This window comes from Nelumbo nucifera, chromosome 1 (assembly GCF_055504915.1).
Source record: "Nelumbo nucifera cultivar China Antique chromosome 1, China Antique-T2T, whole genome shotgun sequence".
NCBI classification, from domain to species: domain Eukaryota; kingdom Viridiplantae; phylum Streptophyta; class Magnoliopsida; order Proteales; family Nelumbonaceae; genus Nelumbo; species Nelumbo nucifera.
Window position 1 is genome coordinate 133,947,585 of NC_142649.1, and position 60,948 is coordinate 134,008,532.

Consider the following 60,948-nt stretch of genomic DNA (forward strand, 5'->3'; position numbering starts at 1 on the left):
CTAATCTTATATTTATGGACTTAAAAAAAAAAACTAACTCTTTCTTAACAAATGAGTTGGTTGTAGCTTGGTGGTAATTGTAATTATTATTTACATAAGTGGTGAAGGTTCAAATCACATTACATGCATGTTATTTTTACACAAGCGGCGAAGCTATTTGACTATGTTCGGATTTCACGTTTGACCAAACCACTTACGTTCAAATCGATCAGACCAACTTGAACTATCTAATTGGATTATCTTCGAGCTAATCACATTAAGGGTGGCTGAACCATTTAGATCTGGATCAATCCGGTCAGACCAGACCAGATCGGTTCAGTCAATGGTGGATTGGCTTGGATTGGACCATATCAGGTTTGTGCACGGGTTTGGGACTAAACCGATTAACCCAAAGCAAGTCAACGTAAGTAAATTGGGCCGGTCCAGATTTGGGTTCGGTTGTGTGGATATTGGTCAGTCAAATGGACGGTCCAGAGCAGGTAAAGCACATAGACACAGAATCATCCTGCCCAAAACTGTTTCAGATTCGAGTCGACCATGATCGACATGTACCAAGTCGGGTCAAGCTGTGTGAATACCGGTTGGACCGGATGACCCAAACCGAGCAAACGGTACTTAACCATCCCACCCGGGGTCTATTTCAGATTTTGGGTCGACCCGGATTGGTATATGCTAGATTGGGTCAGACCGCGTTGAATTGGTTCGGACTCGGGTCAAATTGATTTGGATTTATGTTGGATGAAGTGTGTTGATTCAAGACAAAACTAAATTTAGTTAATAATTAATAAAAAATTAATACATTAATTATAAATTATTTAATTCAAATGAAGAAAGTTTAAAAAAAAAGCTAAGAAATTAATACTTATGTCTGTAATGATTAATTCAATAGTTATCCACAACCCAACCCACTTAAATGGACAGATTGGGTGATGAGTTGATCATACAACCCGCCAAATAAATGGGCGGATTGGATGAATTAGATAGTAGGTGAATTAGGTGGGTTTAGTGGATTGGGTGAAAAATTGCCACCCCCATAAAAATATGTTTTCCCCGTATAATTTATCAAGACCACAACTCCCTTAGATCAAGGTTAAATCAGGGACAATAAACCACAAAATTCTTCCCAAGTCTGATTGAGTGATTTTTTTTTTTTTGTTCACTTCACTTTTGTTCTTCTCTTTGTGGGCATGTAACAAGACTGTATTCTTTACTGCTTAAAAGGCCATGTGCTTGGGGATTTTTTTTGGCAATTCATTTACTGGGGAATTTGCTCCATTCCAGTTGAGAGATATTTAATTTTAAACAACGTTGACACCATCTCATCCCTACAACTTCTTTCATTCTTGGCCCTTGATTTTGTCTTTGTGTGACCATCTAGTAGCATTGGCCCATGGAATTAATGTTGGGCTTTTATGGAAAGACCCTTCTTTTGAAGGCAAGCTACTCCATGTCCTCGTAATTGTAAATGCCCCACCACGGCCAGCCCTCTCTCTCTATATACATCTCTTTCTCTCTCTACTTTTATTGTTGAATGTTGACGACCAAAACTTCGGGCAATAAGAGTAGTCCCTGACTCCCTGCTTTAATCCTTTCCCGCATAATTGCATGTAGGACGTCTCTTGGGTGTACCGTGTACGAACGATCAACGAAGGTATCATTTGCAAAGCAAAGGGATGGGAAATTGGACCGACCAAGGAAGAAAGATCTTCTGCCTTTGAACAAAAACTGCCAATGCCCGTTGTACCCATGGTTGTTGACTTTGCTGCACTGCATCAGTACTGTGTTTTGTAGCGGTTAACCAACTGGTTTGAAAACAAATTGATTACTCAAAAAAAAAAAAAGAAAAACAAATTCTTGATTATGTATCTATTTCCAAAAACTGAAACAAGACCAATTTGTTTTTAATTTTCATAACAACAAATGAATACAAAGTTCGGTTAATTGAATCATGAGTAATTTTTACAAATCGAACAGGTACTATTGGTTTTTTCATTTTTTTAAATCAAAACCAAACTAGTACCATCGGTTAATTAGCCCACCGGTTTTGGTTTTTATCCAGTTCGATTCTTCGTTTTTTGTTTTATAATCAGTTAACCATCGGTTTTTTTGTAGGTTAACCAAAAACCAAACCAGTCCTTCAGTTTTTCAAAAATACCAAACTGAAACTGAACCAATTGATTCGGTTAACCACATTTTACGGTTTGGTTTTCTCAATTTGGTTTGGTTTTTTGATTTTTCATGCACCCCTAATACAAAGGGAGTATTTGATACTGTGACATTGTCTTTCCATTGTGTTTTCTACCTCAAACTTTTTGAGTCGATTAGTACAAATCTTTATTTCCAAGGTTTTTAAAATCAGATCAGATAGAAAACTATTCTGGGGTCCAGTTCTTGGGTCGAACAGTCCGTACAGACAACACACTCTGACAAAAAATAAATAAAAAACAAAAAATGGCCAAACATCATTATCCAAATTAACAGTCCAACTGCCTGAACCAACGATTCTCTAACCAAATCAACGATTTTTGGCCCAATAAGTTTCATGTTGTAAAGCACCCCCTAGTCACCATCAAATAACCAGGCCCAGAACAACCAGAGTTATCAGGAAATTGGTTCAATCATCTGGTCTGAATCTGGCAAACACTGGTGACAAATGTATGCATGGAATGTAGGTTTTAGCCCAAAGAATAGGATGCATGAATAGAACCTTTAGTTGAATTCATGCTCAATTCAATTAACCTCTTCCATTAACACTCAAAAAAACAGAATTCTTATCTACCTGTTTAAAATTTTTAAAATACCCAAACTACCGTTTTCTAATTTATTTTACCTGGATTCATTCTCCTCTATCTGTTTCCTTTTGTGTCTATTTGAGTGTCTCGTTTATTGTCTGTAAAAGGAATAATCCCTTAAATGCACTGTAAAGGGATTAAAGTAACAGAGATTTTTGATGTTCCTTGAACGCCTCTCTGCTTTGTCTTGCTAATACCTTTACCTACTCTGGCTCTTGTTCATCAAATTCACAATAGAAGCAGCAAAGAAGCCTCCTTGCAACCGTCTCAACCTAGAAGGCCTCGATGCATACAGAGTTCAGAGGAATTTGGGCAGGCATTTTCGGTTAATAGTTCGGTCTACCATGTTGCCGGACTTGATGGAACTTCATCCAGACGGGTACTGATCCTGTTGGAAAAAAAATCCAACCTTGTGTCTCAACATCAACAAAATTTCAGACCTTTCAACTTCGAGTCTGAGCAGCTTATTCTACAACGAAACAAAGGAAAGTTCTAATAACAACTGCAACATGAGCAGTCAAGTAGAATTTCAGACGAACAACATGGTCAGCAATGCAAGCGTCCGTTGGGACTCTTGTGAGACCAGGTTGGAAAACCTATTTTCCAATTTCAGTTCAACGGGATCAAATCCGAAGGATTAGATCTACGTTCCTGACAAGATGAGCAAGAACAAACACAGAGTTCAGATGATTTCAGTAGCTTTCCATTGACATCACTATCCAAGGACCTAACTGGAGCGGGTTTTGATATGTTCCGATGTAGGGTGATTTGGCACGACCTCGTAACACGGGGACACGTGCACATGACCTGGCATGAACAACAACTCAGCATGACAGCCTGGCCGCAACCCGGTGTAACAAGCTCGACGAAGCCCGACCAAGCGACTTGGCGGGACTAATAGCTCGCTAGGAGGCGAGGCTCAGCCCGCCCCGAGCGCAAGGCCTAAGCTCCCCGCGAAGGAGCCCGAGCTCCCCTTGGGCCCCGAACTCTCCTCTCCTAGGGAGCCCTGAGCTCTCCACTCTTGAGGAGGGGGCATCTCAGCTTTTGGCTAAGTGTCCCGAGGGAGGAGTACCTCGGGACTGCATCCGCAGAATTCGTACCTACCAGATCAGAGTAGTTTGGTAGCCTGTAGGGAAGAACCGCAGGACATTCGTACCTACCAGATATAGTGGCAATGCCCACATCTCTTGCCAGGCGGCGTTGTGCCTGCTGTCCCTGAAAAGCATAGCACGCCTGACGAGTCTGCACCCTACAGCAGTAGCCCACAGTGGCGGCCTGCACCTGCCACCTCAGTCCTGGCAATAACGGCTAGGGCAGTGACGGTTACACCTGATGTGACCGACCTCTGGTATAAAAGGACCACCACCCTCGCGAAGCAAAGGTATTGAAGCTTAAGCACTTTCAACACTCTTACTCTCTGCTCTCTCTCTCTTTGAGATTCTTCTCCTATTCTAACTTAGCCGTCGGAGTGTTACCACCGGGATATCTCCCCGGGAACCCTTCACTTCCTCCTTCCTCTCAGGTGCCGTTCGTTCCAGTCGGAAGCTAAGTCACAGCCAGTTAGGAGTGCCCAGATCGTGCAACATCATTTGGTGCCGTCTGTGGGAAGCGCTTCAAAAGGCTTTCCTGTAACGTCTGTACAACTCTCTTCAAAGAATTGTTCAGTATCATCAACACCTATGGCTTCCTCCAGCAACACCGAACACCGGAACACCCCTGAGAAACCTCCAGTTACCCACCATCTGCATCGGCCAGTTCACCGTCCCTCTCTCTGCGGACAGGGTCCCTAGTCTGACCGTCCTCCCCCCGGTGGCACCAGTGACCATTCTGATGCCCTCTATAGTAGGAACAACCTTGCTGAACCCACCATCCTCCCTCCGGTGGCCAACCAAGGTCAACTCGAGGATCTGATGCAGTGCATGCCAGCCATGCAGACTCAGATGCAACAGTTCCAGCAACTCCAATCCCACCAACAGCAAGTGCTGCACCAAATGTCCCAGTACCAAAATCAACAACAGTTCCCTTCACTCCCCCCCCCCCCCGACATCCGGCAGCGCAGCCAGCTAAGCCTCAGCGCCGCAGCGAACTCCCTTCCCGTCGGGGAGAGACTTCAGCATCGTCTGATGAAAAGGGGAGGCTCCCTACCCCCGCCGTACTGCCCGCGACCAGATCGGGGGCTTCCCAGCCGGTTAGGCCGGCGTCACCCCAGCACTCGCAGTTCGAGCCTCTGCTCGCAGAGAACAGGTTCGAGGTGCTAACCGATGACCTGGAACAAGGTCCTTCTGTACGCAGCTACCGGCAACCATCCCTGCCTCCCCCTGGGCCCGTCGAGCTCAGCAATACAAAATCCAGCAGCACCAACGCCGAGCCGGCCAAGAAGCAACGAAGATGTCGCCGGTCTCACCGAACTACCACCGTCCACAACCTGCCCGAGCTCAAGGGAAAAATAGAAATAAGCTCGGGTGAGGTAAGAGCTGCACCACTCCTCTTGGTCCCCTCTCCTCTGTCCTCGGAGCTCCTCGTGGTCCCCATGTCCAAGGACTTCAAGCTCCCCCCGTTGGACAAATACAACGGGTCCTTCGACCCCAACGACCACGTCGACGCCTTCCAGTCCAAGATGCATCTGGCCAAGGCAAGTGAATCTTGCATGTGCGTGGCCTTCTCTACCACGTTCAAGGGAGTGGCCCACACTTGGTACCGAAACCTCTCATCGGGCTCGATAAGGAGCTGGGCGCAGTTCGTGAAGGTCTTCACCTCCCACTTCATCACTAGCAAGAGATGCCCGAGGACCCAAGAAAGCCTCCTCAGCGTAGTCCAAAGAGATGGGGAGTCCATCCGGAACTATATAAAACGGTTTAACGATGCTTGCCTGTAGATACCCGACCTGGACCCTGCAGTTCGGCTCACTACGGCCAAGCGGGGCATCACCCACAAGGAGTTTAGATGGCACGTGGTAGTCAACCAACCCAAGACCGTGACCGAGTTCCTCGAATTGGCAGATCGGTTCATAGGGACACAGGAGGAAATCAACCAGAAGGGTGAGCATGCCCCCGAAAAAAGAAGGGAACTGGAACCCCCGACTCCTAACGACTACAATAAGAAGAAGAATCAAGCTTGGGGGGGCAAACTCAATTTAGCCTTTCCGAGCTCCGGCAGCAGAAAGGGTGTTTACACCCCTCAACACGAAGCGGGCCGAGATCCTTATGGCGATCAAGGATGCCCCATATGTAAAGTGGCCACCTCGGCTCAAGGCCGACCCTAATGTTAGGAACAAGAACTTGTACTGTAGTTTCCATAGAGATCACGGTCATAGCACCGAAAATTGTAATAACCTCTGCGATGAGATAGAAGAGCTCATCCGTCGCGGATACTTGAGAAATTTTGTACATCATGGCAATAACAATAAAGCAAGTCGGCAAGGGGAACAGAGTAAAGGAGCTCCCGAGTCTAGCAGATAGGCGGAGCAGCCGTAGAGGCCGCCTCCCGACGAGAGACCAGTTAGGGGGACCATCCATGTGATCGTCGAAGGATCGGTTGTCGCGGGCTGCACTTTGGCAGCAGCTCGGTCATCAGTCCGCGAGGCCGCCAGAGAAGAGCTTAACCCCCCAAAATGGCCAAGGATGGAGGAACCGATCTTCTTCACCAAAGATGATGCGCGAGGGGTCCATTATCCCCATGATGACGCGCTCGTTATAAAGATCAAGATCAACGACTTCGAGGTCAAGCGCGTCATAGTCGACTCAGGCAGCTCGGCATACATCCTCTTCAAGGCAGCCTTCGACCAGCTTCAACTCCCGGAAAGCGACCTGAAGCCCGCAAGCACTCCACTGGTAGGATTCATCGGCGAGGAGGTCAGGCCTTTAGGGAGAGTCACTATACCGGTAGAGGTCGGTACCTAGCCCAGTGTAGTGAGGCTCACTCACGAGTTCCTGGTGGTCGCGACCCCCTCCCAGTACAACGCAATAGTAGGGCAGCCCATCACCCACGCCCTACGTGCGGTAGTTTCCACCTACCACCTAGCGATGAAGTTCCCTACAGACTTTGGAGTCGGAGTGACGTGAGGTGATCAGCTCGAATCCCGCAAATGCTACGTAGCCGCCCTCAAAGGAAAGGCCAAGGTAGCTGACGACCTCGAGCTAGAATGACCTATGGTGCAGTTTGCGGAACGAGCCACACCTACTGAGGAGACCATCCCCATCCCGGCTTCGACAGAAGATCCAGCTCGGGTGCTTCAGATCGGCGCTTCTATTAAGGAGCCTCTGCGGTCTCAATTGTTAAGCTTCTTACTTGAAAATTTAGATATTTTTGCATGGTCAGCGGCAGAAATGCCCAGCATAGACCCCAACATAATCACTCATAGACTCAACGCTGATCCTGTAGTTTGGCCCATTAGACAGAAGAAGCACAACTTAGCCCCGGAGCGATGGAGGGCAGTCGACGAGGAGGTCGGGAAACTCCTTGCACCCGATTTTATCAGGGAAGTCCATTACCCGAGCAGGGTGGCCAACCCCGTTCTGGTAAAAAAGGCTAATGGTAAGTGGCGCATGTGCGTCGACTACACCAACCTGAACCGAGCTTGCCCGAAGGACTGCTTCCCAATTCCCAGGATCGACTGTCTGGTGGACGCGACCTCGGGGCACGAGTTGCTAAGCTTCCTGAATGCCTATTCGGGCTACAATCAAATCAAGATGGACCCAACAGATGAAGAGAAAACTGCCTTCATAACCGAGCTCGGCCTGTACTGTTACAAGGTCATGCCCTTCGGGCTAAAAAACGCTGGTGCCACTTTTCAAAGACTTGTAAACAAGCTGTTTGAGCCACTAGTTGGCAAAAAAGTAGAGTGTTATGTAGATGACATGGTCGTCAAAACCCAGTTTTTGTGCGACTTAATACAAGACTTGCATTTAGTCTTTGAAATTTTGTGTAGATTTAATATGAAGTTAAATCCAAACAAATGTGTCTTCGGTGTCACCTCGGGAAAATTCCTAGGGTACATCGTTAACCGCCAAGGCATTGAGGCCAACCCGGACAAAATCAAAGTCATCCTAGAGATGAGACCACCCCGAAAATTAAGGGAGGTTCAAAGGTTGAACGGCCGGCTAGCTGCCCTGAGCCGCTTCATGTCCAAGTCAACAGATCGCTGCTTGCCCTTCTTTAAGGCCATAAAAAACAAAGGTTTTGAGTGGACTGAAGAGTGCCATCTTGCGTTCGACGAGCTCAAAAGACACCTAGCCAGCGTCCCCGTCTTAACCCAACCCGACGAGGGTGATGTTTTAGAGCTGTACCTCTCGGCGAGTGACGAGGTGGTCAGCTTGGTACTAATAAGAGAAGTAGATCGGGTCCGACGACCCGTCTACTATTTTAATAAAATATTACAGGGAGCAGAGACGAGGTGCCCCGAGATAGAGAAGTTAGCTTACGCACTGGTTGTGGCAGCCCGAAAGCTCCGCCCGTACTTCCAAGCTCATGCCATCGTTGTCCTTACCAATAAACCTCCGAGGCAAATCTTGCTCAAGCCTGATGTCTCAGGAAGGCTAACGAAGTGGGCCATCGATCTCAGCGAATACGAACTCTAGTATAAACCATGAACTGCTATCAAGGCCCAAGCCTTAGCAGATTTCGTCACAGAGTGTACCTTCAGTTCCGAAGTCTCTAGGCCGGTGGAACACAAGGCCCCCAACGCGGATGGGCCGGGGCTTCCCAGGCCAGTTGAACTCGAGCCCTGTGAAGTAGCAACCAGCGCGGCGTCTCTCCTAGTTAGGCCAAGCCCGAACTGGGATGAAGAACCCTGGATCCTTCACGTAGATGGCTCATCAAACCGGTAGGGCAGCGGAGCTGGGATCGTTCTGTACGGGCCAAGTGGTGTGAAACTGAAGTACGCACTACGCTTTGAGTTTGCGGCATCCAACAACGAAGCCGAGTACGAGGCGCTGCTAGCCGGGCTGGATCTGGCAAAGGAAGTGAAAGCCAAGCACGTCGTTGTCTGCAGCGATTCCCAGCTCGTGGTAAACCAAGTTATGGGTGAATACGAAGCTCGCGAGCCAACCATGGTAGCATACATAGCCAAAGCAAGAGGGGCTCTGCTCAACTTCCGGTCATACTTCATCCAGCAAATCCCGAGATCAGAGAATGCCAAGGTTGATGCCCTATCCCGTCTAGCCAGCACTGGCGATAACACCATGAGAACCGTGTATATAGAGAACTTGCCTTGACCTAGCATTCTCAGGGGGGTAGAGGAGGTTGCTCCCGTCGTTCAAGCAGAGCCGAGCTGGATTGATCTGCTCACGAGCTTCCTGCTACACGGGATCCTCCCCGTAGATCGTAACGCCGCCAGGAGGGTAGAGCGTCAGGCAGCCAAATACGTCATGATTGACGGACGGCTGTACCGAAGATCCTATACGCTCCCCTACTTGCGCTGCCTGCGACCCTCTGAAGCCGAGCTCGTCCTCCGCAATACTCATGAGGGCTTATGCGGCGAACACTTGGGGGGTAGGGCCCTCTCTTAGAAAGCACTACGACAAGGGTATTACTAGCCAACGATGAAGGCAGATGCGACCAAGCTCATCAAAAAATGCGACAAGTGTCAGAATCATGCCAACATCCACCACCGGCCTGCTGCCGACCTAAAATACCTCACTAGCCCATGGCCATTTGTGCAATGGGGGATTGACCTACTCGGGCCATTCCCACCAGCAACAGGACAAAGGAGGTTCTTAGTGGTGGCAGTTGACTATTTCACAAAGTGGGTCGAAGCTTAACCTCTCGCAACAATCACGGCCCGGAATGTGCAGAACTTCTTTTGGAAGAACATAGTGTGTCGTTTCGGATTACCTCGGATACTGATCTCCGACAATGGTAAGCAGTTCGAAGACATCAAATTCCAAAACTGGTGCCAAGACATGGGGATTCAGTAGAACTTCACCTCAGTGGCGAACCCTCAGGCAAATGGGCAAACGGAAATCACAAACAGGGCAATCCTTCGAGGGCTAAAAGCGCGCCTAGACCAAGCTAAGGGACTATGGACGGACGACCTGTCCAGTGTGTTGTGGGCCTATCGTACCACGAAAAAGACTGCCACGGGAGAAACCCCCTTTAACCTCACATACAGCACCGAAGCAGTCATTCTAGCTGAGATTGAAGTTCCTTCACTAAGATTAGAAGCATATGATGACAGAGCAAATGAAGACGAGCTACGTACCAACCTTGATCTGCTTGATGAAGTACGAGACCTCGCATACATCAGGACCGCGGCATACCAACAAAGGGTAGCTCGGTACTATAACACCAGGGTCAAAAAGCGGACTCTCCACGTTGGCGACCTGGTTCTCCGTAAGGTTATGGTGCCTGAGCCCAACGTTGGCAAGCTCGGTCCAAACTGGGAAGGACCCTACCGAGTAAAGTGAAAACTCGGGGAAGGAACATACGAGCTCGAAACCCTAGAAGGGAAACAAGTACCTCGGGCATGGAATATCGTCAACCTAAGACAGTATTACCTATGAGTAATAGAGCAGACCACGGGTCACCCTCAGAGCTCTAAGAGGCCAAAACACCGAGCTGACCAAGAAGCTCGGCACCATAGCATGCCACGTCAAGGGCGCAAGCAGACCCAACGGCGCTAAGCCCACCTCGGAGGTAGTTCAGGCACAAGCCTTACTATGCCGTACTATGGCAATCACCTCGGAGTACGCCATGAGGCAGTTCAGGCACACGCCTTACAATGCCTTAGTTTGGCAATCACCTCGGAGTACGCCATGAGGCAGTTCAGGCACACGCCTTAGTATGCCTTACTATGGAAATCACCTCGGAGTATGCCATGAGGCGGTTCAGGCACACACCTTACAATGCCTTACTTTGGCAATCACCTCGATGTACGCCGCAAGGCAGTTCGGGCATGCACCCTACTACGCCTTCGACAAACCAATCCACACACAACCATGACAAGCTCGGATAAGGCAATACGTAGAAAAGAAAGATCACTCAGAAAAGGGTCAATTTCATTAACATGTAAAATTTTATACAACGAGCTCAAAAGAAAAATAATACAAGGACTGAGCTCGCAGGCTCGGAATGCAAGGGCAATTACTTCGGGGGCTCTCCACCCCCAGGAGCTTCGGGCTAGTCAGGGGTATCAGCTTCTTCGTCACCACCCTCCTCCTCTGAGTCTGGATCCTCCGTGGCTTGACGAGATATCTCGCTCGTGATCCGCGAGGTGGTGATGGCGCTTGTATTGAGCTCAAGCTACGTATGCCTTATCAACCATTTGCTGAGCTTGAACCCCTTGCAGTAGGCCTCCCCCAGAATGGCATCGAACTTATCGGACTGAATAAACTCAGAGACAGCCTTGACCTTCGTCTCCTCTATCGCCTAGGTAAAGATCTCGGTCTTCTCTGCGATGTCCACCTTGAGGAACTCCACCTCGTGCTGAAGAACCTTTTCCCTTTCCTTAAGGCCTTCCACCTCTGCTTTAAGGGCCTCCATTTTGCCCCTCAGCTCGCTATTCTCATGAGCCAGCCCGTCCTTCTCCTCCGTCAGCGCTGTGATGACGCCCCTTTGGGCCATGGCGTCGCTCTCCAATCGGTGGATCTGCTCACGAGCCATCCTTAGTTCGGTATGGGCAACGCGGGAAGATTCCTCAGCTGTCAAAGCCCGCTTCAGATACCTCTCAGTCTGAAGAGTAAGTGCGTGCACGGCGAAGTTTGCCTGAAAAAAGGAGCTAGTTAGTACCAGATAAGCACATACAAAAGAAAGAGGGGAGGAAAAGAAAAGAGAGAAGAAAAACTTACCACCATAGTGTGGGTGGCAGCCCGGGCTCCGAGCTGAGAAGGATTGATCATGTCAGCCCAAACCGCAATCTCCTCGGAGTAAGTGGCCCCCTTGCTCTTCCGAAGACCGCATTGGGGGAGAAAGATGCTTCGGACCCCATCTGGGCTCCCCGAGCTGGAGACAGCCGTCTCGGCTGTGTGAATAGGCTCGGCGGAGACTTCGGCTGCAACGTTAGTAGCCCCGGTGGTAACCTTGGCCTCGGCTACCGACCTCACTACGGTCTCAGCTGAGGCCCCAGGCTCCCTAAGCGGTAGGGACTCCTCCAAATCGATGATCGGAGGAGCCCCGGGGAGCTCGGGCTCAGAGATTGGAGCCTGTGGAAGCTGGGGCTTGGGAGCAGGGGCAGGCAGCGACTCGATACGAGTTCTCTTGGCAGCCCGCTTTTTCCTCCCCTTCATGTGTTTAAAAAGCCGGTCTCCCTTGAGTTTATCTGCCTCCATAGGACCTGCAAAAGAGTTCGGTGTTAGTACTCAAGTAAGAGAAGGAAAAGAATAGGCCAAACAGCTAAAGTACTAACTACCTACCCAGGCTCAAGCCGGCCTGGAAGAGCATACCCTCTTTGATATAATCTCTGAAATCACAGCCAACCTCAGCCCACGATTGGAATGCATCCCTGGTCTTCTTGTCGAGTATGACGCCAGGGTCTTGGATAGCCGCCCTCCAGTGGGTAGGGAAGGGCCACCCCGCGGGGTTCTGGACTACGAAGTAGTTCTGCTTCTAGGGCGGGACCTTGCTAGGAAGCTTGTGCATTAGCTTAAAGCCCAGGCGGGGGGACAAGTAGTAAGCCCTCCTGTGCTCGGGAAGAACACATGAAGCGCTCTTCTTGATGGTCAAGATGGAGCAGAGTATGTCCAAGTCAAGGGGGATGACATACTCATAACAAAGGGAGATGGTCCAAACCACATTACGGACCGAGTTCGGATGAAGCTGGTCTATCGTAACGTTGAAATGTTTCAAGACCTCCACTAAGAGTGGATGGAAGGGAAGACGCAGCGCAGCTATGAGCTACTCTCGGAAGATCACGACCTCGTCAGAGCCGTGCTCCCATGGGAAGTTCCCCGCAGGTAAACTGTAGGTGTACTCCCCTGGCAAGTCGTATTGCCGAATGAGCTCGCGGAGCCTCTCCAAGGTCATGGTGGAGGGCCTGAACCTATCCGGCATCCGAACTCGACGAGAGGTGGATGCCTGGCGACCTGAGGCCTCCCGCGCCTCGTGAGGGTTACCCTGAGCCGAGGTACCCACCTCGGGCACCTCGGCCTCGTCCAAAAGGCTATCGAAAGAAGACATAATTGAAACTAAGGAAGAGCTAGGATGACTCACCAAAGAGAAGACCGAACTGGAAAGGAACTGACCCGAGCTGAAGGCTTTGGACGCGAGCTCAAGACTACAACAGAAGATTTGTGGCAAAGGACCCCCACTATTTATAGCCACTATCCTCGGGCATCAACAGTTGAGATCAAAGCAATCTGATGGCCCTCATAAAAATCGGCTACACGACCTTTGAGACGAAATCAGTTTAGCACATTTTTTGGCGTCCGCGGGTCTATAAATCGCGTGATGTCCTCGCGTAGACTGTTCGTGACTCGAGCTGCGCCTGGCTAAACTGAGCAGGGAACCGGTCCAACCTATGAGATGGCAGACAAGAAGGCTTAGACCCCAAGCCAAATCCACCCGGCAGACCTCGGACTCCCCGCACTGAGGTCAGCACCCCTAGCACGGGGAGTGGGGGGCAATTGATGTAGGGTGATTTGGCACGACCTCATAACACGGGGACACGTGGACATGACCTGGCATGAACAACAACTCAGCATGATAGCTCGGTCGCAACCCGGCGTAACAAGCTCGACGAAGCCCGACCAAGCGACTCGGCGGGAGTAACAGCTCGCTAGGAGGCGAGGCTCAGCCCGCCCCGAGAGCAAGGCCTAAGCGCCCCGCGAAGGAGCCCGAGCTCCCCTTGAGCCCCGAGCTCTCCTCTCCTAGGGAGCCCCGAGCTCTCCACTCTTGAGGAGGGGGCATCTAAGCTTTTGGCTAAGTGTCCCGAGGGAGGAGTACCTCGGGACTGCATCCGCAGAATCCGTACCTACCAGATCAGAGTAGTTCGGTAGCCTGTAGGGAAGATCCGCATGACATCCGTACCTGCTAGATCTGGTGGCAATGCCCACATCTCTTGCCAAGCGGCGACGTGCCTGCTGTCCCTAAAAAGCATTGCACGCCTGACGAGTCTGCACCCTGCATCAGCAGCCCACAGTGGCGGCCTGGACCTGCCACCTCAGTCCTGGCAGTAACGGCTAGGGCAGTGACGGTTACACCTGATGTGACCAACCTCCGGTATAAAAGGACCACCACCCTCACGAAGCAAAGGTATTGAAGATTAAGCACTTTCAGCACTCTTACTCTCTGCTCTCTCTCTCTCTCTTTGAGATTCTTCTCCTGTTCTAACTTAGCCGTCAGAGTGTTCCCACCGGAATATCTCCCTGGGAACCCTTCACTTCCTCCTTCCTCTCAGGTTCCATTCGTTCCAGCCGGAAGCCAGGTCATAGCCAGCTAGGAGTGCCCAGATCGTGGAGCATCATGTTCCATCATACCTAAACTGTAATTTCGTCAATGTGGCAGGGATGGTATTCCGTTTGGTGAGGAAACTCTGATAAACTTATACCAAAAGTTCTCAATTTTCCTTCTCGATCTTGTGAGGGTTGACTGATGGGATAATTCATGGTGAGCTTAGAAGTCCTCTTTAATTGGGATTCGGACCTCTCCGACGTACTTAGAAGTCCTCTCTAGAACGAGGTGGGCTTGGTCATCTCGGATGGCTGATTCATGGATATTGAATTTCATCTGGAAATCCCAGATGGGTTTGGTGTCGTCGTCCTTGTCATCGGGTGTTTGTTACTTAGAATCTGGATTGCTGTTGACCGGCAATCCAGACTAGAGAGGTCTTTGACAGAGCCGGCGAGATGACTTTTATTTTTGTTTGACAGACCGGTAATCCAAATTAAGGAGCTCTTAGATAGAGCCGATGAGAGGAATTTTCTTTTTGTTTGACAGACCTGCAATCTGGATTAAGGGGTTCTTTGTTTCCTTGTCTCGGGTGAAATGACAAAAATATTTTTAGGTGAGAAGCAATGAACATGGTTTTTAAAACCGATCCGGAGACCGAATCGGTCAGGGGTCCGATTATCGGGTCGAACGGTCTGACCGTTCAAACCGAACGGTCGGCCCATTCTGATAAAATAAAAATTATAAAAAATAAAAAACAGTCAAAACCGTTTGAACAGTTAACCACCCGGATCAGCGGTATGCTGACCAAAATCAATGATTTTGAAGAAAATCCGATTTTGAGAAAAACTGAAACAGGTCACCTGACTAGTTCTTGGTTTTTTTCGGTCCAACCGTACAGTCCAGTCCGGTTATGAAAACCATGACAATGAAGGTATTTTTGGATAAAAAATAGAGAAAATTTAGTGGGATATTTTGGTACTTTAATGCTTTTCATCATCTGATTTAATGGGCAATGGAGTATTTGTTGCAACTTAAAAGCTCAAAGGGTCTTTGTCATTGACCCCATAATAAACAGGGGGTCTTTGTAATTTATTCTAAATTATTTTCATGTTTAATAAAACTAGTAGGGCACCTATGCGATGTGCAATGCACGGGAAAACCCAATGTCTAATTTGCTGATAAAAAGGATCAAAAGGATATATTGAATGTTGGCTGTTGGTAAATTTCCAAAAGTATATTTACTAAATTATTGATTTTTTAAATATATTAAATAATTTATTTTCTTTTTAAATATATTATTTGCAAAATCACGATAATTTATCTTTTACTTTTCAATATAAGTTAATTAATAATTTCCTTTTCTAAAATTTTCCAATATTATACTAACTTATATTAATAACATAAATAGTTTGTGTAATTACAGTATTTTGAAAATAAAAAATTTTACTATAATAATTAATGTAACTTAATAATTATTACTACACTAATAATAAAATTACACTAATAAAATTACATTAATAAATTTTTGAAAATGTAAATTCCAATGAAACTTATTACTGTAATTATTATCAGCAATAAACTTCCAATAATAATTATTGTTATAAATTTCCATAAAATAATAATTTACACTAAAATTTCAAAGATAATTATTTCTGTAATAAAGTTAATATGAAAAACAAATCTGTAGTTAGAAATAAAATTTTCATTACAATAATTATTGTAATTGAATTATTACAATAAAATTCCAATAAGATTGATTATTGTAATAAAATTATTTTGAAGCAAACTGTAATTATTACACTAATAATTATTATTGGAATTTCTGTATTTCAAAATTACTGTAATTACAATAATTTCAAATAACAGATTTTATTGTAATTTATAATTCTGTAGTAATTATTATTTTTAAATAATGGAATTTTGTGTAATTTAATAATTACATTATTGGAATTGATACAAAATGGAAAATTGTTAATTATGTAACAATAATTATTACTATTAATTTTCATTATTTTAAATCAAGATTCACAGTTTTTTCTATTATTAATTTTTCAAAAATTATTAGATAATGGGAATTCCTATTTGAGGTTATGAAAAAAGGAATTAGTTAATCTACACTAATAATTATTTTAGTGTAATAATTATAATTACATTGATGATAATAAAAAATTCAATAATTATAAATTATGATAACATAATTATAAATTTTCAATAATTACAGTAATTTTCCATGATATTCCAAAAAATAAAAATGTCATAAACTTTCAAAATTGCACTAAGTTATCTGTTATTTTCAATTAAAATTAATCAATAACTTTCTGAAAATATAATAATGAGAATCACGCTAATTTTCTGAATAATCAATTATTAATTTTCAATAATTATTTATTAGTTGAATAATCAATAAATTTTCAATAATTTCAGTAATCTATTGAATAATCAATAAATTATCCATAAATTCCAAAAACTACACCAAACTTTCTTTCATTTTCGAATGAAATTAATCAATAATTCATAATTATCTGTTGAAATCATAATTATAATTTTTAGAAATGTAATTATTTCAATATCTTTTACCAACAATCAATTACTAAATTTTTTAGAAATTATTGATAAATATTAATAAATCATAATTTATAAAAACTACACCAAACTTTCTTTCATTTTCGAATGAAATTAATCAATAATTTATATTTATCTGAAATCATAATTATAATTTTTAGAAATGTGATTATTTCAATATCTTTTACCAACTATCAATTACTAAAATTTTTAGAAATTATTGATAAATATTAATATTAATTTATTAATAAGTTAATTATTTGTATTTATTTTCAGAAATTACTATTATTATTTTTGTAAATTTAAATGAATATTATTGATTAATAGTTATAAATAATTAATTTATTAATAATAGTAATGCTTTAATTGTTCTAATTTATTAATTATTGCCTCACTAATTAATATATTAATTATAGATTATTGTAATATACTTATTTATTAATTAATGCACCGAACATTTGTAGTCTAGGGTGTTTGCCGAAACTCTACTTGTCCCATTCTCTTCAAGCATTTTAAGAGGGGATAAGATTGGAAATATGAAATCAGGAAGGGGTAGGATTGGAAACCCCCCAAACTCTACTTGTCCCATACTCCCATTCTCTCCAGTCATTTTAAGAGGGGATAGGATTGGAAATATGAAATCAGGGAAGGGGTAGGATTGGAAATATAAAATCAGGGTGTTGGACGAATCCATTCTCTTCAAGCATTTTAAGAGGGGATAGAATTGAAAATATAAAATCAGGAAAATGTAGGATCGGAAACTCCCAAACTCTACCTGTCCCATTCTCTTCAGGCATTTTAAAAAGGGATAGGATTGAAAATATAAAATCATGGAGGAATAGGATTGGAAATATAAAATCAAGGTATTGGACGATTCATCCATTTCTTCTTTTTTATAGATGGGTAAGAAAAAAATACCCACAGTTTTACTATATCAATATTATAATTTAATAAATAAAAAGTAAAGGATAATTTCACATTTTACTTTGCTCAAGACTTTTCTTCCCACTAGAGGATGCCTTTTAAAAAGTGAAATCAAAAGCGTTCTATTTTGTGGATACCCATCTTGTTAAAGTTAAATAATAGTAATCTTACAAAACAACTAAGAAGCGGTGGGCCTAGAAACTTAGTTATTCCAATCCAACCACAGTGAGATGTCTTACATTGAATCTTTTCTTTAAATAAATGTTATTTAAAGAAACTATATATTTCCATGTGTTGCCTTTAAGCACATGTGTAAAAGCATGGAAATTGGAATCATCCTTTTTTTTCTCTTACTAATACAAGTAAATAATTGCTTAATAGTACTAATATGGTATGATGGACCATTTATATAAAATTAGGGCAAGCATGCGCCATAATGTGTCGTCTAATTAACCATTTGACCTTTACAATTTAAAATATAAAATAATATCATATTTATATGTTTATGATTATGGGTTGGCTTATATTTTAAATAGTGAGTAGCTGATGGAAGAATCGATCGATTACCATAGAAGATTATTATGGTCCGTTTGATCTGTAGTTAGAATCAAAATCCCCTAAAATTGGAATTAGAATTGTCTAAAGTTGCATTCCATAAGATATGCTTTAGGGAGTGCTTTTTAAATTGTCTTTTTTTGTACTTTTTGATTGGATATAATGCAACTTTCATTCCCATTCCGATTTCAATCCCAGACTCGTATGAACCCTTGATTTGCTACTCTTGTCGGGCGGGTTCTACTGGATCCGAGCTTCCCAAGACCCGAACTGGACCGGGATCATTATCCTCTCCTTGTAGAAATACTAGGGTTTGTTTTCCCTGTTTGTGTTTATATTCATGACCAGCCCTGATTGATGGCTTAGGTCCACGTATTGGTTGTAAGACCGGATCTACTTTTCATACACGACGCCTAACATACACATTGTACCATGCATTGGAAATATCTTGCATATTTATAAATTATTATTTTCATGAGATATTTCTAATACACGATGGATGTGCATATGAGGCACCCCCCGTGTGAGGAGGAGATCCCGTTCCGTTGATTGCTACGTTGTTGGTTGGCTAGTCCCATCGTCAATACTCAACACCGGGCCCGTACAAACAGATGGGTTAATGATTCACTTATTCGGACTATCCAATTGGTGGTGGACCAGTTATCTCGTATGAGAATAGCACAAGGACCAGAGGAGCACATGTGATATGCTGTAAGCACTCGACCTTAAATCGTGGACAGAATTAAAGTTATAAAAAGGGAAGCCCAATAATTCATGTATTGGCACACTTTTCTTTTTGAGCTGCTACTGACTGATTATACTACCAAAATTTACAGCAGATATAATGGTATTATTAGATTGAGCTGGTCAACTGGGAGCTCATCTGGGAGTTAGGTGGCCGCTCGAGAAGAAGTCCACGTGGCAAAAGAGAATCACGTTATCATGTGGACGGTCCGAACTTGCCAAGTCAGCCCTCTTCTAGAGCAAAATGTCTGAATTAGCAAGACAACAGAACACGTATCAGCTTTTCATCATGGACATTTGATTCAATCTCTCCCTTTTCACTGTTGATAAAATTTGCGACGTTGCCCCTATTACACAAGACCATGAATTCCCTGATCAAGATTAAATCAGGGACAATAAGGCACAGAATTAATTAATTGAGTTATCACTCACTTGACTTTGTGAGTTTGTTCTACTCCATTGTGGGGCTACAAGGACTCTGTATTCTCTTCTGTTTACGTGGCCATGTGCTTCGGGAATTTAGCCTGTCCCACTTGAGAGAGATATTTAGTACTGAAAGAAACGTTGTCACCATCTCAACCCTACAATTTCTGTATTCTTGACCCTTGATCTTTTGTTTGACATTCCAATAGCCTTGGACCAATGGGCCCATTATTGATCAATTTTGGCAATTGGGCCGGCCGTAGTCAACAATTTCGGCCGGGCCGTAGTCCTTTTTCACATCAAAGGGGCTAAACTGGTAATTGAGATCGTGTTTTACTGTGCCACGTGCTTCCTTGCTTGATTACTATAACTCACCAGAGTCGTTATCATCATCAATAATAAAACCTGTAATAAGCAACCCAATTCTTCATACGTCTTTCTCAAAAAAAAAAAAAAACCCAATTCATAAGTCCACCCACTAATATAAAAACAAGAATAACGGTAGAAAGATCTACCCTCTACTGGCCAATGACCATAATGCCCTCATCGTCAATATTACAACGTTACAACCACCGTTGGGCGTTGGCTAACTTGGCCCCATGCCTTAACCGTCAGGTGGGTCCCTAAAACAGGTGGCATTTTCGTAAAATGTGGAGTGGGCCACTGGAGGGTAAAATCGCCACTTTTTCTTCGGAAGAAGGCTCGCTCTCCAACTCTGAACTCCCGTTTTATTTATAGGGGAACGCTTCCGAAAAGCGCTTCTGGAAAGGAAAACTGTCGGCAGCAGCAACTCCACACAGAGAACAGAGTAGACACAGAGCCTAGTCCGCAGTTCACAGTTTACACCTCCCTCGGAAAATCTTCAGGCGGAAGAGCTAAGTGGTGGCGCCGCCTGACCCATTTGACCCACAATATGCAGCGCCACCGCAGCTCTTACCCGTTTCTTGGTCTATACTTCTTCGTCGTCGCCTTTGCTTCTCTCTCTGTCTCCGCCAAACTAATACACCGAGTATCTGACCCGCATTGGCATCCCGCCACCGCTACCTGGTACGGGAGTCCCGAAGGCGATGGAAGCGACGGTAAGTCCCACTATTGCCTCTTCAATTGCTACTTAGAATAGAAGCAAACGATTTGCATTAGAAGAGCAGAATCAAACTTCAGAGCTCTTTTTCTTACTCTCCCTTTCAACTACGAATCCATGTATGCTTGCTTGTATTTCGCGTCCACGATTCCAACCGTTAGAAATGTCGAACGGAGAAGTCTTGTCTTCATGTATATATGTCTGAATTATGTGTATACGCAGGTGGGGCATGTGGATACGGGTCGCTGGTGGACGTACGGCCGTTAAGGGCGAGAGTAGGCGCCGTTAGTCCAGTTCTGTTCAAGAATGGAGAGGGTTGCGGAGCGTGCTATAAGGTGAAGTGCTTGGACAAGAGCATATGCTCGAGGAGAGCCGTTACAATTATCGTCACTGACGAGTGCCCAGGTGGGTACTGCGCGAACGGGCGTACCCACTTCGACCTCAGTGGGGCTGCTTTTAGTCGGATGGCCATCGCCGGGAACAGCGCCCAGCTCAGGAACCGAGGCGAGATCTCAGTCGTCTTCCGTCGGTAATTAGCCCCACCTCTTCTCATTTTCTCTTTTATTTCTGTCTTCTGGTTAATAATGGTTTATTTTCGTAATCAACCCACAACTCTGATTGACTTGAATTTACTGGAATACCCTCTAAGTTTCCTTTATTCTTGGTTTTTAGCCTTTCGGCTTTGTATTGTATTGTCCCCCCCTCTCTCTCGCTCATTGTATTTTCCTAAATTTCCAGTTAAAATTATTATTATTATTTTTTAATTTGTCATTTCAGGACGCCATGTAAATACCCAGGAAAGAACATCGCCTTCCATGTGAACGAAGGGTCGACAAATTACTGGTTATCACTTCTAGTGGAGTTTGAAGACGGAGATGGAGATATTGGATCCATGCAAATAAGAGAAGTAAATTCCCAACTATTTCAAAGCAATATTCGATAACGGCAGTTATTTCCGTTAATTGACTATAAAAAAAAGACGGTTATTTCCGTTAAAAACGAATTAATGACAGCCTGGGCTCTGGGATCAAAGAAGCTGGGGACAAGGGGTATCTGCATCATGCATGTGAAGAGTTGCTTTCCTTGTGGTAGATAGATCCCAATCTGACGTCAAAAAGCGAAGAACCCACATGCATGAGGCGCCCCACAGAGAATTTAATAGAATTTCCTGCTTTAATTTTAATAATGTAAATATATCATGGTATGGCAGGCAAGCTCTACAGAGTGGCTGGAGATGAAGCACTTGTGGGGAGCAAATTGGTGCATTATTGGGGGACCCTTGAGAGGACCTTTCTCAGTGAAACTAACAACACTGTCGACGGGTCGGAGTCTCTCTGCACGGGGGGTCATTCCAAGTAACTGGTCTCCGAAGGCCACCTACACCTCTCGCCTTAACTTCTACTAGTAAATATTCTACACTATTTATTTCTTTTTTATCTGAGTTACCTATCCTACTAGATTATGGGCAGGAACCAAAAAAAGTAGCCGTTGTCGGTTCGGTTGTTTTTCAAAGAAAACTAGCCGTTGGAGACTGCAACCAAGCAAATCTCTCTCTCTCTTTCTCTCTTTCCATTTGTATTTGTTTTCCTTTCTTTCTTCTGCTGCTTTTGGTTTTGTGTTTGTATTTTTTTAAGTGTAAATGCTGTAGCCCTCTCCAAAGGAGAGAGAGCGCTCTCTGTAATTTGTAATTTTGTATGTGTGTATTGTTTGTGGGACCCCTTTTGTTTACTGAGTTGGATGAATTTGGTCATTAAATGCTCGTATTGTTGCTTCATGTGGGTCCCCATGTCTATCTCTCTGCAACTTGATTCGACCTCTTTCGGGGCACCGGGTCCGTCGGAGCTGGGTTTTTTAGCTTTTGTCCCCCGCCTGTGGTCTCACTGTCAAGGTTGGTGGGAAACAGAGGGAATCACCCTTTCCATTTCTACCCAAGTAATACAACAATTATGAGATCATCTCTGAGAGGTGTGGTGTACTTTGGCTAGGCATGGGCAATTGGGCATTAGAGGCGCTTTGTAATTGGAAAGTTGGTGGACTGGAAAAAAATTCGGGGCCTAACTAAACCCTGGTCCCTGGGCAATATTCTGGGGATTTGCATTAATACAAAAGTATTTTACTACTGCAGTGCAAATAAACAAAATAAGGTAAAACCTAGAACAAAAGTAGAGCAAATGTTGGACTCAACTCATTTGCGTTTCACTCCCATACTTTTACACCGATGCAAATGAAATTACACTGCAAATAAATGAGCCCTTCTTTCTGGTTAGAAAAATATAAGGGCAATTTTCTCTTTGTTTTTTTGCTGAAACAATTTTCTTTTCTTTTTCAGAAATAGGGTTAGGTCTATTTGATAATTACTGAAGTGAGTGCACTGAATGAGTAGAAATTACTAAGCATGGAGGACTTTGTTGGGGAAATCTAGTGTCTAATATAAACAACAAAAGAAAAGAGTAGAAAATAAATGAGAAAAAATCAATTTAGACCATGGGTTGGAGATTAATTTCAATGAAGGGAAAAAAAAGAAATCAATCTTCAATGCTTTAATCTTAGATACTTAGGCTCTATTTGGAAGGAGTACAAATACAAATATATAGAACACAAAACCTTTTATTTTATATTATTTTATATGTATTTATACAGTATATATTTGTATTTGTACTCTTTCCAAACTGACCCTTAGATATTATATATATGATAATTGGTACATTTTTTCAGAGCTTAAATTGAATAGAAGCATCTTTTGTCTTGTAGTGAGAAGGGTTCTCTTGCAGGTACACATTTCTATTAGTAATTTAACAGAGATTCTCTCCGAAGGAGATGTCTGAGCCCATTTCTAAAAAGCAGCCAAAGTTTCAACAGCTGGTTTCAAAAAAATATAAGAGAAGTTTGGGCTTTTTCTTCTCAAAAATATATAAGATTCTCTTATCAACCCTATTACATGCATACTAAAAACAAGTCTACATTTTATCTAATTCCACAACATGTTTGATTTTGTTTCTCAAAACAAAAACAACAGCCATATCAGCGAAAGTATTTTGATTTTGATGATGTTGCAGTTGCTTTTATTTTGAAAAACCAAAACTAATCACGTTGCCGGCTTGGAAATAGTCAAAACGATCCAGATAATTGGGAGCTTAATAGGAATTATAATGAATGAATGTTAGAATAAATGGTGAACATGAAATATGCTTTCGACTGTAATCATCATTTCATTATGCATCCCACGATCCTATAGTATGAAATTCATAGAAATTAACTTATTGGGGACTGGGGTGCAACTTGGGAAGGCTTAGATTGAGATTTTGTTAAAATTTGAAGGGAGCTGATCTGGAAAGCCCGAGTACAATGTACTGTGAAATCTTTAAATCGGGCATCCGATTTACACCCTATTGGCTTTAGGCTCATTAGAGATGAAATTTAAGGGTTGTTTGATTGGGTAATACATGGAAAAAGGTTTTTTAAATGGATCGAGTAGATAGCTATTAGGCCCCATTCGTTTCGCAAATTCTAGTAGGGAAGAAAGTCGGTCAATGAGATTGTAATTGCCATTGACTAACTATCTCATATTCTCTTTGAGGATTTAGGTGGGATTCACAATAAATATATTTTCTCCGGGTATCACTTATCCGGAAAAGTGTTACTCTTCTTTCACTTGGGAAAGTCATTTTTCCGAGTGGAGAATAAATGTTCAAAATACATTATTGCCAAAAATACCCATTAAAACAATATAATCCAAAAAAAAAACATGGATTTGGGCCCAAAGGTAAAAATAACAAAAACTAGAAAAATTAACCATTTACGTCGAAAAGTGGGTGCGGCAAAAAAATATAGGAAAAATGAAAGGTCTCGTTTAGTTAGGCAAATTTAACAAAAAAGAATATAGATAAATGTATTTACTCAAATAAATGGCCTCTTGATAAACGAAGAAGGCCTTAGAGAGAGAACTTTCCTTTTTTGTGAATACACCCATGTGCCATCTCCGAGCCCAGTTGAAATGAGGTTTTTTGGGTCAATTCGATTAGGGTCGGTTGAGTCAGTTCTGGGTCTATTACTTATCTCGGATTGTTTCTGGACTGCGTTTGTGTGTGTTTTATCATTCAAGACTGGTTTACACTGACCCGGTTCAGACATGGCCTATTGACAACCCTACATCCATCGGATAGAAGCCAGCAATATTGAGCACATGGTTCAATTTGTAATCTATGTCAGGCTTCTCAGCCCTTTTCAGGATTTCCTGTGGGCAAAAACTCACTACTTTACAGGGGATTGGGATCTCCTGAGATCAAATCAGCCCACCACAATTGGGATGTGCTGTGGGCGTTTGTGTGGTGCACTCTGTGGAGAGTAGATGTAAATTCGAAGAGGTTGGTGTGGCCCGTCCCAATACACAATTGGGGTGTGCTGTGGGCGTTTGTGTGGCGCACTCTTTGGGGCGTAGATGTAAATTCGAAGAGGTTGGTGTGGCTGTTGGGAAAAGTCTTGAAGAATTACAAGTGCTTATGCCTTTTTATATTTTTTGTTTTTTTTTTGTAATTTTAATACTTTCTGTAATATTTGTTATTTTTTTGCATTTTAGTGATTTTTTATAATTTTTATGATTTTCTATAGTTATTATTATTTTTCTATATTTTTTCTTTTTCTTTGTTTTTCTCTGTAACTTTTTATGTTTTCTTTCGTTTTTAGTGGTTTTCTATAATTTTCTATGTTTTTTATTTTTCAATGCTCTTTTTGTAATTTACATTAATTTCCTTCAACTTTATGTGTGCTTTTTATACAATTTCTGTTTTTTTTTTACAATTTTTGTTTATATATATATATATATATATATATATTGTAATTTATGTATGGTTCGTTTAATGTATTAAAAGATTAATGAGTTGGGTAGGTTGGGTTGCGTCAAGGCGGGTTTTGATTGAGCCCAACCCATTTAATTGTATCTTAATGGGTCATTAATGGATTAATGGGTTAGATGGGTTAGGTTGAAGTTTAACCCAAACCAAACCCACCTAAATGCGCCTAATTACCAATTTACCACCCATATCTAAACATGGGAATGGGATCTTATTCAAATTAGGAAATATTCAAATCCAATCCTATAATATAAATCTCATATTCAATCCAATCAGATCTCAAAAAGGTCAATTTGAATTCAAATTCATTAGAGATTTTGGTGATCTGAATCTAATCCAATTTGATTTAATTTCTGTAAAATTTAACAAATTATTAAAAGAAAAAAATATAACAGTCTATATAGAGAAAAACAAAAAATGCAATATAAAGATATTTATAAATAAATAAATAAATAGGATGAAATTGGATTCTTTCGGATCGAATTTTGATCAGATCCCCTACTCCTGGTTAGTAAAGGATTTGGAGCCCTTTTAGATTAGCAGAATTTTTCTTCCCAAGATTGCGTACAGTTACGATACAAAAGCTTTTTTTTTTTTTGTGGGGAGGGGGGGGGGATTGTCTAAATCTCACCATGAGTTTTCAGTATCTCTTAAACTCACCACAACTTTTCTAAATGTCTAAACCTCACAATGTCAGTAAGTTTTTATTTTCCAAAACTCACCTTCCGTTACTGCACCATTAATGCTTCTTAACAGAGGTGTCCATGTCACCATAAATAACAATTTTCAAGACCAAATTACCCTTGAATGGTTCGTTATAGAGGAAAAATGGTCTTTGCAGTTTTCAATTTTATTGTTTTTTTGCATTTTTAATGTTTTGTTATACTTTCTGTATTTTTACATTTTTCTATTTTTTACAATCTAAAAATTTTTGGTGTTTTATCTACAATTTTTATTTTCTGATTTTTTTTTTCAATTTCTATAGTTTCTATAATTTGAAAATAATTTTTTTATTTTGTTTGCAATTTTTTATAATTTTTAATATTTTTTGTAATTTCTATGTTTTTATGCATTTTATATTTGAAAATAGTTTTTTGAATTTTTTTCCTTTTTCATGTCTAAATATTAAAATGGTAATAATATTAACACCCGTTAATTTATTTTGTATATATTTTATATTTTTCTATGAAGGTTAAAATGGTAATATATTAATGCCTGTTAGTCTGCATAACGTCAAGTTAGTGACATGATGAGTTTTAGATATTTTGAAAAGCTGTGGTGAGTTTAATTGAAATGCTAAAAAGTCATGGTGAGTTTTAAACAATTTCCCTTAGTGATGAGGTATATATATATATTTGAAATTTTCTCCTTTTCTTGAAACAATCACACTTTCCTAGAACCTAAATAATCACTTCTCCTAAACTACCTCCCCCACTTTCTCCAAAATTATCTTTAATTCCTATTTATCTCCAAAATTATCTCTAATTTAGTAGAGAGTTTCTCTCCCAATTTATCTATAATTCCTATTTATCCTCTCCCCTACTTTTTATCTATATCTATATAAAGAAATTTTGGATTAAAAAATTTAAAAATTATATATATATTCTATCATAATTATATAATAACTTTAAAATATTTATTAAAAACACAAAAAATAATTTTATATTTTTAAAAAATATATCACGAGTATTAATAATTTAAATTATGTTTTTTCACATTATAAATTTAAATTTTTTTCAAATATTTAATAATATGTAATAGCTTTAAATAAATAAAATTCAAATAACAAAAAATTTTAAATATTTTATAGATTATTTAAATATTTATCAAAACTAGATTTTAAATAGTTAAAATAACAGAATTATGTAATAAATTAAAAAAAAATCTTCAAAGTAGAAAAATAACTATAACATAATATTGAAATTAATAATAATTTAATATATTACAAAATTAATAATAAAATTATGTAATAATAGTATAAATTATGATTTTACGGATAATTAAATTCAATAAATAATTAATATTTTAAAATTTAAACATTTTACATATTATTTAAGTATTTAAATAACAAAATATTTAACATAACTAGATTTTAAATAGTTAAAGAAAATAAATTTATAAAAAATTCTAAAGAGTAGAAAACTACTTATAACATAATATTGAAATTAATAATAATTTAATATTTTTACATTATATTGTAAAAAACTAATTTCACTTATATCAAGTAATAATTTGAGAAAATAACTTTCAAAAACTTAATATTTATTAATAATAATTTTAAATTCTTAATCTGTATTTATTATATAATTATATATACTAAAATTAATATTTATTATATTTCAGTAATTATTTATAGTTTTTTATGATAAATGTATTTTCAATGATTATGTATAAATTTATTTTGTTTTGTTATTTAATAAAAAACTTTCAATATTTATTGGAGATTAAACTATTTATATTGAATTTATTAAATTTAATTTATTGTACTTATTATATTGATTGTATTTTTGTTATAACATGTTGATTAATTAATATTTATTAGAGATTAAAATATTATTTGAGATTATATTATTTATTAACTAAGTTAATATATTTTTAGTACTTATTGTATTTTTGTAACTATTTTATTTTTTATTATTAATATATTTTCAATAATTGTGTATTTTCGCTATAAATTTTCAATAATTATTGGATATTAAACTATTGTTATTTATTGGAGATAAGACTATTAATTTAGATAAAATTATGAGTGTTCATGAGTTGGTTCAATTCGGTCATAGGCTATTTGGCCAACCAAATTGACCTAGTCTGGTTGGGGAGTTGGTCAGTTGAAACCGATTGACCTTTTGTGAAAACTGACCCACTCAAGTTCTATTGATTTGCGCCGGTTTTCACAAAAAGGTCAGCTGGTTAAAAAGATTTAAACTTAAAAATTAAATTAAATTTTAAAAATTATAGTGCAATTATTAGAAAAAATAATAAATTTAAAAATTAGATTTATGAAATAAAACATTTTGGATTAAGAAATATGGGAAATTTCTAACTTTTCATATTTAAAATATAAAATATTAATACATATCTATGGTTAGGTCATTCAGTTTTGGTCGGTTTACAAATGGCCAAAGTGAAATTAATCTAACTTGATCAAATTGGGAATTTTTTGAACCAAAGCCGACATAAAATACTAGAAAACTGACCAACTCGGGTCAAGTTGATCGGGTTGGTTGGGTTCATAAGTTTGATGAATAAACCTAACTAAAATTAATTATTGTTATTTTTGTATTATAAAAAATTTATAAAAAGTAGTATATAAAATATGAATAATTATTAATTATTTAAAAAATAAAAAATATAAAACAACTGTGTACTCTTATGTGTTTCTATTAGGGTCATTTATTAGAACACACCTTATAGTTTTATGTATTTACTTAAACCTACCTTATAGTTTTCATTTTACTAAAACATCCCCTATATTTTACAACTTATTTACTTAATCAACCATTCATTAAGGAGTGTTTGTTTTGCCATTAGGCCCATGATTTTTTATTTCAAAAATACCCTTAACACTTTTTTATATAGAAAACAAAGTTAGCCAAATATAGCCAATAGAGTGGTTGTTCGTGTCTTATTAAGGGCAAAAATGATATTTTTATTTCTATTTTCTTTTGATTAAATTTATTTAAATGAACATTAGGGTTAACACTGTCATTTTCCACTATTATCTAATGGAAGATTGGTTAAATCCGTTGCAAATGATAAGTGGTATTTTAGTAAAATGCTAACTATAGGTTAGATTTTAGTAAATTCATGAAACTATAAGGGTATTTTAGTAAATGACTCTTTTCTATTATTTATCTTTCGCTTAATAAATCCTGTGCATCGCACGGGTCCCCACTAGTCATAAATTTATGAGCGTTTAGACGATGAGGATCAAGATAGGCTCGTTGACCACATGAAGGTGCATTTGTCAATAGTTCCACCTGAACTTTTAGGGTTAGGGATATGCAACCAAAAAACATCTATTTCCTATAAATAATGCATTTCCCCGCCAATCATTGTTATAGTTGGATCTAAATTTACAAGAGTTGGAAAACAATTATTGCAAAACCAAACTGAACTTTGTTTTAGTGTTCTCTCAAGCCTTGCAACGGTCCCGATGCTGTTCAAATTGAGGGTGAATGAATAGCAGATAGTCTTGCTGAGCTGGTAGGGCCAAGCTGTTTGAGGTGCACTAGTTGAGCTAAACCGAACTAGCTATTGTTGGATTTTAATCTCATAAGAGATTAAATCCAATGGGTTTGATTGGTCAATTACATGAGAAATTGCACCTGCACACTTGATTGAAAAATCAGTTTTTCTCTTACAAAACCCAGTTTTGAACTTGTCCCACATTGGAAAATTATAAGTTTTGTTTTCAGTTTTTTTAATATGAGCTGATTTACACTCCTTAGAATTAGTAGAGGAGAGTATGGGGATTCGATACCGCGCAATGCGCGCGCACGCGTGTGCGCGGTGCAATGAGGCGCTTTAGAGGCACACTTTGCTCGCACTTTTTTCGCACTTTGCTCGCACTTTGCGCGCACCTGCATGGCTCGCAATGGGCGGCTTCGGTTTTGGTGCGTTGCTGATCGTTGATCACCGTTGATGAGATCAACGGTCACGATTCGATCGGGTGTGATCAAGAGGCACAATTCAAAGTTAACAATCACTAACTCTTAACTACTTTTTAAACAATCACAATGTTTGAAATTGAGATTGTTCAAGGTGCCTTCTCTAAACCAACACCTACCTTTTCTTCATACCTCTTCACAAATTATTTAAGGACCATGAATCAGACTCCAAAACACACAATTTTGAAATTCACTCTATCTCTCTCTCTCAGTCCGGTCTGCTACAGTCTCACAGAAGGTTTCTTTGGAGACTCTTCAACTTTGCTGGTTGCAGATTCTCGCCCAAGGCTTTGTTGTATCCTGGGAACGAATTTGCCTGTAACCCATCAGCAAACTCAGTAAAACTGAGTGGGGGCAAATAACGTTCTAAAGACAGTGTCTTCAGACGCGTCTCAGAGCTTCTCCTCCAAAGTTACAGTGACCCCATTTTCTCCAACAATTTTGGAACGTTATTCTGCAATGAAGGCGGAAGCAAGCATGACTTTGATCAAGATGATGAACCAAGATCTTGTTCGACTAGACCAGTTTGATGGAGCAAATTTCAGCCGATGGCAAGACAAGATGATCTTCTTTCTGACCACACTAAAGCTATACTATCTGCTGGACCCGAATCTGCAATCACTTCCTGAACCCACTAACAAAGACTCAGAGAAACTAAAGAAGGAAAGAGCAAAACGAGAAGAGGACTCACTTCTCTGCCGAGGACACATATTGAATGCTTTATCAGACCGGCTCTACAACTTCTACAAGGAACTTACATCTCCAAAAGAAATCTAGAAGACTCTGGAATTCAAATACAAGGTGCAAGAAGGAGGTACGAATAAGTATCTTATTACATAATACTTTGACTTCACCATGAACGACCATAAACCCATACTGGAGCAAGTTCATGAACTACAAGTGATAGTTAACAAAATTCGATTCCTTAACATCATCATTCCTGAATCTTTCCAAGTGGGAGCAATCATTGCCAAACTTCCACCCTCTTGGAAGGATTACAGGAACAAGCTTCTACACAAGACTGAAGAACTTACCTTGAAGCAAATTCAGCAACACCTTCGTATTGAAGAAGAGTCTCGGTTTAGAGACAATAGGGATAAGACTCTGGCCGGTATGCTGAACTCTAAGGTCAATTTTGTGGAAAACGGATCGAAGAAGACTAACCCTGCATTACAAGTAAAGAATAACGACTGGAACTTCAAGAAGAGCAACAATAAAAAAGGCTCCTGCTATGTTTGTGGAAAGAAGGGGCATTATGCCCGAGTCTTCCGACATTGGAAAGGCGGAACGAAGTCTGCAAACATGGTAGAAGACAATCTCGTGGCCATGATTACTGAAATCAACATGGCAGAATCATCTTCTGGATGGTGGTTTGATTCAGGCGCCACAGTCCATGTTTGCAAGGACAAGTCCTTGTTCAAGACATATGAAGAAGTGACTGATAGCCAGGAGGTACAGATGGGAAACCAAACATGTGCCAAAGTTGCTAGTAGAGGCAACGTAGAGTTGAACTTCACCTCCGGAAAGACACTGACTCTCCTGAATGTTCTCCATGTTCCTAACATTAGAAAGAACTTGGTCTCAGTAAATCTTGTTTGTAAGAGGGGATTCAAAGTTGTCTTTGAATCCGACAAACTAATCATATCCAAGAATGGGATGTTTGTTGAAAAAGGATATGGTTGTAATGGTATGTTCAAATTAAGTATTAATGAAGGAAAAGTTTCTGCTTATATTGTTGATTCTTTCTCTTTATGGCATGATAGATTAGCACACTTGAATTTTAAATCTATAAAGAACATGAGCAAACTTGTTATAATTGCTTACAGTAATGAATCAACTGAAAATTGTGAAATATGTGTAAAATCTAAAATGGCTATGAAACCTTTCCCTAGTGTTGAGAGAAATTCTCAACTTCTAGAACTAATCCATTCTGACATCTATGAACTCAATGGTGTATTAACTAGAGGAGGTAAGAGATACTTCATAACATTTATAGATGACTTTTCTAGGTACACCTATGTTTACCTTACGAGAACTAAGGATGAAGCATTTGACATGTTTAAACTATATAAGACTGAAGTTGAAAATCAACTAGAAAATAAAATTAAAATCCTTAGAAGTGATAGGGGTGCTAAATACTTTAAAAATGAGTTTAATTCTTTCTGTGAAGAGTTTGGAATAATACATCAGTGTTCTGCTCCCTATACCCCTCAACAGAATGGCCTGGCTGAAAGGAAAAATAGAACACTTACAGAAATGATAAACTGCATGTTGTTAAAAGCTAATGCACCCTTAAACCTGTGGGGGGAAGCACTCCTAATAGTCTGCCATTTACATAACATAATTGTTTCTAGAGTTAATAACAAATGCCCATATGAATTATGGACAGGAAAAAAGCCTAATTTAGCATATCTAAAAGTGTGGGGGTGCTTAGCATATTATAGAGTTCCAGATCCTAAAAGAACCAAATTAGGACTCAGAGCTAAGAAAAGTATGTTTGTTGGATATGCAGAACATAGCAAGGCCTATAGGCTTCTAGACTTAGAGTACAACATAATAATTGAAACTAGAGATGTTGAATTCTTTGAAAATAAACTGTATTCTAAATCTATAGAAAATAAATCCACAGAAAAAGATAGAGAAACTCAGATCTCAATACCTATTGATAATAATGAGACTGAAAGAAGAAATGACACAACTGTAACACCTACAATAGAACTTAGAAGAAATCAAAGACAAAGAACAGAGAAACACTTAGGTTCAGATTTTATCTCTACTCAGTCAATGGTATTTTTGGTTGAGGCTGATAAAGAGAAGATTTTAAATAAGATACCTATTGTCCTAAACATTGAAAATGATCCAAAAACCTATAGTGAGGCCATGACCTCTAGAAATGTTGCCTTTTGGAAGGAAACTATAAATGATGAAATGGATTCAATAATGTCAAATAACACATGGGTACTAGTAGACCTGCCTCTAGGATCAAAACCAATAAAATGTAAATGGGTGTTTAGAAGAAAATACAACACTGATGGAACTGTACAAACTTTTAAGGCTAGATTGGTAGCTAAAGGATTTTTGTCAAAAAGAAGGGATTGATTACTTTGACACCTATACACCAATGGCTAGAACAACTTCTATTAGAACACTCATAGCATTAGCATCCATTTATCACTTATTTGTTCACCAAATGGATGTTAAAACCGCTTTCTTAAATGGTGATTTAAATGAAAAGGTTTATATGGAACAACCAGAAGGATTTGTTCTTCCTAAAAACGAGAAGAAAGTCTGTAAACTGGTTAAATCACTATATGGATTAAAACAAGCACCTAAACAGTGGCATGAGAAATAGTGCTGATAGATGCATCTACTCAAAATTCACTGAAATTTATGGAGTAATTGTATGTCTTTATGTTGATGATATGCTTATTGTGGGTACAAATATGGTTGGCATAAATGAAACTAAAAACTACTTATCCTATGTCTTCAAGATGAAAGATTTAGAAGTAGATACAATCTTGGGAATAAAAGTTAAAAAACATAGTAGGGGCTATGCATTAAGCCAATCACATTATATTGAGAAAGTACTTGAGAAATTTAAGCATTTAGGGTTTAAAGAATATAGCACGCCATATGATTCTAGTATAAAGCTAGTAGAAAATACTGGTAAACCAATTGCACAACTTGAGTATGCTAGTGCAGTAGGAAGCTTGATGTATGTTATGCTTTGTACCAGACCTGATATTGCATTTGCAGTAAGTAAACTTAGTTAGTTTACAAGTAACCCTGGTGCAGAGCACTAGAAGGCAATTGGGAGAGTTCTTGGGTATCTCAAGAGAACCTTGGAACTTGGCTTGTTTTATTGTGATTATCCAGCTATACTAGAAGGGTACACTGATGCAAGTTGGATTACTAGTAATGGAGATAACAAGTCCACATCTGGATGGATTTTCGTCCTTGGTGGGGGTGCAATCTCTTGGGCATCCAAGAGACAAACTTGTATAACTCACTCAACAATGGAATCCGAATTCATAGCCTTAGCGGCTGCTGAAAAAGAGGCTAAATGGATCAAGAATTTATTATTGGATATAAAACTTTGGCCTAGTCCTATGCCTCCAATTTCCATTTATTATGATAGTGAGGCAACTTTGTCAATGGCCTACAGTGGTACCTACAATGGTAAGTCCAGACATATAAGTCTGACACATGAATTTGTTAGGCAACTGATTCAAGATGGAGTCATCACTATAACCTTTGTGAGGTCAAGTAAAAACTTGGCTGATCCTCTTATCAAGGGCTTGGCCAGAGAATTGGTAAGAATGACAACCAAAGAGATGAGATTAAAACCCTTTACTTAGTCACCTGTAATGGTAACCCAACCTGAACTGAAAAACCATCAGTATTGGGTTTAATGGGTAACAACAAGTTACAACAATGTGACTGTTAACACTGATATTGAGAAATTTCCCATCACAACATAAACAGTGATGTCCGTTATGATGAGAGGTTGAGATAAACTCTTAATGAAGTTCTGAAATGTGTCAAATAGTGGAGCACATAGTGGAACTTCACCTATGTGAACATAGAAGTGGTGCCGCTTCTCATGAGGGTTTGGGTTTGCTCTCGGGATTGTTCATGAAACCAAGAAAGAAGCACATGGTCATAACAGTGCTGAGCAAAACTTGAAACTCTTGCAGAGACTGGACATTTTTGTGTGTATAGGTGTCTCCGGTCTATCATGAGAGTAATTGGTTTAAGGTCTTACCACTAATAACTTTGACAAGGCTCTGAGATAACTATACTAACAAGAGGTTTAAGTTGATAAACACCTTTTGTATGCATAATTGTGTCATAGTAGTTTGGATTGAGAGAGAACTATGTAATTGATCAATCAATGTGGGAATTGTTAGATTTTAATCTCATAAGAGATTAAATCCAATGGGTTTGATTGGTCAATTACATGAGAAATTGCACCTGCACACTTGATTGAAAAATCAAATTTTCTCTTACAAAACCCAGTTTTGAACTTGTCCCACATTGAAAAATTATAAGTTTTGTTTTCAGTTTTTTTAATAGGAGCTGATTTACACTCCTTAAAATTAGTAGAGGAGAGTATGGGGATTCGATACTGCGCAACGCGTGCGCACGCATGTGTGCGACGCAATGAGGCGCTTTAGAGGCGCACTTTGCTCGCACCCGCGTGGCTCACGATGGGCGGCTTTGGTTTTGGTGCGTTGCTGACCGTTGATGAGATCAACGGTCACGATTCGATCGGGTGTGATCAAGAGGCACAATTCAAAGTTAACTTAAACAATCACAATGTTTGAAATTGTGACTGTTCAAGGTGCCTTCTCTAAACCAGCACCTACATTTTCTTCATACCTCTTCACAAATTATTTAAGGACCATGAATCAGACTCCAAAACACACAATTTTGAAATTCACTCTATCTCTCTCTCTCATTCCGATTTGCTATAGTCTCATAGAAGGTTTCTTTGGAGACTCTTCAACTTTGCTGGTTGCAGATTCTCGCCCAAGGCTCTGTTGTATCCTGGGAACGAATTTGCCTGTAACCCATCAGCAAACTTAGTAAAACTGAGTGGGGGCAAATAACGTTCTAAAGACAGTGTCTTCAGACGCGCCTCAGAGCTTCTCCTCCAAAGTTACAGTGACCCCATTTTCTCCAACAACTATAGTGGACAAGGTGTGTAAGACGAGATGGTGAGAGTCTGATGACTTGTAAAAAGTTGAAGTCAGAGGTCTCGAGGTGATTCTCTAGGGAAAAGCACAAAGATAAGAAAAGACATCATCTAGGCAGAGTTGTTTAAGACAAATTAATCTTAGTCAAACAAAACTGAAGAACCAAAGAGCTAGAATGGTGAGAGTGGAAACAAAAGAAAGGATACCTCATTATGTGTCATACCCATTTTCGGGAAGTATGTCATGCGTCAGGATGGCCTTCGCCCAAGGTCTTGGGGCGGTTTCGTGCTCCTCGTCATGGGAGGCCATGCAGAGAGCTCATCATTCGCCATGTGCCCCTCTCGGTCTGAGGTTCATATATAGTCATTACTTCTGATGTGAAATTAATGATGCCTCACGCTGTAGATCTGGCCGCACTCATGGCCAGCTCCTTTGCCATATCAGTGTCAACGTGGTAGTTCAACCGGGCTGGGACACGGCCCCATCAGGTCCATTAGCTTATTGTTGCCATTGGAGAATGAAGATGATGGAATCACAAAATCTAGGAGATATGAAATTTAAAGCTCTAAAAATGTTCAAATAGTTGAGAGGATAGGTTCTTCTTCAAAAAAATGATAAAAGATGGATCGTCACCGTGAACAAATTTGAAAGAAGGGAATTCATTGCTGTAAGAAGAATGGCAAAGGGTTCCACCAACAAAGCAACAACAACAGATATTGTGAATATAGTAAATCAGGACATGGATGCTGACGGGAGACAAAGCACCTCAAGGACAAAACCGAGAAGTTAATATGTTTTTCGAGTATATATGTATTAGCCATATAAGTAGGAATGATAATACTGCTGCCCATTATCTCGTGTATAATGCCTATAAATTTAATATCGCTGGCTTTATGTTATTCTCCTAGTTCTACTTAATATATCTCAGTTTTCTTTTCTTTTTTTTTTTGATTGAAAAAAATGCACTCTTAGAAAATAGTTCACATCTGTTCCCAATACATGGCCGATGGGGATGTACGTTGTGGGGTGCCCCTAGTCTTAGCTTGAATGCAAAGTTTGTATCCAATTTTGGATAAAAACTTTGCTCACATTTACGATGAAAAGTTGTCAGAAAATGCAAATTTCCACCCTATTTCCATAGAAAAATATTGTCAATCCAAACACTTGCAAATTCAACCCACAATGTATATTTACACTGAATCCTTCTTGATACTGATGAGGGGTAAAGTGACCTACCAGTTATTCACTGCCACGTAGACACCTAGAACCACCTTGAGCCACCTTGGCATCTTACATGGTAGGACCTCGGAAGATTGCTACTTAGCAGACCGGTTTATGCCGCTTATGCGACCTCGTGAGCTATCTGACCTTGTAGAGTCAGACCTATGTGGCATACATACCTTGGTCCATTTGAGCCACTTAATGATCTCGAGATATGTGGAGGGCACATCGCCCACGTGGCAATGTTTACCCTGGCTTCCCCCATTTCTTGGGGAAACGATGAGAGGTCAACCTGGTGACCATTCCAAAGTATCCCCCAGATTTCGATGCTTGAGGCCCGTTACTTCGAGTATCTTGGGTGTGTTTTGACCGAACTCAGGGCCAGATCCTCACCCTTTAACGGTATGCTCACATAAGCTCTCACTCTCTTCTCTGATCTTAGCCCTCAACTCTCTCTCTCTCTCTTCCACTCCCCAAGCTCTCTAACGTGTGTTGCTTTACAAACCTGACCTTCCGACCTACTCACACTCAAGTCATTAGTCCAAAAAGGACCAACATAGATTGATCATCATCAAAGACCATAACCAAACATGGCATAATTTGGGAAGAGTACAAATACAATTATGCACAATGCAATAAACCGGTATTTTTTAACCATGTGTTTGCATTATAGATTTTTTTTATTTGCACTCTTTTCAAATTAAATCCTAAATCTATACTATATATAAAAGTGTGGATGATGAGTGAAAGTTTTTTGGACTAAAATTACCCTATATTCTTTGTTTGATAAAGGGTATAAAAGTCATTTTATTACATCTTTAATGCCAGTTTTAATAGATATTAAAATGTCCATATTTGTGTATTAAGTCCATCTCTAATAGTAAGGATTGAAAATGTAACTTCAATTGTTACTAATAAATGCTACTAATTAGATCTATGCCAATATTTTTACTAATAAGTGCTACTAATTAGATCTATATCAATATTTTTAACAATATAAATCCATATATTTTAAAACTGACTCAAAAACAAAATCCTTCTTTGTCCGAGTGGTGGTTAAGTAATTCAACTATATAAATCAAATTGATCAACCTATGAAATCATAGTTAGGTAATAAAATTTTTAAAATTGAAATAAATATAAAAAATTACAAAAATGTAGAAAAAATTAAACACACTTATGATATTTTTATTAATCAAATGAAAAAAAAGGTATAATAAGTAAGAATTATTTTTATTGATAATGAAAATGAAATACATAATTTATAACTAACCAAAAATGAAATTATTTTACTGTTTGGCAAAGATCAACAATTCAACTTTTGGGCCACATGTGTTAACATTTAATGTCATAAATAAATAATAAAAATTTATAAAATATAGAAATAAAAAATGAAAAAGACATAAATTTTGCAAAAAAAAAACATTCAAGCACATGTATAATATTATATAATTATCATATTAAACAAAAAGTAAGTGTGACATATCAAAATTATTTTTATAGATAAACATCAAAAAAATTATAGAAAAAATTGAACACCTCTATAATTCTATATTTATACTACTATTAAAAATATGAATAAAATTGTGGAACTTTCTTTTGACTAAAATTCTCATTTTTGAATTTAGTCCCTATTTAATTGTGAGGTTTAATTAAACTAGTACTTTTCACCTCATTTCTCTCTTTTTAAATCTTACATTTCTTTGATAAATGAACAAAAAAAAATAAAATATTACAAAAAAAAAAGAATCTAATCAAACAAGTAGGCCTATCAATGATACTTGAAATTTTACAACTTGATGCAATTATCACATATTTGGATAAAGTGTTTATGTAATTAGATTTGAATTTTGCATATGCATCTAATAAATAATAAAAAATAAAAAATACATTTTTATAAAAAATTCTGGATATATTATTACTATCGTTATCATCATCGAGAATTATCACGCACACTTACTAGTTCTTATTAAAAAAAGGAAAATTTTATGATGTCAAAAAAGCCTTGACCAATCAGAGTCCACCTTTGAATTTTAATAAATATATCGTCTGATTAGTTAAGACGTTTATCATACCATTTAATTGATCACAAATTTTTCGGATATGATCTCTTTCCGATATCGTAGTCGAATCCAAATAAACTTTTGCTCGTTTACACGGTGCAAATAGAATCATGTCTCTCATGTTCAAGAAAATCCTAACCTCTCCATTGTTGGATGAGTGAAAAACTTTAGCTTTTCATTATAACATGAATGACGTAGTTTTATTATGAAAGAAAAACTTTAGCTGTTGGGGGCTAACAGCCTATGCTATTGAGAGAATTTCTGAAAACGCCACGTTACCATGAGAATGGATAAATTAATAATTGCATATTAATTTATTTTTACTAAAATGTAAAAAACCAAAGCATGGGCGTGAATAAGTGAACTGCCCACAACGACCTTACTCCTGCCTACCACCATTGCAGAGCACATGAAAAGCACAATGATTTTCATAATACGAACTGGTTTCTGTTATGCCAATATATCCTTTGTCTCACCATTGCATAGAACAATAAAGGAAGCACAACCATTTCCGTAATACAAACTGGTTAGCTTTTATTTTTTCATTCTGATTTCTGTTACGCCAATAACTCTGTCTCACCATTCTGAAAACTATGTAATATCAAGCAAAAATTAAAAAAAAAACGAAATATGGTTTTAGTTCTAATACGTGACAACTCCCTACATGTGAAAGAAACACATTAACCTTGTCTTTTTCATTATATATTGGTGAGATACAAACAAATAGTTTCATGCATTAAAAACAAAGTTGTTTTCTGTAAGTTATAGATGAAGTTATCGGCAAACGAACAATTCATTGTTAAAGATTAAACCTAGTCATTGATGAAGTTATCCGCAGAACAAAGAAGATTTTTTTGTTTAAAGGCTTAAAGCTAACTTGTTCTAATAACAGAAACCAGAATGAAAAATAAAAGCTAACCGGTTCGTATTATGGAAATGGTTGTGCTTTTCATGTGCTCTGCAATGGTGATGGGGAGGAGTAAGTTTGGCCTCCCTCTTCTCTCTGTTTTTTGATTTTGGGAAAAAAAACTCAAACCCAAGTAGATATAGATGTAAACTATAAAAGTTGAAAATAGTTGAAGTTATTCAAATTAGATCTAACCTGACGTCGTTAGACAAACGCCGTAACCAATCGTTTCTCATTTAAACGCATTGGGACAAGCAATTCTGACGTGGATTAATAGATCCACCTGGCCCAATAAAAATCTTGGGACGGATGCTTTCGTCCGTCGTTGAATGAGCGAAAGTGAATTCCAAAAAATTACTTTGCTACGCCATCTTCCAATGCGTACAGCCAATGCCTTCCGCACCGTTTCTGTAGAGAAACTTTGGCTGTCTTGTCTATAGTGTTGAAATGCAAAATTTACACTGCCACTCAAAGTTTGCATCAGTCAGATTTGCACTGCAAATATAACCTTGTGCTTGTGCTTGTGGTAGGGAAATTAGCACCGAAGGTTCATGCTAGAATTGGACGAGTTAGGATTTGCTATCCATAAGACGCTACACCTGCACAACTCAGGTAGGAGCGTCGGACTTCATCAATGACAACATACAACCAAGTACGAAACATGTTTGATGATATGTGGATAAGAATTAGATTGTCTATGTTGTTTTCCATGGTTGGACGGTTATATTTGCTTTTGTTTCCTGTTTGGCTCGTTTCAATCAAGTCAGCATCAAAATTGAATCGACACGAGGATCCTGTTTCAGTTCGACCCAGTTGGGCTAATTTGGTCTGGTCGAGCTCTTAAACATCAAATTTTAACGATTATCATATCGATCCGGATGGACCGGATCTATTGCACTCGGTCCATCGATCCATCCAGGTTGGCGAATGGCGACTGCCGAAAACAAATAGGACTGAAGCCTTAAAGGTCATCATTCATCTGGACCGTTCAATCGTTAACCACGATCGCTGCATCCAATACCAATAGCGTGTCAGTGAACAGAGAGATTCTTTTGGTGGAAAGTTAATAAAGAGATTCTGATCCAACTACTACAGCCTGTATTGATCTCCGCCTTCCACTCTCATGCGCATGGTAGACGGGAACGATCTTGCGCGGGAACGGCCATGATTGTAACAGAGACAATCACTTAAAGAGAGTAAAAAACGGTTCTCTCGCCGGTGGCCGGTAACCATAGTTGCTCTCTCTTTCGTTCTGCTTGACTGAGCTGTTAGCTTTTAGTTTTTAAGCATTGAAATAGAAAACCCATCAACGAAAGGAAACTGCCCAGTTATCTCTCCCCGATTCTTCCGCTTTTGAATTCTATCCCACTCCTCCCTTTTTTTTCTATCCATATCCACATTCAGATATCTTCGGCTCCCTCCATTAACGGGAAGATATATACCAGCTTCGTGAAATCTCTTTTTCTTTTATCTCTGCGTCTGCTTTCTATTTGAAATAAGAGAGAGCTCGAAGAACCAACGTCGCTTCCCTGCATCTGCTTCTGTTCCGCTTTCCACCCACTTCTTCGATTTTGGACTTTGATCCATCTGTTTTGGTTAAAATTCGGAATCTAAAGTGGTGGAGGTCAAACATTTGTATTTAAGTTGTTTTTTTCTTTCATCTTGAATTTTCATTTGTCAAGGGCGTTCTTCTTTATTGATAATCCTAGCCCTTTTCCTTTCCCATCGTCCGTAGATAATGAATAATATCTTTTGTTTGTGTTTTGAATTACTTTACTTCTTCATATCAGTGATCAGATCATGTTTCCCTTTTTGCTACATCATCAATTTTAGAAGCATATGATGGAATTTTCTTCTCCTCATGGCCCCATTATTTCATTTTCCCTTTTTATGTAATGCTTTGATCGGATTGTCAAGACTGTATTCGGCTCCTTGTGTAAGAGATCTTCACCACAACAGATTGATTCGTATTAAGCTCATCTGCATGAGGAAGCATTTTAATTAGGCCCTTTGATGTTCTCACTGGTTCTTCATTAGATCGACCAAGCTTCTTCTTGGAGGTATTCTCTCTCCTTTCAGTTGTACTAATATTCTCTTGATGTATGTTTCATAGAAGATGTCTGGACTTTTTAGAGCCATGCGTGTATACTTTTTATCTTGCATCCATGATCTAATCAGAAAATTCTTATTCTTACTGGTCATGAATCAAAACTCATTAATGAGAGTAGGTCAAGAGAAAGTGCCTTAACTCGCTTGAAAGGTCTCTAGTCAAGGTACAATGGCTGCTAGCTTAGGGGTTCTGGAGAAAGGACATATCCCAAATGCAAGCTAAGGCTTTAAATGACAAGCTTGCCTGATGATCTAAATTTGTAGAGCAGCTGCATTCACATAAATTCAGGCCACAGTTACCAAAATTTAGGCAGCTATTCCAAGAAAGGTTCTGCATTGCAAAATTTTAGCTTATCAGCTGGAAGTCAAAGTGTAATGCTAGCAGCTGTCTCTATAATGCATCCATCTGTTGACATCTAAACAGCTAAAGTAATACAAGAAATGGTAAATAAGATGATCTTAGTGAAATATTTCTCCCACATGACATCGTCGTATAAGCATTAGATAGAGGCCCCCAAATATGTATGCAGCTTTCATCCATGTCAAACAAAATGCATAAGCAGTTAATAGACAGGCAAATAATTCTTTTATATTTTTACATGTACCAGTGTAAATTGACATTAGAGTTTGTAGAACTTATAAATGTCTGACTATCTGTTAAAGAAATAGAAGGGTGTAGGATCTCCACTTAGCTTTAAGATTCTAGATAAACTAACCTCTTGAAATCTCAATTCCAGCATCACAGATGCAGTTGATGCTGGCATCAAGCACCTAAAATCTGATACATTCTGGTGGCAGTGAATTGGCTGAGTTTCCGATCATGGGTTCTTGCAGATGTGAATCTTCACTTTTATGGTGTTAACTGTCTTGTGTGCTTTTGAAGAAGACCAATGAGGGAATGGTGATTCATGTAGCAATGGATTCTTCAGTTGTTAAGACCTCTCTTGTACGTTTGCAAACATGGCCAAACATAAGGAAAATATTGTTCAGGTTAGAAGGAACTCAGTTCAAAAGCTAGATTTTAGATTCTGGAAAAAAATATTGGCCACCTAATAATAATTGGCTCAGTTCATGTCTCTCAAAATTAGACTTGGACTTCTTGAGCACGTATTTTACAACTCAATTGATTAACCAATAACGTTGCATATGGTCTGAATATATAAAAGTAAAGGTGGTTTAAAATAAATAGTCAAACTATGGATCGCAAACCTAGAAGAGTGTAGGGACCCAGTGGCCACAACTCCTTGTGCCCCATCTCATAGATCTCAAAAGTGGTTCCCCCAGGAATGACATTTTCTTGAGGTTGCATTTGTTAACAAATCTTTGGCCAGAAAATCGCTGAAAATATAAATGAAATTTTTACAGATGGAAAATTTCCTCTGCTCCTACAGAGAAACAAACAGATATCAATAGAAGTTGAATTGATTTTTTCAACCCTACATTGGGTTGAAATTTTGCCATTGCTCTTGGATGTACAACTTGCAATTTGTCACACTATTTAACTTGGTCTTAACCTATCAAAAGTTCAGGAGGAGGAAGGTGAACTACTATTTTCCAGTTCATCAGACTCACTCTCATATAGCCATATCTGAAATAGTTTATTTTAAACAGCATTTCTTCCACTACATAATCCCACCCTCCTATAACTTCAGTTTGTTTCTGGTGATTATGATGCTGATTCTTCAAATTGCATGATAAAAATCCTAGGGAGAAGTTTGCTAGAAGATACCCTTGCTCGGAGGCAGAGGTGGCCAATCATGTCAGGTTTGAGTACTGAGGCTGCACTTGATTTTATTGTCAGAAGGACAAGGTTTGACGCCAAGCCACACGGGCGCTCACTCAAGAATGCTGAATCCTTCCTCTGCACCTTTAAATTCACATAGATGCATACATCCTAGTAAAGTCAAGGAAGCCACTGACAATGAAGAAGGTAGTTAGATGATGGGAAAATTTAGAACAAAGATGTGAACCAAGTTCATTATCCATTTATAAACAGTTGTACAAACTGAAAAGGAAGTTGTATGTTAAAGAAAAAGCATTATTGAAAGGAAAATGTAAAGAAAAGAAAAAAAGTTGAATTGGAAGAAAAGGAAGACAACATGGCATGGAATCTCCTGCATTGCTCCAACTGTTTCCTGATAACAAAGGACAGGGAACTAGACAAAGAATAAAGTACATGTGGAATAAGCTGCAATTGACGAAATGCCATCTTGTGCTTATTTTTTCTTCTCGTTTCTTTATTGAATCTTTGGAGCACAATTTGCTATGGAATTATCTAACTTGAGTTGCGTGAGATCTGTTACTTGTCTGCATCTGCAATGCAGCATTTGCTCCTTTCAAAACCATAAATTAATCATATTTAAATAAAGTATATTGTAGAAGAATGATGCCAATGTCATTGTTGATCTGCTTTTGTTTTCAATTACAGTCATCCCCTTTGCAAGCATCGGGCATTCAATAGGTACATGATAAAACCAGAATCTTTATGAAGCAAGTTACCCAATAGGCTTCTTAATTCATATTTCTTAAGGGAAGGGTTAAGTATCCAATACACTTGTTGAGAATCACGACTAAAATGCTCCTAATTTCAAGTTAGTTGGGTTCTAAAAAGACTAAAAGAGTATTGTGAGACTTCCAGGAATAACCTTCCAGAAATAAAAAGAGAATCACGACTAAACTGCACCGTTGTCCTTGTACAGGGGACGATACCTCGATGAATCCACCAATTACATTCTCTGAACTAGACACTAGACTGCTAAATGGTGGTGACCGGTGAGCTTAGTGAAGAATCGTGTGAGGATGTCCCGTGGAAACTCAAGTCTATCATCCATGATTGTCATCTCTTGGGGAAGGTTACAATCTTAGGGGAAGGTCTTTTATTTCGGGAAGCTCCAAATCCAAATGGAGTGTGTTTTTTTTTTTCTATTTATCTTTGTGCGAAAAGACATGTCTCAACCAAACGGGCTTCAAGCCACTCAAATCTTAATGCGAAAGCTCAATATGTCTTTTAACCATCAGAGCTACTAGAAGATATTTCCAAAAAGATTTGCCAAATGGTCCCTTAGCATTTATTTACGTTGTGTTTGGTTTGAAGGAAAAGTAGGGAAATGCTTGAAATAAAATCCTCCTAATTGTATTAGTCATTTGTTTTAGCAATGTTTTCAACCAGTTGTTGACCCGATCGGTCAAATCGTTTGAACTATCACCTGGCTAGGAATTTGGGTCCGGTTCAGTCAAGACCTATTAAATAGTTAAAAACCATTGATTTAAGAACCGTTTGACCCGATGACTAGGTTGTAGGTTACACACTCAATGCATGCAAAACTTTTGGAGGCCATAACTTTGCATTTCAATGTCCAATTAGGGTGATTTTTTTTTTATTTTAGGTAACTTTTCAAGATCTATGCGTCCCAATGAGCCATAGAAGCCTTGCCCCACTTTTTCAAAAAAAAAAACTTTTTTGGCCTTAAATTACAATTTTTAATATTTTTTATAAATAAAAATTAAAAATTGAATTAAAAAAACATAAATTAAATATAAAATAATGCATATAACATATCTAAAACATATTTATACATTATATATATATATATATATATATATATATGTGTGTGTGTGTGTGTGTGTGTGTGTGTGTGTGTGTTAACATGGCACGATCTGAACTGTTCAACCCGGCTGGTCGAACCAGTGACTCACGACCCAAATGCAAAAACAGTTTGGCTTCCGAATCAGTTTTTAAAACATTGTGTTTTAGTAATCAACTCTCTTTTTAGCAAAAAAAAAGAAAAAGTAACCTCTTTTGATATTTTAATTCAACTTTATCTTTATGTTTTATTTATTTGGAGAAAAAGATTTTCCTTGTAGGCAGGAAATAAGTACGTTCTCCAAAAACTAGGTCTAGTATTTGTTAGTGCCTTAGTGGTGCAAATTTCATTTGCACTTCTGTAAATGCATAGGAGTGAAATTAAGCTGAATATAAAATTTGATTTACTTTTGCCCCAGATTTGGCTATCTTATTTGTATGTGAGAAATAACATAACAGATTTGGCTTATCTTCTTTGTATGTGAGAACCTTAAATGAAAGGAGCTTAGAGAATTTATTTGTTTGGAAGTGAGGTAGGAAGCAAGAAAATGTAGTACTCTATATGAGAAGAGAATTGGGGTAGGAAGGTGGTGTAAATCTTACATCAGTTTCTCAGGTGCAAAATTTACATTGAAAATGAGACAAGGAACAAATTTTGCATCAGATAGGGGTGCAAATTATAATTATAACAAACAGGTGCAAAACTAAACTGGGTGCAAAATTTGTATCCAGTTCAAATTTGCACTGCAAACAAACAGAGAATTAAAAACAAGAAATGGAGATGTAAGTACCATGTATATTTGGCAAGGTGCCAACCGGATAGTTGGCAAGGGTTCCTGCTGATAGTAGCAGAGACTTGCGATCTAATCCCGCCTGCACCTGGGTTGGGGGATGGGGGGCTTGGAGCAAAATATATATATATATATATATATATATATATATATATATATATATATCAGGTATATTTAATATTTGCTTTTTTCAGATACCACTTTTTGTCCTAGTCCGTAATCCAGTTATTTGAAATTTTGAACTTTGAAGTTCTTTCGCGACTTGTGTACAACTGTACATCTGTCCCTCCCCAGACCCCCCGTTGGTGGGAGCCTCATGCACTGGACTGCCCTTTAACCATTACCTCAACCTTTGGGACTGATATACCGAGGATGGTCTTTGCTAAATAAGGAGCTTGAGGATTTCGAGAGGGATTGGCCCCAACAACTAACAACTATATAATCAAGAAGAGGCATCTCACTTGCAACTCAACAAAGAAATACGGTTTGTCATCAACTCATCATATGGTCATCTATAGGTGATGGCGTTGAGAGATTCTGTTTACTTTGTTCAGGGATGAGATCCACATGAAGCTGTCAATGTAAGTCTACAAGTTGGAATCAGTCAACTTTGGTGCTTGAATGTCAACATCGGGCGATAACCTAAACTTGAGAATTTTATGCAGGGAAGCAACAGGCTTGACTTGCTTCGCTGGGCCTTGATTTGGATTTTCAATGCATTTTCCCATGAAAAGGTTTTCTTCAGATGGCCCTGTCTCCTCATGAAGCACAGGAGCAATATCTGCCAAGATAATATACCTAGAGTTAGACTAGCCAAAACTCTATGCAGCACCGTAAAAGAATGAAGTCTTGAAGTAGCACTATAGATTTCTCTTATATAACTGGCTTTGTTCAAGTTATTGGGTGCAGCTTATACCAGACTTCTAGGTAGAGTCTTTAGGTATTTAAGGGGGCCATTGCTTAGTCAAATGGTAAAATCTCAAGTTGACAAGCATGAAAATACGGGTCCAATTCTGAGAGCAGCTACTTGTATCCAGTGTACCCCTCCAAATACTCCAAAAAGCAACTATCAACATCGGGGAATGGCCAATTTTTTATGAAATAGACTGTTGAGGAAGGCCCAAAAAGCATTTAACTATCCAGTCTATCCCCCCCCCCCCCAAATCTCCTCCATGTCATTCCAATTTATCAGATGTCTCTGCAAAAGCATTTAACTATTGTTGCACTTGTTTTGCAGTAGCAAATTGTCACCTGACAGATGTAATCCAACAGACTGGTTGGAAGGCCCAAAAAGCTTTAAAGGTTCAGTACCAGGGTCAAGGTGGTTCATTATGTCAGTTCAAACTTTGCTAATTTCAATATACTACCTCTCTTGGAAGATCGATGTTTTTTCTCTTATATTAGTCAAGTCCCAATACCTTCTATCTGGTATTCTCAGCATTAATTCATATGATGGAATGGGCAAGTATTGCAGGAAATTGTAGAAATTAAATTCTACTGCTATTGCAGAAACTGGAAAAGGAATGTGACTCACCACTTTCAGAGAAAACAATACAAGTTCCTATTGTTTCTTCATACTCACCTATCTGCAACAAAATAAGAACATCAGTGGGACATACTTTTTTCCTTTCAGTTTGCTCCCTTTTAGTTATTAGGAAGATAAGAACAATCAATATGAATTAAACATGTCATTAAGCAGATTACTGTTATTGAAGTGCTTCAAGACTTTCAGAATTCATATATATTGGTTTAGGGTTTAACAAAGCTAGTACTAGAACGACCATCATCATCATCATCCATGCCTTATCCCAACTATATGGGGGTCGGCTACATGAATCCTGTTTCGCCAACCCATTCTATTTAAAGCCATATCCACTGTTAAATTATTAGTGCTCAAATTATAGTACTAGAACGATGGATGTAAAAATTATTAACGAATAAAATGTATAATCTTATTCTAAGGCAAATATCATCCAATCTTTCTATTTCTAAGGTTGGTTAAATTTCAAAAACAGAAAAACAACTCTGATACGAAAACAATATTAAAATTACAAAAAAGAAACGGACAGATTTTGCCATTTTCAACAAAATAAAACAAGTTCAGATTTATAAAGATCTACTTGAAAGAGTAAAAAATTGATATCCTATCACAGCTAAGGAATGGATATATTTAATGAGCATTTCTAGTATCTTAAGAAATAGTGGAATTCAAAACTATTAGTAACTAACTACCAGAACCCAATCTTAATATCCACTTATTTGATTCTGTAAGAGCCCTAGACTAGAAAGGTGGGTGAAAACAAAGTTCATATAAGGGATAATTAGGACAGGATTACGCTAAGCAGTTACTTTAGGGGATAATCTAGTTAAACATGCAATTTCTGGATCCAGAACCACTGGAATATGATGGCATGTATATGATTGGATAATGAGAAGCACAAACTGTTAACAAAACCTCTGTCAATTGTATACAGCATTCCTGCATGTACCTGTCTATGTGTGTTTGTATGTTCGGGGGAATGGGAGGGAGAAAAATCAGCAACTTCAACCAAATATATAACAATAGAAAGCAAGTCTCAATGTGAGAAGTGGTCTATAGTGCTTGATACATGTACTTATAGGGAACCCTTGGGAGAATGCAGGTTCAGATTAGATGCATTCTTCCCAATTAGTTTTTTTTTTTTTTGGCAGAGGAAATGCTTGTCCATATTTACAAGTCACTATGCATCCTTTCATGTACATTTTTCTTTGTAACATGTAAAAATCACTGACTAGCAATTATCCTAAATAGGCCATATGTGCAAAACCCACCTGCACATTAGCTCCATATGATGTCCTGCATTGGACCATCAATGCATGAAGTATATGCAACTGCAATGGAATTACTTTTGGATGATCTCTGCCTCAAATTGAAAATAGGGGTTTCACCAATTGATAACTTACCAGCTTCAGTTTGTCACCTATGACCAAAACTGGGTTCAGCGTGTCCAAACCCTACATAAATGATAAGGTACATGTTATCCAACATGAAAGTAGGATAAGGATAACAAAGAAATTTCATGACACAATTTTGAGCTCAGACTGATGAGTCCAGCAGAAAACCCATTTTATGGAACAGTGATGATGGATAAACATTGATATTGGAGGATGAAAGGAAGAAGCTAATCAACATGTAGTGTGCATGTTACATATGCAGCGTGAGTCAGACTCAGAAGTCAGAACCCACCACTATGTACCTGACAAAGGAGAACTCCAGAAAATATTAGAACAGAATAAAACACAAAAAGCTGGACCATCCCAACCATTATTGCCTATTGTACTTTTGGACAATCTGAATTAACACAATTGAGAAAATGGAAAAAAGGTAGAAAAGGTATATGATGTAGACAGTTGGAATTTATTAAATATCAACTAGAGCAGGATCTCCTTAGCATCCATAGCAAGAGGAAAGAGGAAAGTTTTCTTATCATCTAATCCAATGCATATACCTATATGCTGAAGCAGGAAGGACAATTTAAGGATCATTGAAAAATCTGATCAAATACAAATTACAGACATTAGAGATTCTTAAAACCAACTATATTGTATCCTTCTCCATATATTTCTCTTTAAAGCAAATAAAAAAGCAACTTGCTATATCAAGTTACAATGGTCAAGAATTTACCCAGAATATTTTAGTACCTAACACTGTCATAGCTTAAGTACCGGTAAATCATGGAAACATAGACCCTTGAATCTATGTAAACAACAGTTAAGAGATAGGCACTAAGGTTACTCTGCCAAAACAAATACTGGGCTATTAGCTCTGAATAAAAAATAGTAATTTTAAAAATTCTTGCAAGAAAATTCACATACATGGCTGAAAAGGTAATTACATTTTAAATATTAATAATATGAGATAATTGTACAATCACAACAAAAAAAAAAGAAATAGCAGAAGAAAAATGCAGAATTCACGAACATTGTAATATATATACATACTGATAGAACATATGGTGCATTAGGCGGGATTTCAACTTGTGCGGAAACAGCATCAAGATCAAGTAAGAGATACTCTTCTTCGTCCTCCACATGTTTATCCTGCTTGGGAATTGATTCCATTATTATCTACACATATAAAGAAGCAACTACCTGTTACGTCGTGTTCAAAGCCAGTTAAACCATGGTTTAGTTACTCCATGAACAACCATATGAGCTTAATGCTTGGCCAGGTAGTGGACCCAGTGGTGATGTTGCCACATTCAACCAAGACAATACATCAATCGTATCAATTCATAGGTAGATAAAATATTTTCTGTACAAGAAGCTTGGTGATTATACACGAAGAAGGATTCAAAATTGTTTGAGGCATTTCATCAAACATGTAATTGGCAGGTATAGAAAGTTGAAAGAATATTCGTCATATGAACAACAAGAAAAGGAAGAAACGGTGGAAAGGCTTTCGTACCTTAGTTGAAGTTTAATTCCTCTCGTTTTCTTTGTGTTCTGTCTGTTGGGTTTTCTTTTTTGAATGAAAGACAGGCTTCAAACTCGGTTCACCAACCAGCACGGGATGCTGGGTTGAGCCTTTAGTCTTAGTGGCATAATAGTGAGTGAAGAATTCCAATTCTACTAACAATGGGAAACTTGCATATACCACGTCAGCTCCCTATACGTGGTTCAAGTCCAACCCCTCATGATAACGTGGTATTTTCTGATTGCCTCACTATCCTCCAAGAAAGTAAGCGTGTGTGCATACAGGTGGTGGGTCCCTATTAATGCCAATTGGGCATGGACTCCGGAATCCGGATCCTCTATGGGAACCGGAGAATACCGGGAAAAAATACACCACGTCAGCCTGATATCTAGATTAGACCTGTTTATGGGCCAGGTAGCTGAACGGGCTGGCCTGGCCCAGCTCGGCCCATCTTAAATCGGGCTTGGACAAAATTTTAAGCCCACGGGCTCGGGCTCTAAAAGCAGGCCCAACTATTTTTCAGGCCAGGCTTAGTCTTTCCTAAATAAGCCTGAGCCCAGCCCAATAATGTTAAATATACAACATAAATATAATATATATGTTAAAAATACATAATATATATTATATAATAATAAAATTAATAGCAAAAAAGTATTACATATATTAAATGTATAAAATATAATATAATATATAATATATAATTAATAGGTTATAAAATACCTATCAAAGTCAGGCTTTAAGCTCGAGCTCAAGATCCAGGCTTGATGATCAGGTCGAGCTTGGGCTCGAGCCTAGTAATTTTCTGTTTATAAGGAGGCAAAGCTTAGCCCGACTTGGCCATGAACAGGTCTAAATTCTCTAAACCCAAGTAACCAGGTAACATTTTGAATCCAGATTTCCTCCTTGCGTATTCGTCATCACATCACCTCCTAACACTTGCTTTGATGCATTAGGAACATCTCTCATGAATGAGAACATACAAGTATGGAAGATGATTTAGCGTGATCTAGCTGCTCCCAGCTGGAGGTGATCTGGCTTCCAGACGAACAGCGGACTGAACCTGCAAGGATATCAGAGAACCCGGGGATGCTAAACCGGCGAGGTCGCACCGATGCTTAAGTCAGTAGGCTAGTAGCGAGCTGAAATTGCTTTGAAATTAGAGAGCTTGAGAGTAGGAAAATCAATGTATACCTTGCACCCCTGGGGGGTGGAGTCTTTATATAATGGAGTCCTCCCGAGTTTCACGGAGCGGTTCCGGGATCCTCGTCATGATGAGATTCGTTTCCACGATAATGGGGAATAACTAATAGGGTTTATCGAGCCTGGCCGAACCGGTCGAGAGGGAGATAAGGCTTACCGTTACAAGGCGTGATCCCGCGAGGCTCGGAATCTAATGGCGAGATCTTCGGGGTTGCCATGTAGTGGTCTATCAATATTACCCGAGCTACTGCTCTTTAGATCCGACCTGGGGCGAACACCAAAGTGCCTTGGGACCAAGGTGGTCTTGCTACGACCTTACACCGAGGTGAACTCGTCCCGAGGTGGTTCGATTATCCGAGCTCGATATGTTGCGGACTTGGCACGTTGGGCTGAGCTGTCATCTTACTAGTTAGGTCGTGTCCACATGTCCCCCTGTTACTAGGTCGGGTCAAATCGTCCTTCATCAATTACCCCCCACTCCCCGCGCCGCGGTCCTGACCCGGTGCGCGGAGTTCATGACGAGTCCAAGTGGATTTGGCACGAGGTCTAGGCGGTCTGTCGAGCGGATCAATCGGTCGGACCTGTTTGAACCTCTGATTTAACCAGCCGTAGCCCAGGTCGCGTTAGGTGTACGCGCGAACGTCACATTGTTTATGGATTCTATGGACGTAAAAAATGCGCTCAACCGATTTCGTCCTCGGGCATCGTGCAACCGGTTTTCATGAGAGCCGTTGGATCAAGCAGATCTCAGTCGTTAATCACCTCGTGGTGAACTATAAATAGGGGGCCGAGGGACCCCTCTTCTTCGCCAAAAATTCTGTGATTGAGCTCTCCCAAGGTTGCGTCGGAGTCTTTCAGCTCGCTCTTTCTTTGTATTTCGAGGTCGTCCTTCTCTTGGTGAGTTCGTGTTTTCCTTAGTTTGTTCTCCTTTGTTTTTTAATCATGTCTAGCTCTAGTATAGATAGGCTCTTAGGTGACTCTAGCGAGGTTGGGGGCGCCGAGGTGCAGTCCGCGGCCCCTATTGGGGAGGTCAGCTCGTCGCTGGGCGACTCCCCTCTTCGGTTTTTAGAGGGAACTTCTCTACCTGAAGTTGGGGAATCTCGGCCTAGCGAGCCCGAGGCTCGGGAGGAGGGACCGACCTCTAGGACAGAGGTCCCATCTTCTTCCCGGGGTCGGGATCTAGACGACTTCGGTCCTTCTATCTTGACCTCGGATAGGTTAATGTATTTAGTAGCTCGCTATCGTCTTCCCGATAACATAGTCTTTAGTGTTCCTCTAGGTCAATATCCTTGGGCTCACGATCCTTATGAGCTCGCGGTTTTTGAGGAGCAGCTCGCTGTCGGGCTGCGCTTCCCACTCCACCCCTTCATTATAGAGATAGTCAAGTTTTTTAACATCACCATCGACCAACTACACCCGAACTCAATCCAGAACATAGTAGGCACCATCTCCCTGTTCCATGAGTACAACCGACCTTTGTCCTTAGACGTCTTCAGTTCGATCTATGCGATAAAAAAGAATTCCGATTGACTGCGCGGGGACGTCAGACAAAGTTACTACATCTCTCCTCGGCCTGGGTTTAAAATCCTGTTTGGCAGCCCAAACAAGGTTCCGGCCTAGAAGAGGAGGTACTTCCTTGTCTGAAATCCTGAGGGATGGTCTTTTCCAACTCATTGGAGGGTGGCCATCAAGGATCCCGGGGTGAGTTTAGATGCGGAGATTAGGGCAGTTATCAACTCTTGGAGGGACCTCGGCCTAGAGATGAAAGATTTCTTGACCGAGGAGAAGCTTGTATGAGCTGGGTTGAGCCCACCTGGTAGGTCTCCACCTCGGTTTTTACTTTAAGGTTTTCTTTAGTTCGTGGCTAACCCTTTTTCCTACTTTTGCAGTTACCATGCTAGAGGTCGATGCAAAGGACCTTCTCAAGAGCTTTCAGAGAGGGAAGAAGAGGAAGGCTTCGAAGAAATCTCGTAGGGAGGCCGATCCTTCTGCCCTCGCCCCATCCGAAGTCCTTGCCCGGGAGCTGATCTCTACTAGGCTCCCCGAGGAGGAGGTCCGCCCTCACAAACTCCCTGAGGAGGAGGTCCGCCCTCAATCCCTTATAGTGGACTTGGACGAGGACCAGGAGGAAGACCTTCAGCCTCACGAGCCGGAGAGCACTTCCGCGCCCAAGCCTGAGTCCCCCAAAGAAAGCATAATGACCCCTCAGCTCGGACTGCTCAAGAGCAAGGGTGTCGTCTTTCCTTCCGAGGTCGCGGAATGGGCTGATATGCCTACAAGCCAGCTCGGAGGTTGGACTGCCAGCTACTGCATGGTGGTAAGTATCTTACTTTACATTTTATTTCCTTGTCAAACTTTCAAACGTACTTACCTCGGTTTTCTTTACTAGGTGAACTCCACCATTCGAGCTCGTATGTACCTTCCCCGAGTACCCGCCTTACTCGGTATGGACCTTCCCAGTTCGGTCCGAGCTTACTGACACTAGGCTCAGGTACCATGACTTTCCTGAGAACCAGGTTGCCAGCACGGAAGTGCCGTTTCTTGACCCATGCGTTATAGTACCGAGCCACCCTTTGCTGGTAGGCTGTAGTCCGAATGTATGCTAGGTCTCTTACTTCTTCCACCAGGTCGAGGTTGGTACAAAGCTCGTCGTCGTTTGCTTCTTCGTTGTATGCCTCCAGGCATAGTGTAGGCACCTCGATCTCGACTGGGATTACCGCTTCTGTGCCATAGGTGAGGTTAAAGGGGATTTCACCCGTGGCGGTCTTAACGGTGGTTCGGTAAGCCCATAGTACACTAGGCAGCTCGTCTACCCATAGTCCCTTATCTCGGGCTAAGCGGGCCTTTAGTCCACGGAGTATAGCTCTATTCGTGACTTCTGCCTATCCGTTTTCTTGAGGGTGTGCCACCGAAGTGAAGTTCTACTGTAATCTCAGTGCACCAACTCTGGAACTTGATATCTTCGAACTGCTTACCTTTGTCGGAGATAAGCACCTGAGGTAGTCCGAAGCGGCATACTATATTCCTCCAAAAGAAATTTTGTATATTGTAGGTTGTGATTGTTGCTAGGGGTTCCGTTTCCACCCACTTCGTGAAGTAATCCACTGCTGCTACCAGGAATCTCCTCTGTCCTGTCACTGGCGGGAATGGGCCAAGAATGTCGATTCCCCACTGTGTGAAGGGCTACGGGCTGGTGAGATGCTTCAGGTCGGCAGCAAGTCGGCGGTGGATGTTGGCGTGCCTTTGACATTTATCGCACTTCTTAACAAGCTCAAGTGTGTTTGCCTTCATTGTGGGCCAATAGTACCCCTGCCACAGCGCTTTCTGGGCGAGAGCCCTGCCCCCCAAGTGTCCACCATACAAGCCTTCATGAGTGTCGTGAAGAACGAGCTCGGCCTCAGAGGGTCGCAAGCAGCGCAAATAGGAGAGCCTAAAGGATCTCCGGTACAGCCGCCCGTCTATCATGACGTACTTGGCTTCCTAGCACTCTACCCTTCTGGCCGCATTGCGATTTGCAAGGAGGGTCCCGTGAAGCAGGTAGCTCGCGAGTGGGTCAATCCAGCTCGGCTCTGCTTGTGCAACAGGAGCGACCTCTTCTGCCCCCCGAGAATGCTGAGTCGGGGTAGGTTCTCTATATACACAGTCCTCATGGTGTTGCTGCTTGTGCTGGCTAACCGGGACAAGGCATCGGCCTCAATGTTCTCGGACCTTGGAATCTGCCTGATGAAATAGGACTGGAAGCTACGTAGAACTTCCCTGACCCTGGCTAGATAAGCGGCCATGGTGGGGTCACGAGCTTCATAATCACCAGTGACCTAGTTGACCACAAGCTGGGAATCATTGCAGAAGACAATGTGTTTAGCTTGAACTTCGTTCGCTAGAGTGAGCCTGACTATCAACGCTTCGTACTCTGCTTCATTATTAGATGCTAGGAACTCGAACCGAAGTGCGTACTCCAGCTTCACCCCACTTGGATCGTACAGAATAATGTCTGCCCCCGCTTCCATGTTGATTAGATGATCCGTCTACGTGGAAGATCCAGGGTTCCTCGTCCCAGGTCAGCCTTGCTCTAACCGGGATTGGTGCCGCACTGGTTGAAGCTTCCTCTCTGTGCTCGAGCTCGATCAATTTAGGGATTGCAGTGCTGAAGGTACATTCTGCAATGAAATCGGCCAAGGCTTGGGCCTTAATTGTCGTCCGAGGTTCGTATCGAATGTCGTACTCGCTGAAAGCGAGTTTGATGGCCCACTTCGTCAGTCTGCCAGATACCTCGGGCTTGAGTAGGATTTGCCTCAAAGGCTTGTTGGTGAGGACAACGACAGTGTGGGCTTGGAAGTATGGTTGAAGCTTCCGAGCTGCTATAACTAGCATGTATGCTAATTTTTCAATCTCCGGGTACCTTGTTTTGGTGTCCTGCAAAACCTTAGTGACATAGTAGATAGGTCGTTGGACCCGATTTACTTCCTTTATCAGTACCGAGCTGACTACCTCATCACTCGCGGAGAGGTACAACTTTAAAACATCACCCTCCTCGGGTTGGGTTAGAACCGGGATGCTAGCTAGGTATTTTTTAGCTCGTCGAAGGAGAGCTGGCATTCTTCGGTCCACTCAAAGTCTTTACTTTTCTTAATTGCTTTGAAAAAAGGCAGGCAGCGATCTGCCGACTTGGACATGAAGCGGCTCAAAGCGGCTATACGACCGTTCAGCCTCTGAACCTCCTTCAATTTACAAGGTGGCCTCATATCTAGGATGGCCTTTATTTTTTCAAGGTTGCCTTCAATGCCATGTCGGTTGACTATGTAACCCAAGAATTCACCCGATGTGACACCGAAGACACACTTGTTAGGGTTCAATTTCATGCTATACTTGCGCAAAACTTTAAAAACACATCGTAAATCATTTATTAAATATTTTGAAAACTGGATCTTAACGACCATATCATCTACATAGCATTCAACCTTATTGCTGATCAACGGCTCAAAGATTCTATTTACAAGTCTTTGGAAGGTCGCCCCGGCATTTTTTAGCCCAAAGGGCATGACCTTATAACAATACAGTCCCAGGTCGGTTATGAATGTCGTTTTTTCTTCGTCGGCAGTGTCCATCCTGATCTGGTTGTATCCTGAGTATGTGTCCAGGAAACTCAGCAACTCGTGCCCTAAGGTCGCATCCACTAGACGGTCGATCTTAGGGAGTGGGAAACAATCCTTCGGGCAAGCTTGATTCAGGTCGATATAATCGACGCACATGCACCATTTACCGTTGGCATTTTTTACCAGAACTGGGTTAGCTACCCAACTCGGGTAATGGACCTCCCTGATGAAATCGGCTGCAAGGAGCTTCTCGACCTCCTCATCAACTATCCTCTAGCACTCCGGGGCAAGGTTGCGTTTTTTTTGTCTAAATGCCTTGACTAAAGATTAGTGTTCAACTTGTGAGTTATAATTCTTGGATCTATTCCGGGCATCTCTGCCGCAGACCATGCAAATACATCTAAATTTTCAATTAAAAAACTTACCAGCTGAGAACAGAGTGGTTCCTCGATCGATGCACTGATCTGGAGAGTTCTAGCTAGATCTTCTTTTGAGACTGGGATGTGGACCGTCTCTTCGGTTGGCGTAGCTCGCTCCTTGGGATACTCCACAGGTCGCTCGAGCTCGATATCAACCGCTAGCGTGGCCTTCCCCTTGAGAGCGGCGACATAGCACTTGCGAGACTCGAGTTGGTCGCCTCGCACTACCCCTACTTCATAGTCCGTAGGGAACTTCATGGCCAGGTAGTAGGTGGAAACCACTGCGCGAAGTGCGTGGGTAATAGGCCGACCTACTATGGCATTGTACGGGGAGGGAGTCGTGACCACCAGGAATGTATGCTTGAACCTCACAATGTTGGGCCACATGCTGACCTCTACGGGTACTGAGACTCGCCCTAGCGGTCTGACCCCTTCATTGCTGAAGCACACCAAGGGTGTATCTGTCGGCTTGAGATTGCCTTCTTGGAACTGGAGCTTATTGAAGGCATCCTTGAATAAGATGTCAACTGAACTGCCCGAATCTACCAGGACGCACTTTACCTCGAAGTCATTCAGCCTCATTTTTATTACCAGGGCATCGTCATGGGGATACTGAACCTCATGCACATCATCCTCTGTAAAAAATATAGGGTCTTCGAGCCTAGGTCGCTTCGGTGGATTTTGCTCCTCACGCTCCAGTTCGCGAACCAAGGCTTTCCCTACTGCTGAGGTGCAGCCCGCGACGATGGACCCGCCAGTAATCATGTTGATTACTCTGCAGATCGGTCTCTCTTCTGGCAACTGTCTCTACGGCTGCTCACTCTGCCTACTGCTGGACTCGGGAGCATTTCTCCTTTGCTCCCCCTGCCGATCTGTCTGGTTTTTATTTTCCTTTTGTACAAAATTTTTTAAATATTCGCGACGGATGAGCTCTTCGATCTCGTCATAGAGATTTCTACAGTTTTTGATACTATGACCGTGATCTTTATGGAAATGACAATATACATTTTTATTTCTAGTGGCGGGATCTCCCCTCAACCGAGGTGGCCACTTCACATAGGAGGCGTCTTTGATCGCCATAAGAATTTCTCCCTGCTTCGCGTTGAGGTGCGTGTAAATCGTCCTTTCAACCGGAGGAGTTCGGGAACGCTGATCTGACTTGTTTCCTCCCCTGGTTGGGGACTTGCTTTTTCTTCGTTTGCTGCCACCGTTGCTCGGGTTGTCATCTTCTCTTTTTCTCTTCTCCGCTGGGGCTTCATTCTTTTGGTTCATCTCCTCTTCAGTCCCGATGAATGGTCAGCGAGCTTGAGGAATTCAGTGATATCCTTGGACTTGTTTGCCACTACGTGCCATTTAAATTCCCTGTGGGTAATACCCTTCTTTGCTGCCGTGAGCCTTATAGCGAGATCCAAGTCGGGAATCTATAAACATGTGTCGTTGAAGCATTTGATGTAGCTTCGGATTGACTCTCCTTCTCTCTGGACTATGCTGAGGAGGCTTTCTTGTGACCTCGGGCACTTCTTGCTGGTGATGAAGTGCGAGGTGAACATCTGAACGAACTGCACCCAACTTTTAATTGTCCCTGGCGCGAGGTTCCTATACAATGTGCGAGCTACTCCTTTGAAGGTCATAGAGAAGGCAACACACATGCAGGACTCATCAGCCCCAGCTAGTTGCATCTGGGACTGGAACGAGTCTACATGATCATTTGGGTCGAACGACCCATCATACTTATCCAACGGAGACACTTTGAAGTCCTTCAGCATTGGGGTCGCCAGGAGCTTGGAGGACAAAGGAGATGACCTGGAGAGGAGGGGAGCGGTCTTTGTGGCTTTCGAGCTCGCCTCCTCTTTACCTGTAGGCTTCTCAGGTTGACCAGGTCCAGCGAGCTAGCTTGGAACTACAGCTCAACGTGCCTTAGGATGCCACCTTTGCTGCCTCTTGACTGGCTTCGCATTAGTGCTGCTGACCTCAGTGTGGTCGGGTAATGTCCTGGCACAGAGTGGTTCAGACTGCTGACGTTGGCTGCTATGAATGGAGGGGCCTCACCTGGAGTCCGCGGCCAGAACCCCAAACCGGTTCCCTGCAAGCAAACATTCATGATGCGAGGGCCGAGGTGAAGTAGCTCTGGCGGGCTGAGTGTCTCCCGACCTGTTCACGTTCTACGAAGTGGGAGGAGTAACTTGCCTTTCCCTCATGCCGCGAGACGAGACCTGACTCCCAAGGGGATGTTGAATCTGGGAAGTCTCTCCCTGGCGAGGAGGGCGAGTGTTCTGACAACGGGACTTATTCTGCTATGCTGCCGAATGCCAAGGTGGAACCGGCTATTGATTCTGCTGCAGTGGTGGGAACTACTACTGGTAAATGTGGTGTAAAATCTATTGCTGGTAGTGCTGAAATTGTTGGACCTATTGCATTTGGACTTGAATAGCCCACACGTAGTGTACTAGGTCGTCGAGCTAATGCTGTCCGACTCTAGGGGGAACCACAGATGGTTCAGCAAAAGTTGCACCCACTACAAGAGGAAGTGAGGCGTTCACTGGCATAATTGATTGAGGCACGGTCAGCGTCGGGACCCCACCCGTGGAGAGCGGTATGGTGAACTGACCGATTCACATGGTCGATATCTGAGGTTGCCCCCGAAAACACTCATCTCATTATTTTGTCCGACATTGCTGGAGGATGCCATGGATTCTGGGTTTGTGATTCTTGGTGGAAAGAGATTTCTCGTAACGCTTCCCACAAACGGCGCCAACTGATGTAGCGCGATCTAGCTGCTCCCAGCTGGAGGTGATCTGGCTTCCAGACGGACGACGGACTGAACCTGCAAGGATATCAGAGAACTCGGGGATTCTAACCCGGCAAGGTCGCTCCGATGCTTAAGTCAGTAGGCTAGTAGCGAGCTGAAATTGCTTTGAAAGTAGAGAGCTTGAGAGCAGGAAAATCATGCATACCTTGCACCCCCGAGGGGTGGAGTCTTTATATAATGGAGTCCTCGCGGGTTTCGCGGAGCGGTTTTGGGATCCTCATCATGATGAGATCCGTTTCTGCGATAATGGGGAATAACTGATAGGGTTTATCGAGCCCACCTAAACCGGTTGGGAGGGAGATAAGGCTTACCGTTACGAGGCGTGATCCCGCAAGGCTCGGAATCTGATGGTGAGATCTTTGGGGTTGCCATGTAGTGGTCTATCAATATTACCCGAGCTACTGCTCTTTAGACCCGACCTGGGGCGAACGCCGAAGTGCCTTGGGACCGAGGTGGTCTTGATACGACCTTACACCGAGGTGAACTCGTCCCGAGGTGGTTCGATTACCCGAGCTCGATATGTTGTGAACTTGGCACGTTGGGCTGAGCTGTCATCTTACTAGGTAGGTCGTCCTTCATCATAAGATATTTCCGATCTGTGCTTGCAACATGATGTATGAAGAGGGTATGAGGAATATAAGAAATCCGATCTCCATCATTTCTTTGTTTTGTTAT

The 60,948-nt window shown here is 40.6% G+C and overlaps 2 protein-coding genes and 1 long non-coding RNA gene across 5 annotated transcripts; 2 read left to right on the forward strand and 1 right to left on the reverse strand.

Moving 5' to 3' along the window:
- Positions 1-20,064: 20,064 nt before the first annotated feature.
- LOC104586432 (expansin-B16-like) lies at positions 20,065-22,158 on the forward strand. Its single transcript, XM_010243671.3, has 4 exons — positions 20,065-20,401; positions 20,626-20,932; positions 21,181-21,310; positions 21,614-22,158. Exons 1-4 carry the CDS (start codon positions 20,236-20,238, stop codon positions 21,806-21,808), a joined length of 798 nt encoding a protein of 265 aa, XP_010241973.1. The 5' UTR covers positions 20,065-20,235; the 3' UTR covers positions 21,809-22,158.
- Positions 22,159-40,339: 18,181 nt separating this feature from the next.
- LOC104586433 (uncharacterized) lies at positions 40,340-44,201 on the forward strand. The gene is made up of 2 exons (XR_733458.3): positions 40,340-41,873; positions 43,630-44,201. It is a non-coding gene; the product is annotated as an uncharacterized LOC104586433 (long non-coding RNA).
- On the reverse strand, positions 43,702-51,127 carry LOC104586434 (uncharacterized). Of its 3 annotated transcripts, none has more exons than XM_088894340.1 (5): positions 50,744-51,009; positions 50,278-50,403; positions 49,240-49,290; positions 47,831-47,882; positions 43,702-43,837 (listed from the first exon to the last, which is right to left on the reverse strand). In XM_088894340.1, the coding sequence occupies exons 2-5, from the start codon at positions 50,395-50,397 to the stop codon at positions 43,758-43,760; spliced, it is 303 nt and encodes a 100-aa protein (XP_088750466.1). In that variant the 5' UTR covers positions 50,398-50,403; positions 50,744-51,009; the 3' UTR covers positions 43,702-43,757. The 3 variants fall into 3 exon arrangements, with proteins under 3 accessions (XP_088750466.1, XP_010241975.1, XP_088750465.1); XM_010243673.3 differs by lacking the exon at positions 43,702-43,837 and adding an exon at positions 46,711-47,077 and having other exon boundaries at positions 50,744-51,127; XM_088894339.1 differs by lacking the exons at positions 43,702-43,837; positions 49,240-49,290 and adding an exon at positions 46,711-47,077 and having other exon boundaries at positions 50,744-51,003.
- Positions 51,128-60,948: the final 9,821 nt, after the last annotated feature.

Excerpts from the sequence above, each read along its gene's own strand:
- LOC104586432 (XM_010243671.3), top strand. The coding sequence starts at position 20,236 with ATGCAGCGCCACCGCAGCTCTTACCCGTTTCTTGGTCTATACTTCTTC. Across the intron at positions 20,402-20,625 it reads CGAAGGCGATGGAAGCGACG|GTGGGGCATGTGGATACGGG; the intron begins GTAAGTCCCACT and ends GTGTATACGCAG. Across the intron at positions 21,311-21,613 it reads GATCCATGCAAATAAGAGAA|GCAAGCTCTACAGAGTGGCT; the intron begins GTAAATTCCCAA and ends ATGGTATGGCAG.
- LOC104586434 (XM_010243673.3), bottom strand. The coding sequence starts at position 50,397 with ATGGAATCAATTCCCAAGCAGGATAAACATGTGGAGGACGAAGAAGAG. Across the intron at positions 49,291-50,277 it reads ATGCACCATATGTTCTATCA|GGTTTGGACACGCTGAACCC; the intron begins GTATGTATATAT and ends TCATTTATGTAG. Across the intron at positions 47,883-49,239 it reads TAGGTGACAAACTGAAGCTG|ATAGGTGAGTATGAAGAAAC; the intron begins GTAAGTTATCAA and ends ATTTTGTTGCAG.